Raw genomic sequence first — 72,089 nt, 5'->3', positions numbered from 1 at the left:
AGAACGTTTAGCCAGTGTATCTCCACTATAACGTTAAACGCTAAAAGGGGGTTTTATATTTACTGTAGACAAATTAACTTACATGACAAGTACCTGTCGCGTTTTGCTGCTGCTGCAGGGTCTGCACAAATTGTCCTCCCTATTGTTTTTCATACATTATGAACTTCAGATTTGACTTCGTGCTGCAGCAAAGGGACATCATATAAACGCAATTTTCCAATTTCTAAAGTATTCTTTCTAGTATAAAATCTCTCGTAATAAAATGTCCCAATACTTAACAAGACAGCTATGCAGTCTTGTTAAGTACTGATGACTTACTATTTGTTCGCTGTTTGTAAATATTACTGTTTCTTATCTTGGCTTGAAAGTTATGTTGACTAAAATGAGATAACTACAGTGAAAAAAGTAAGTAAATGTAATTACTAGGAGAAAATTTTGGCGATTTTTTTTTCCTTTAACGGTCTCATTGAACTTTAAGATTACGTGTGACGATAGTTTTTTTTCTACACCTTGCAGGATTCGGGTTTAAAGCCGCAGGAAAATATGCCCATCCTTATAATCCCATCATGGAAGGAAGTCAAGTACTTCCCCCACAAAGGCAAGCCCATGGACCTAGCAGGTTATGGGTCCCCGCTTCAAGACACTCCTATAAAGATACTTCGATCTGAAATCACCGACTGCATAGAACGATATAAAGAAGCTGACGGTACGACTAAAGCCAAGATTCTCTAAAGTTTATTCGAGCTTCTTGACTTGCAAACGTCCCTTCGAGCCGAATTCGCATTTGACAAACAGTTACGACAACGGTGAGCAGCGGGACGATGATACCGTCACATGAGGCGCAGAGCGGATCATTTGGTGTTTACATATTTTATCTCCGAAATATCCATTCATGTTACCTTGACATAATTGTGTATATAACCATCCATTTTGTACTGATTTCATCATGGATTTGCATCAGCGAGGACGCGCGCCGGATAACGCAAGTGAAAGCTAAGAGCTGGAGAAGCGATGCCCACTAATGTAATAGTTTTCCGTTTAAATGACGCACCTATGTATGTTCTAATAAAGCCACTAATTGGTATATGTGCGAACTCTAACAAAATACACATGGAAGGAGGCGTGATGGAAATCGAAAATCCGAATTGAACTGGGCAGGACGAGAAGGGGTCAAAGCATTTTCCCGCTCACAGTGGGCTGTCAATGAACCGATCATTTTCATGTTGGGGTATTCTGCGTTCGGGGTTTTAGGGGACGCGGGTTATTGAAACTGTTAAATGTGAAAAAAAACACGATTATGTCGCCTTCTGATCACAGATCAGAGACGACGTTCTGCCAGGACAAGAGAAAGGTAAATCGAGTGGCTCGACAAATTAAATGGAAACGGAAGCGATAAATTGACCTGTCCTTTCGAACAGTTGTCGTCTACGTCGTCTGATAAAAAAGAAGAGTTCTACGTAAATAAATAGGGTATGACGTCATCATCTGGATGCCAGGCATTCCGGGTTAGGGATGCGGTACAACAAAGGCGCTCGACACGGAATCTTGTCTTCACTACGTATGTTGTTTTTAACCAAAAGTATATCTTATTTGTTTCTAACATATCTCATTTGTATGTTCTTAGAATATTTACTATAATATACGAGATTAGTTGAGATTTTGAATAACTAGCAATCTATGGTAATAATGCCTGGTGAACAAGAGATTATATATTATAAAGTTAGAAGAGAGAGAGAGATGTGAAGCCGGACTCCTCATACGCCTGCATTTTCGTCACTGTGATCGTTGCGGCACCACGTAGATTCTCGTCATGCAACCTAAGTGCTTTAGCTTTTTTTTCACTCATCTTAGCCGCTTAATCAGAAGTATCTTCATTATCTCCTCCTGAATAGCCTGAAGCGTAATTGAGCCGCAAGCGATGAACCAGGACCTATGAAACCGCAGCGGATAACAACTTCACTAAATTACCGAGCAGACGCTATTAGCTTTTCCATCTGTGCATTTGCATAGGGCGATGCCCCGCCAGTTTAGACACATTGATTCACTCATGTGACGGCCCGCAATTATCATAGATTTTATTCACTTAATTTTGATTTCGCTTAGTACAAACTTTTCATTCATTACAGTTACGATTCGACCTAAGAGTAAGTTGCTATCGTATCGTGAAGGCAAAGAGCAACAATCGTCTTTTCGTTGCCATCGTGCGACACGCCGTTGTCCATTTTTTACCTTATGAATTTAGCCGAGGTGAACGAGCGCGGTATTTTTACATACCCCAATGTTGAGTGCTAACGTCCGTGAACTTCAGCCCGCTCTTATTACAGCTTGAGTTTTAATAGCTCAGTTCCGAAATTTCCTTTTTTAGTGCAATTTTCCTGCCCTGAGAGTATAAGTGCATCTTGAAGACAAAATAAATTGATAACAAAATGCCGCACCATTATAAAGTAACGTCATTTTTAAATATATAATATTGTTTGCAGTTCACTTGGACGACGTATTATAAAAACCATAGACATGGCGCCACATCAGTGTGTGAAGTCATAAAGGGTACACAACAGGCACAGAACTGTCCTACTTTGGGTGGTTCGTTGTCATCATCGAAGTAATAGTGTTTGTTTTGTGGTGACAACTTTCGACGAATGTTTAGTCCTCAGCGTCTTGCGAACGTTAGAGCAGCGTGATTTGGTAACGAATATATTCTCTCTTACCAACCAATAACGGTAGTTTAAATCTGTGTTACAAAGAACAACGACAAGACTGTCAAAAAGAAAAAATGACAGAATACTAGTTCCACACACTGCTAATACAATTTTTCGACCGTCGCATGGTTCCGTGATGATTGTTTGTTTACGAAATTTAAAGATATCTGAGGTAACCTAGATTGTAAGCTGCGCATAAACACGAATCGTTTTAAGCGCTGGTAGGAGTCAGCTGTTTACTCAGCAATTAATTCATAGTGATCGTACTGATTTAATAGAGCAAGGTCCTTGTGATAACTTAGTGGGTAACGTACTTTGCCTGCTAATCTTAGAGACACATGCTGGTCTGGGTCTGAATCCGGGTGTACACATACTTGATAGTGTGCGAAGCCAGCGGTACCTAGTGGCGATGTTGGACGTAAAATTTGAGACAACTAGGTCTTCTGAAGGAAGCCCAAATACATCCAACAAACCCCACTTTACCGTCTTCCAAGCAATACAGGAAAGTGATGCGGAAGATTTATCCACACAACAGAACAGCTGATGGGTTTAACGCCTTGATCGTGCAGCCCTTCAGATTAGATAGATTTCCGCATTCGCTTCACAACAAATTATAGCTAACGAAGTGGTAAGTCCAAAGAAGCAGTGAGATGACATTAACAAGGGTTCACAAAAGATGGACGGACATATCACTATATGGAAATGCTCCTTCCCCTGCTAGTTGCTATGCGCGCTCGCTAAATCAGCGTCATGGCAACGCACTCGTAAATGTGTATATGACGAAGATTCGGTCGTCCTGGTCAACAAAAAACAGACATTGTTGACTCTAAAGCCTCTGCAGTGTTTGTGGCCTTTAAAATATCTACCTACAGAGCCCCATTTATAATCCCTTGCTCTTATCGCACCCGGTTAATAACGAACGCAGTGTTTATGAAACGGTTAGAACAAATTGTTATTGATCTACGATCAAAAACGCTGCGAACTTCTATTCATATATGGTAATATGGAATTCATATTTGGTAATAACAACTTTGATATTTTGGTACGTTCGGTAAGAACTGTAGTATACAACGAAAGGGTGAAAATAATTTTCCTTACGAACTGGGCGATCTTTGCTCTTAGCAGTACCTTGACGTAGTATTCTTTATTCCGCACGGTAACGATCTTCATTTTGGTTAGTGACAAAAAGCCCTAGCCAATGTAAACACTATGATTTTACTGTTTCTGTCGATAGCGAACATCCTTAGTTGCAGCAGAACCATAACGTAGTGATTATTGTTACTAAACTAGTAGCAGCAATCATTACGTTACTGCAACCATATGTAGCACTTAATCTGCTATTAGAACTGTGACAGGTCTCTGAAAAAGGAAAAACTATTATAACATACATAGTGCATTTAGGTAAGTTGGCCACGTTGTATCTCTATAATATGCAGCAAGTTTCCGTTGCAATTGAGAAGCGTACTAATTATAGTTCCGAAGTTCGAAAATTCCGAATTTTCAAAACTGATCAAAAATGATTGCACCGAGTTTTTAATATGAATTTGTCGAAAGCGAGTTTTTCGACCCTTTGAGTGGGTTGATAGCGTTGGAAAAGATAAGACGCAATAGTACGTCAAAAAGTTTTCGGAAAAGGGACGGGCTGATCGCACTGCAGTCGGCTAGATTGGTATCGGTAATAATAAGGTTTTGGTATAGAAACAAAGGTTACATCCACGCTCGAATATTACGCTGTGAACATCTTAAAAGCAAAACTCACGTGCGCACGATCTCAGTAAACCCACGAACACAAATGATCTTTTAATGCCACTACTTCTTAAGATAGAATTTTGAGTAACTATCAATGACCACATTTTCTGACGGAAAAAGCCGTACAGTAAAAAGGTGCTATAAAATTCATGAAGTTTATCGTTGAATATATTTCAAATGCAACTTGACTTATTGGCCGAAATACGTATAGAATTAAAAATCAAATTTTCGTTTTTTATAAATTTTGCTTTCGTAGCTCCAGCCGAGTTTCCCTTGGTTCCTACTGCCGTGTCAGCTGTATCAAACTGATAGCACATTCTGAGATCTTGTTTGAGATCTCTAGCAGTCTTGTTTTTCAAAACAATATTGGATAAGAACAAAAAAAGAACGCGTATAGGCACTCGTTTTAAGATGGTCTTATTCGTCTCGAAATTAGCTTTCCAAAGCAGTTTGGCTTATGTCTTCACCCGTTACTAGACTACGGGGCGTCCGACGAATTGATGAGGGTTGGAGATCCAGTCCTGGGAACTGCTTGTATCTGAAAGCCGGTATGCATAGGTATTTTTATCTCAAGACGGAATTGGCCGCCAACGCTCTAAAAATACTCAGCCATGCCCCCCTGAACATAGGAACTGCGTGTCAGGAGATCCTCGTGCTCGCAAAGAATTATGGTTCTTATAGTTCGTGCTGGCAGATCACTCAGTGTTATCGATCGTTTGTAGCAATACACTTTAGGCCGTTCACAATGATCCGATATTCTATCCGATAACGTGTTTTTGTTGTTGTCTAACTTTTCATCGCGAGTGTATATAGAAGGCGATTCTTAACCCATTTTTCTCAGTGAACTGCCTTCCTCTAAGAAGAACACTTGTTTCCGATACTTGCCGTAATACTAACCTCACCTGGGTAGTCCGAGAGCATTTCTTCTTAACAATCGAATAAGCGTTTTCGACAGAGCTTTTCTGCACTAACAGTCAATATGTCCTACGCGGAGTGCGTTACATAAAAGTCAAGTCCTTGAGCCCTGACAAAAGCTGGACACTCGAGAGATACAAACGTACAGAAAGGGAAGCTAAAAACAAGTCGTGATGTGCTTGTTTTTCGTGGTAAAAATATGGTATCTCTGAGGTGTCTTCATCTGGCCTACGAATCGACATCTCCTTTCCATTGTTGTTGTTTGAGTAAAACAATTAAACCTCATTTAGACATTCGTATACAAATATCAAGCGATCTCTGAATATTGTTCTATTTAAGTTTAGAGAACAACGATGCGTGCTCTATACAAGACTTCGACTAAACACAACACGTCAGCGAATAGCCATTTTCTTAATACGGCCTTGATGAGATGATTTGGTAAATCCCGATGGGATTAAATTTTAGCCGAGAATCAGAAGATGACGTCAAATGATCTCAGTATGCCTGTAAAACTATTGTAATTGCTCTGTATTGCATTGATAACAAAGCTTTTACTGTTTCTGTCAGCGGTTTTCTAGCAGTACTAACGAAGACTGACTCATGTCACTTCTTTTTCCTTAGTAATTTGCATATGTTGCGGGCATTTTTATCATTTGCTGCATATCTTTAAAGTAAAAAAAAAGTCTCACAATGGCGTTAAGTATTAGTGTGTAGATAGCTAAGTGTTTGCTAAGTGAATTCAGTTACCCTCACATTACCCGGTAAACTATTGGTTACCCTAAAGTGATGATTAGTAACGACCAGCAAATATAACGTATTACAATTAAGTCTTTAAATAGAAATACGAATCAATGGATGATTTTCTCCAAACCAGAAAACCGGGAGCATAATATTCCGGACTGATGAGACAAGAACAGTGGAGGAGAGCTTCGGGATCTCGGATGTTCAACCCGCATATGAAACCGAGAGTATCGGTCCAAACGTCCCTGATATACGGTCTGCGTCGACATTTCACCGTAGGCCAAAACAACTAAGGAACGAGAAACGGCGTGGAACGCAAGCGTAAGTCGCTACTGCCGTACCAATATAAAATTGTATTTCTATCTGAATACTGAGTGGAAATCTGTGAGACTTTTGAAGGACCGCTACAAACTGTATCTTCACATCCGATTGCAGGGATTGGATTAAAGTTGCCTGAATCACTAATGGCCTGCACTTGGCTTCAATGGAGCGATACATCTGAATTCCCTATCACAATTCCAACAGTATTTCACCTATCAAATGTATGCGTCTTATGGTATCACACGCTTCTGCCGGGAACTGGTCTTCAACAGCCATACTATGTTATCTCTGTCATTCAACGACCGCAGCAATCCATCGAGCAATGTTGGCACCTTTGGCCTTAAGATGAAATGAACAAGTGCCAATTGCTTGCATACGAACGAAATCGTGTGTTATTTTGCCTGTTTCATTCAAAGGTCTCGCAGGAGAATACAGCCTGGTTGCCGTTATAGTGGGCGTTGTTACAGCTGCAATTTTATTTTATCAGAGGCACATTGATGGTTAAAATGTTTGATAACCCTAAACTATCTCGGCCTACAGGACACCTAGTCACCTGTACGCTCGTGAAAATGGATAATAATAACGACACGTTGACTATGACCCATGATGTTTCCATAATCAGAAATGTACTCAAGTAAAAAAAAAACGTGGAGGGCATGGTATGAGGTGCGTGTTCATTTATATGGCTATCAAAAACTTTGTCCGTCTTTAATCCATGCTAGAATCTCAATTTTGATATGCGAGCTAGTTGAAAAGGGTATATGGATGTCAGTTTTCAAAACGGGGCCCTTTTTCAAGTTTGGGGTGTGGGGAGATCTTCTGTTCGGTACCTAGAGACGTGTCTAATTTTGTTGTAATAGGAAGATCTCCTAGAATTCATTTATTCAACCACTACATAGAAATTTCACTGACTGGGATTTAGTGTAGGTCTTTACACAGGTATTTAATATAAGGGCGTATTCTGGATCTAGGTAGGGTATAGCTATACAAAATGGTGTAGTATAGAGATATAACTAACTATACGATATCTGAGCATCCAAGAAAATGTGTTATTATTTATTTTTCGCTACTAATGTCTTCAGTAAAATGAACACAATCGGCTACATCGTCGGAGACTGCTTAAGCCTCAGCCACGAAAAACTGACTGTAAACCAGTGTGGATTCCCCTCCAAGCTTGTTTTTTTTACAGATTTTCCTAATATGTCAAAAGTTTCCAACGGTCACTGAACGAAACAAATTGCGCTGATATTTTAGTCGACGTGGAGAAGATACCGAAATAATTATATCTTAGGGCAAAAAATGACGAAGCATAGCGAGGATTTGTGCTATTTCGTTAATTATTCTATTTCCGACTCTTTCGACCAAGTTTTCATTACCGATACACGGAGTAGTTTTTTAATCATGCGGAAATTTATTAAATTCAGTCTGTAGCTACGTTATTAACCTATTGTTTACTTTCAGATATGATCATTGTTGAGAAAATTAAAGTCTTTTTATACTTTATCTCGAAGAAGTTCCCGCTAAGGAATTGGGGCAAGACGCATGTCACCAGTACAACGGTGTATTCCACAGCGTAAGCGAAAACCAGCAGATTATATGGCCTTCTGTCGACTTGGTCACCTAGAGAAGTTTGGTATATGCTAAATCAGCTACTTGCTCTATGAAGTTCAAAGTTACTCGCAGCTACGATTTAGCAGTTCATGCGCCTGCCTTAAGGTCGGTTGTTCCGAAGTGGCTTCACGTGACAAGTCTTTGTGCAACTCTGCTACTTGTGACGTATTGCGTTGTCGTTTGTAGACAATTGAAATTCGTACGCTCTATAGATATGGAAAGCGTAAGTTAATAAGTCATAAATGGTGATATAAAGTTACTGCAATAGGCAATTCGTTATAAGGCTTTTTAGTTACACTCTGCAAATGCGAATAGGGACGTTCTGCTACTAGTACGATAGGTGTATAAAGATTCAAAGAAATTGAAACAAATCATATTTTTCTTCTTCTTCTTGAAACATCAATATTCTTGTTCAATATATGGGGACAGAGGCTATAAATAAAGCTTTATATCGACTACTAATGATACTGTGTGGAAGGATCAGCAGTTCATCAACGGGCACAGATAAGGTATAAATCTTTGTTTTGCAGTTCCTTCAAACATACCATTAACTGGAATCGACAGGGCTTCATTTTTGTAGAACCGTACCTTCGAGAGACTAGGCCGCGAGGCCTTCGGCAATGAAAGAATTCGTTGCAATGTAATTACAAACTTATTTCGTTTATATGCTGTCCTTAGGAAATTTAGTTATCGAAATCAAAGTTGTATAGACGCGTCTCAAACAAATGTTGACTTTGATGATATCTGATGATTATTTGCAGCGCTAACGTTTCACTGTTTGAACAAATTGGATTGTCCCACATCGCCACGACTTCTCATGCTGTAACTACTGTCTCTTCTTCGGGGATTCGGGTCAGAAATCGCTATCGGCAACGTTAGTTCCTGGTCATGGATACAAATGCAATATATCGTCCACAAGGAAAAACCCATGGGGCTATCTAGCCGATAGGCTCTGTCTGAAACCTCCATGAAAGGCTTAGGTCACAGGTTATCGACTGCTTAGGTAGAGATCATGGGCCGATTGAGACCAAAACTTCACTGCTCAGTTTTTAGTGCGGACGAAGGTCCATCCGCGTACGTGCGCGGTAAATTGGGCTGAAATGGTGCTACTGGCATGCAACATCATATAATTTCGTACTTACACACCTTACCACAAACTGTTAGCTCATATAATCTAAAATAATTCTCTACATAGTCGTAAATCTTGTATTGATTCTGTGTGGGTTCACTGTATTTATGAGGTCGCGGAAGGCATACTAGGCAGATAGTGTTCATGAACTGATGAGCTAAAGGCATATCTATGATGTGTTCCTCCGTTGCAGAACCACTGATCATTTGCATATATTATCTATCCTGATGATTTGCTGCACTTAACTAGACAATTTTGTATGTCAGACGTTTTTGTAATCGTCCGTATTCATATCCGATGTATCGTACGTTAGAGAAAACGCGCCAATTGTGCAAATATATTTTGTAACTAAGAAGTGGAAGTTTTAAAGCGTTAGGATTACCGTTTTGAAAACGGTAAGTTAGTTTAAACAGCATCCGTATCGATCCCTTTTTTAGGTACGAAGCCTATTTTTTTTCTCTTCTGTAGACTTTTACGCTTTATTTCTATAGAAGCTTGCCATCTCCCAAAGGCGTTCCCTGACATCCTTTGTCTTTGTCGCTCTTTCTTCATTATACTGCCTCGTTTTTTGTTCCCGTACTATCTCTGATTCGTGTTATACGCGTCGTTAACCCAGAGTTAAACAATATTGCAGTGCTCTGCGATCTGAAGGAATGATCCCTTACAGTGTAAGCCAGTTGAGTAACCCGTTAGTTATACAGTGCCGCCATCATATGAAGATTTTTCATTCAGTTCCTAATGTAAGTTATATCTCGGGAAACTGTTCAAAGAAGTTGCGCAATAGAGATTCTATGACGATTGAGACTGCGTCGAGCAAGCGTGGGCAGTTCCTCGAAACCGTGCATGAGTTCGACTCCCCAACTGTATTATAGCATTGGAATAGTTAAATTTATCTTCTTTCCATTCGAAAATACCTTCCCAATAACCAGCAAAGCAGTGAGTTCTTTGAAATATTCCTTATAACAGTGTTTGTAAACCTTTCCTGCGTTCTTTTTTAATCGCTTTGCTGTCCTCTAGAAAAAAAATGTTGATGTTTACTTCTTTTTAACGAACTTCATGAACTTAGAAATAGCCTTTATCAGCTAGCGCCTATCCGTAGTGCTCACTGCGTTCGTTTTTAATGTTGAATATATAGCACTAGCCCAAGGCTAAGATTTGTTTTGGGCTTTATGGAACTCACCAAACCCATCGAAATATCAATTTGTTGTATGATTTTTTTTCTTTAATAAGTATAGGACTCCCACATGACCGTGAGCAAATACTTTAGTAATTCATCCTTCGGATTAGTACGTATGAAACAAAAAAAAAGGTACGGTTCACCTGTCCAGTGTCTTATTAGTACTGACCTATTTGTCGTCAACTAATAAAACGGCATGGATCTTTTCTTATTCGTGGAAGCAATACGTAGGGTTATGTTTGGATTTGTAGATGTAAAAAACTGGCCATTCTTTTTTACACACAATCACTCATTTCTTACACGTTTGGTTGGAAGCGTTAACGACACGTTGGTTTGCGTCTTCATAAATTTAGTTTGACTTCTTCGCCTAGAAAAGGATCCGAGGACGAAACTTTATTTGATAAAAAACATGAGCGCAGATTGAAGTTGGTGATGAAAAATTTGCGGGGCAATACTTTATAAATCTAAGACACAAGAAAAAACTTCCGCGAAGACAAGCACTAGCTGGATATAATAAAAAGTTACACTTAGTATTACTTGCGTGACTTCCAATAGCTCCGACATTGTGTGTCAGACATAAAATTCAACGTTAAAACGTAGAAGTTCTTAGATGGCAATTGCAGAGTGAAACTATTATTTTTACATAATTAGTATATTTAATACTGTTTATTCTGTTTATGTCGGTAAGTACGTCGTTTCATTTAATGTTGCATATACTGATTGTAACTACGTAACATAGTAAAATGTTCTTGATATTTCTATTCTCTCTTCATTCGATTGATAGAAAGGTATCTTTTCGAACCCACAATTGAAATCAATATGTTTTACCTTATTTTTTAGAGTATTGCTATACGGCGTTACCATTTCTACTAGAGTCCAATGTCATGTCTTGCGTATTATAAACCCATAGAGTCATTGAAATACCTCGTTTCAATTTTCTCAATCTTTTATGTGCTTTCCGAGTTTCTCATCATTTCTATTTTCGAACAGTGTATTTACTCAAATAGGGCAGTTCGTATGGGGTTTTCTTCTCTGTCAACTAATTCTGCTACTTGCCTCGATAGGTTCCAACTCAATGGCCCTCTGACAATGGAGAGCTTTGGTACGACCGTTGTATGGCACTGTTTAATAAAGTCGGCCTAGCCTTTTGGTTGAATGGCCTTATTAAACCGAGTGAGCATGACTGTTTTTATTAAATGTTATAACATCGTGTTATCTGGCTGGCTGCGAGCACAAGCGACACCATTAACATGAAATTAACAACAATACAATCCGTATACCGTAAATTAAACTAAATTTAAATTTCGCGCGTTTTCGCGCCTATGCGCATCTTCAGTTCTCGCATCTAGCTAAGTTGATTTCACTCGTCACCTATAAATATAGTTTCTATCAGTCTTTTTTTCTCTGAATTTATGAAATTCCCACATTAACTCTATCATTATTAGACAGATACAATGATATCCCACTTGCGGAAATAAACTCAATATTTAAAACAATGTCGCGCACGATAACCATTTCAATAACCGCTAATATCCTCAAGGAGCCTAATACAGAAGTTCTAGTTTTTCTTCAGTCTATATTATCTGCTCAGGAAAAAGACCGAAAATCCAAGCGAATCCGACGGATTTTAAAACCATATTTAAATTAATTTGACCTTCAAATTAGTTGGGCTAGAGTGATAATTTAATGTGCTGCCCACGATTTGCCGCTTTTGGAGCATGGGAAACCCACAGACGAATTTAGGCCGACAGAATACGCAGGTTGAAACCCGTCTTGGATATTTACTTTGCTCAATCTAGGAAGTAATTAAGGTCTGACATTGCGATTAAGTAACCAGGTTATTTTCGATTGCCGTGCCAATAACGAGATAGCGGACTGCATTCATTGTTTCATTTTCAGCGTGTACCTTATAGCAGTAGGTGCCGCTGATGTTCAGTGCAAACGCTATTATCGCCTTACCTCTGGGCCTATTTGTCGCTGACCCCCCGCACTCAACTTCTCCTCAGGGCAATGCCATTTTCTGTTCGGTTGGCCTCAGAGATTGAACCGTATGCCACTAGTGGGTTTTTGCATTTCTAACTGGCCAGGGTTATTACCAAAATAGTCATTTCTTATCCTGCATCCTCAGTATCTGAGTTATGATTCTGTAATGTCAATTTTTGCCGACAGAGCCTTTGGATTCCAAGCTCTGCCTTCTGCGAAAAAAGCCTTCTCGATTGCAGCAATACGTCCTCGTCCTTTAGATCCCAATATCTAATCACTTCCTCGCTAGTTCTGAACACTCCAATTTCTGTTTTTAGAAGGTTTGCATTTTTTACGTACTGCGCTTTAGTTTAAAGCCTTTTTGCCTAATGCCTTAACCAGTCTTCGATAAATTTGCGCAGCGCTTTGAGCTTCGATGGATAAAAACTTTATCACTGGTCGTCGATTTTTCGAGACGCAAACTCTTCCTGTAAAGCGATGTCTCTTAAATGAAATTCAACGAGTTTTCACTGAAAAATCTTTAGACAACTAAAACATTTACCAACCAAATTTCGACTGCGATCGTTGTAAAATATGTAATTTCAAAGTCCGACTTGTAGCAGAGTAATAACTTAATAATGCTTTACCAAAGCGAAGATAATGCTTATTTGCGATTTGGTAAAGTAGACTAAATTAAGCAACTCACAAATAAATTATTTTAAAAAATAGCGCAACCAATTTACATAGAAAAACTACACTTTACAGGGGTAGAATTAAACACATTTTTACAAACGGGCCATTTTGCATATTTTTTTCTTAACAAAATGCATTTTTTTTTCTATAAACGTACTTATACTACATATAAAATTATTATTGTACTTAGAGTACTAGACATATTGCAGAAAGGCCGTTATAGGATCTCTGGACATTTTTCCCAAGTTTGACCGATACAGCTCATTAACAAAAGACAATACTGAGAAAACTTTATCTTTACATTTCACTAGTTAGATAATCACACAACCTTCGTATAATATTTCGTATGTATTTGGCGATAATAAATAGTTACTCTACCAACTATGTTACGTAAATCCGTTGACGATGGGTTAACGCAAGTTGCGAGAAATGTTGAGTAATTTCTTTACACGAGCTGAGCTCGTGTAGGTCACTTCCGGCCGACATTTGCCTATGCTAAAAACTATAATCAGATAAGTAACCCAAAATGGATCGCAATATACTCACAAGTATACGCAAATAGAGCGATCTCGCTCAGCCATTTGGCACATAACCACGCAGTACCCGGTCGCACTCTTTGAGAGGAAAAAGTGGTTAGTATTACTATATCTGAAACATCTGGACGTCAGATTCAAGCTGCTGGTGGACTCACTACTCCAACGCTTGATTATAGAATCCCGCTATCACGTGACGTTGTTTCCAAGTCAGAATATCCGGCCGTTGACGGGTCAACGTTAGTCCTATTGCTTCTTAAAGTCGACCAATGCGACGAGCCCTGTCAAGAAGCTCTTCCGAGCGCCTATTTCAACCCTTGTAGATAACGAAGCGGTTTTATCGGGCTGCTATCCGGTTGACCTCTTGAATACGATGGAAAAAGATCAGGAGACTCATGAGGACGAAGAGTCAGATTCCGAATCGGAATCCGACCCGGAGTCCGAGACCGACTCCGATGAAGGAAGTCAGTTCACTGAAGACTCTGAGTAAGTTCAGAAATGCAAACGCCCTAGGACAAACAATCGTGATTCATGAAATGACAAAATATAGCATATATATCATAGAGTCCACCATGGTGACAAGCAACAAAAGCGCGTTCTAAGACTCTAAGCACAATTCTATATATGATAGCGTCACTACGTTCGCGGATATATTCGTTCAACTGGTTGTAGAAATCAAGTAAACAGGGGAAAATGTTAAAGTTGAAAAAGGTAAAGAAGAAAGCATTATTCGTGGTGAAGTAAGGCATTCATTTTCCGCAAGGGAAGCTCCAGAGGATCTCTATTTGTGCGAAATGGATAACAGTGTATAAGTGATGAGCCCGCGAAACAACCTGAAGCTGAGGTAGACGTATTCGTGATAACGACCATGTGTAGTCAAAGTGAACATGATAATTTATCAACAGCGATGCGATTATATCTTCAGAAAGCGGGATTGTAAGGACAGGTTATAGATTTGTCTACGGTGAATATTAGGAAGGAACACAATGAAATTAGATGAGACAATTTTTATAAAGATTGATTTTGAAAAGCTCATCTGCAAAGAACACCTGCATACGAGACGCCTTTTCAATACTCGGTAGCAGGGGGCTATATCTCAGCAGTCAAGTACGAAGGGAAACCTTATTTGCTTACTTTATCTGAACAGCAATCAATATCTAAGACACGTCTCTAACAAGGATCCTGGTGATCTGAAGTAAGATCATGCGGAACATCAATGATGAGATTATTTTGAACGAGATCTGGAGAGCCTGAAACACCGATCTTCTGAAATGTTTAATATCTACTGCGATGCGATGAACATCTACGTACAATATTTTACTGATAGAATGTATAGTGGTGTACATACTGAGGGAGAAGCAGAACTTCTTGGTAAGCTGATTTTAAAATAAATCTTTCTGAGTTTTACCTTCGGTATTGCAACCGTTAGACAGGCGATTGGCTCCTAACGCGAAACGATGTGCGTCTACACCCAAATCTTAACCAAAATCGCCGTGTTCACGTGTTCTCGAGCTTGGTAGGCAAACGGGTCAGCGTTGCACTACTACAGGGTCAGTGAGCTTAAATGAGAAACTAAAATGTTTGATTTGCTAACAGGCAAGAATGTGAACCGGGACTACATGCTTGTGAATTGGCAACACTAGGTCACCTGGTAATAATGGCAGGCGTTAGTTGGACGCCATGATTACCTCCAAGTTCTCCAGTTGCTACCTGTGAGCGTTTTGTGCCTGTTTCTTAAGCTTATATCCTGTCAGCGTTCAAAGTAAGGGTGCTACTTTGTAAATATGACCTATTCAATACCACAGCTTGAAGAACCGCCGAGCGTATCTCCTGCGCATTCTCTACCGATTGTCGTAGAAGATATCTAGTCGATTGTTTCGTCATCTACGCTGAAAATCCTATATGTCGGCTGATATGTTTGTTTCATTAACCGTATTTTGCACTGTTAAGAAATTACCGGACGAATATATTTACTTATCGGCTGCTGTGTACTCCCAACGAAATCGGTGCTATAATAACAACCGTAGCGTGGTTATTTCCAAAGTTTCTAGTCCCGGCAGTACTTACTCAGTTTCTTTGTTAGCTTTGCTGCGGGAAGACTTAATTGTGTATCAGCTGTAGGATTGAATGCTACCTGGCTCATTAACGTTGAAACAACAAAAAATAAAGAACTGTAAAACGACGCTACATCCAATGACGTGTTCATTCGTGCGTTTATGTAACCACAAGCGCTTGCTGAGAGCTACCAAACGATTTGGTTAATAACCTGGAAGATTACTACCTGTTGCTGACTGACATGGTGCTCGATGTTAAAATCACGGAACGTGATAGCCCTTGTCCTTCGACGGAGGAACCGAACAGGGAAAAAATACTTAGCAATGAGGGGAGATCCGCTTGTTCAACAATGATAGCGTTGCAGTTTGCAGCCTAAATGCACTGTGTTGTAGGAATATTTCCTCGAAACTATTACAGCTTCTGTTTATCCGTTCCGATATAGCGTCACGTTGAGTTGAACATAATAATCAATAACGTGTTCTTTCGCGGGCGTTGATTCCGGGGCATTGACATGTCAACGTATAGGTGAGTGGACCAAGTGTATACTAATGATAGATCCACAAGAAACCCAAAGGCTCCACGTTCGAATAAAGAAGTTGGACCTTCTGATCCTATCAGGTACATGGGAACTGTAAACGAAAAGACGAGTGCCAATAATTTAGCTATACAACGAGCCATTCTAAGTATGATCAGAATTATCATTTCAAAGTAACTCATCGAAATGTACCTGGCTTAACGGGCGAACCGCTGACATGTCCAATCCCCCGTTGATAGCAGTAATAATGATACTCATTAATAGTTTGTAAACATCATAAGAGCATTCGTACATGACCTTGTATCTACTGTAAGTCGCAAAAATAGTGCATATGCTGTGCTAGAGAATAAGGTTAAATTAGTATTTGTCACACACAATTAAAGCGATGTAGATTGCAGCACAAATACGTGTTGTTTCAATAGGCGTTTCTAAAGGTCACAAACAAAGTTCACTATCATGTTCGTACCTGAGTCCTGAGTTGTTCCTTTTTCGATCGCGAAAATGTTTATTTGACGCTATCATATTGTAACTATTGTCTCGTCTTTTTCAGGACTATTCAGTCATCAGAATTAACGCAGAGCCTTTCCGCCGAACTAACTACTGCGGCAGATTTTGAGTAGGTGATTTGCTCCTTATCATTATCGTTCCTTCGGTAGAAAGCAGATACCATTTTTGCGCTGAATATAGCGTTCGAGGTCTTGACAATTGAAACTTTGAAATTTTTTTTCCTCATGCCAGTTTATTGTACGTATGACTGTGATGAATATCATTACATAATCAATGCATTATCTAGCCGCATTCGATGACATTGGTGGAGGTTGTTCCTGATTTGTATCTTTAAAAGTGTTCATCTATTCCGACGTAAGGCTTCAGCATAATGACACACTTCAATGCAGAGCAAGATACTCTATTTTTTTAAAAATTCAGCTAGCTTCATACGGACTTAATCATTTCATTTTTCCAGATTTCTTCCAGCGTCGATTGTTTACCTCGGCCAATTAGACGAGGTTGATCTTGAAATTTCACCACCTAACAAATACTCCGAGGTAGTTCTGTGAGTATTTCCGCTTATCTAATATACTAGAGTATGTATATACAGTTATGCCAGGTAAAGTTATTGGCGTAAGACGCTGCATGTATTTGCATTAGCCATTGATCGAGCCAGTTATCATGTCAACTGGACATGAATGTGTGTCGTAATCTCTAGCCCAAAAGCATGAGTTTTTTTGCGTTGACCGTTCAATTATCACCTGAGACAAGACTGTCGTTGACTACTAAATAGGATTACGTATCAGCAGCGGCGTCTCAAGATAGGAAACAGAACCACACACCAATGTTTCCATATGTTATATAAGTTGTGTAAGCTACAAAGCTAAGCCGCTTTCAGGCTTCTCTTAAAACAATAGACATAATCCTCTGTTTGGAAGCACAAATTATAGGGTCGACCCGTGTCTTAGCCAGCCCTCGAAAATAGCGAGCCCATATTAAAAAAAAACTATAATCTGAAGCAAAATATAATGAAAAATTTATGTTCAAGCGAACATTACAATATAGCCTGAAAAATGAGCTAGGCATAGAGACACAACTCGTGAAAACCTCTTGTCTTCACGTATATGTAGTTGAAGCGTGGATGCAATTAAACGATCGCATTAGCAGATTGATTGATTGATTTCGTAACTATTTCTAGTTTATACATAATTTTTGGTTCATAGGATTGACACAATTAACGTGGACGACGATAGCGATGAATCAAGTCAGAGCGACATATTTGATTATGAGCGTGAATATTATGAGACGGAATTGCCTCCAGCGGAGTGAGTATTTTATTATATATTACATTGGATACCAAATCATTAAATGCCCTAGAGGTCTTCTGGTTGAAGTAACTTTTTTTTCTTTAATAGAAAATGTATAGATTTGACATGTTTTGTTCTGTGTCTCAGTCAAATACTCGAGGCACGTTGCTTTCCACTTTTGGTAATATTACCTTTATAAATAGATAAGAAAGGCATGTCACGTACGCGGACGTCAAGCGCACATACTAGCTTCAGTGTGGGTTTACTTTACCTATTTAGATGCTTATTTTGATCCTGAATTGACCTGTTTTTAGGTTGTCTAAAGGAATGACCCTACCGAAAAAGCCTAAACCATTAGACTTTCAGCACCCACGATCTTATTGGAAAAGAGAACCTCTGCGGCCGCCAATACCTAAAAAGGTAAAATTTTTAGAAATTGAATTTACTTCCAGACGTCTATTTGCCTTTATTATTGAATGTTAATGATTTGTCGTCAAATAACCATGACCCAACTAAAATCGAACACGGTCGCTGTAACATTTATTTACTACATTCAATTATATGTAAAAATCTAGGTACCACTTCAATTCTAGGTGTCCACCAGCTCCTACACGGTTCCGAGTCCCGAAACATCATCAGCCACTTTGCCTGCTGCATTACCAGCACTACCCAGCCCAAGTCCTGCCCCAGCTCTCCGACTAGCACCAAGCCCGTATCTGCGAGTGAAAATGGGCCCCATGGTAAGCCCACCACCAAATCAACTTGTCAGCCTTTTTCCACCGCCAGAAAAACGATCGCCACCAAGGAAGCATTCGGAGAAACCATTAACACCCCAACCCAAAAAACAACAAGCAGCAGAAAAGTTAGCATCGCTGAAAAATGTGCCAGAAGCTAAAAAGACACCCGAACCTAAAAAAATCTTTGAGCTTAAAAAGGTAAATGGAGCTAAAAAGGCACCGGACGTTAAAAGGTCATCGGATCCGATAAAAGCCCCAGCACCAAAAAAGACACCGGACGTTAAAAAGTCATCGGATCTGAAAAAAGTCCCAGCACCAAAAAAGGCAGCGGCGAAAGGAAAGAAAAAAGCACCACCAGTAGCAAAAAAAGTGCCAGATGCTAAAAAGCCACCTAGTCTAGGCGCATCCTTAAAGACGCAGGATACCCCAAAGGAGTAAGTACCACTACTGTGTTTTAGGCATATAACCCATAACCAATGAACGCATACTCCTAATAACTTAGATGTACTAAAATTATATTTAAACTAGAGATAAAATGAAAGATCTATCTAAACATTATCTATCTATAGAGCTATTTCAAGATATGTGACTTTTTGTTCTTTAATCAATGAAAAAAAACATCTTGTGCAATAAGTATTTAGGAAAGGCCTCGGTAGAGTTCAACAAACCTCTCCACGTGCGCCATTTGAACGCGTTACCCATTTACGATCTCGCCATTTCCTAGTAACAAGCTTTTAACTATTTTCTTTTGCGCCAAGCGCTTCTCGGCCCGTACTATATTTAGTGCTTCGTGGACTGCATATAATAGACAGTTTTCCTGGATTCAAAATAGAAGCCGATTCAAGTAGATGGAGGTCAAATTACCACACTGCAAATAAACGATACCCTCATTAATATGATTAGTCTTTATTGATTCCGTTTCAGACCAGAGATGCCAACGGCCATACTGGCTAAAGGAACGCTTGAAGATCTGCCATCCGAAGTCCTTAAAGTGTACCAGTAAGTTCTGAGCACTCCATCTAGTCAATGCTTCACTTAGCAAACGATCATACGGTGTAGTATAGTCCTACATGTTTGATTAGATTAATCACAAAAAAAACCATTGCGTCTTTTCGCTGCCTTTACCTAAATTCTAAAGAAATTAGGTTTAAGGCTCTAAAAAAGACTTTAGATGGTTCCTTCCACTAAAAGTGCGCTAATTATAGAAATTCGTTTTAATGAAAAGTACGTTTCATGCTCCAAACGCTGGTCCAAAATCACCACGACAACATGTATAAACGAAATTGTTGTTCCCCTATAGAAGGCCATGTTACAGGTAACGATGGCTGGCCCTCTACTCAGACAGTAACCATTGGCAGAGGATCATCTTCCAAAGGAAAGTTTCCGCAATCATTCTCAACGAATGTAGTAATATCTTCGTTTCGTAATGTCACCTACAGATGTGTAGATAAGTTGATGTGGACAGAGAAGATTTAGAAAGGACCGTAAACTCTAAAATATTGTTCTTTAACGTGTTTTTTAGGGAGCAAGTTTTTGTGCAGCCAACGGTACAGAATATAAAAAGGTAAGACGATCTAATAGCCTTATTCCCGATATTCATTTTTTTCTTTTATTTATCTACGTAATAACTTTTCAGAGGAGCAGCAGCTTTATTGTCCATGTTTACTCCTTCGTTTAGGAAGCCCTTGGAGCCACAAAAAGGGAAAAAAGCAGATAAAATATTGCCGAAGAAGGGGAAAAAAGCAAAAGAAAACGTGAAGGATCCTGCAAAACCTAAGTAAGTCTCAGACTTGAAATTTATATGGGTTTACATATAGCATTTACATAGAAGTACTTTATAACATATAGTATAATGCAATAATAAAAAAAAATAAAATAATAATAAACAATATAATAAAGTACTGAAAAAACAACTTGAACAAAGCCCAGCAACCACGAATCTATATTTCTAAAGTTATTATCTCTACTCTATTAATTAGTTACCGCTGCGGCAAAGGGAGTACTTTGACAAATATGCTCGATCCTGGGACTTTTCTGTTAAGGCACTTATGTAATTTTGTTTCCGGTCCTGCCCTAGTTAAACATCGCTTTAAGCGGCTGGCGCCCATAAGCACAAGGCAAAGTGTATTGACTTCCACTTTTGAATGCTGACCGCGATATATGCCCAAATCTAGTAGGCGAACACGCTACCGTAACGTCTAAGGTTGTCACTTATCAAACCACTTGCAAAGTCGGTTTCTCATACAGGTCATTGTATCACACGCCCTTAATATTGAAGAACGTAAGATACTTGTTAGTATTCAGAGGAACACGATTTCCTAGTCATCGTTATAGAGCTGTTCGCACATCAAACGCATACGAGATATCATTTTCTGCCCGCCATTAGCGATGTGTTTTACTGTTTTAATCAATGTTTCTGGTAAGCAGCAAAGGCTTCGAGTTTTCCGTACTTTTGCATATTACTTTAATGAATTGGATGAGTGTGCTTGGAAGTTCGTAATTACACAGTCGCAACGGCGCTCGTAGCATTCAGACACTGCTGCAGCGCGGATCTCGAACGACGTATGCTCTACTGTTAGCCAGTACAGCCTTGCGGCAGCCTTGTTCCTAGCGACCAATTTCGAAGAATAACGAGGCGAACCGAAACTGTCGTTCGTTTGTATACTTAGACGGACTTCGGCCTATGGGATTGTACGGAGAGCGGCAGGCCCATGGTGTGTTTATCTTGAACTAAGTGATTTTGTGTGTGTGTGTGTGTGAGTGCGTGGAGCAATATGAGTAAAACAAGCGAAGCTTCAAGGTAAGTACCTTATCATCTAGCGAGTTTGTATGGTAACATACAGCGCAACTGCCTACATTAGCCGCCTGTCACAGGCTATAAATCGTACGCGGATAATTTGAAATTTAGCGTATGTTATGCGTCCGTTGCGACTCTTGCTTCCGGTTCGGTTTTTCCATTGCTCTCCCCGTTCGAATATGTCCACGCTACCGTGATCGATCGATCGATGGGTTTAGCGTAACTCCTCTGTCCACGAGCATCAGAAAACATTTCCGTAAAATACTATACGAAGCGGCGAGTGCATCTAGGTAACCGGCTCCAAAATAAAGGTTACAAATGGCTAATTATCTAATATATCTAATTGGCAGTAGTAACCCACTGTCAGGTTATAACAGTATTAACTGTTAAACGTAATTTCGGTTTGAGATGTTAACATTTGTTCGTGGTTTACTTGCGGACACCGGTTATGCGATGCAGAGGAGGAATGGGGTAGACTGTCTTAATATTAATCGAATTGGAATTGGACTTAACAGTAATTAAATTGGATGGCTTGTCTATAACAATAACAGAAGTATAATACAGTCTCATTTTTCTGTCAATTGCGCCATTTTTTCAAATTCAACGGGAGTAGTCCAGACATGAAGCACGCCCTCATAAATTACCAATATGTTCGGGAGGATTCACAAGAAAGGTTGGCCCTAGCAGCTCTAATCCTTATTTGGCTAAAGATTGTTTTTCAATGTAGTTTAAATGAAGAGGTGTTCTGCAAGCTGACTACCCCCCCCCCCCCCCATATGAAGTCACTCCGTTAAGCAGAATTTGGTAAATGAAATTGTAATATGTGTCAAAAGCGTTGTCAGTGAATTTTAATTGCCCCTGATTTCGTAATAAAAGCGTTCGAAGGTGAAGTAGCGAAAACGTTGTTGCTTACCAACCCCTTCAGTGCTTCGATACATTGCTCCAAACCGGATATAAAAAATGCTTTTAAGTGGATTACTCACGCCCTAATAATTTAGTTAGAATTCGCCAGGCAACAAACGGGGGTTTCAGTAACTTGTGCAGTAGTAAATTAAAAAAATCAAAGTACACTTCGTTTTAGGTATATGAAGACACAAGTTAAATGAAGTGCAGGCCATAACTTCTTTGAAGGCTGTTTCAAAAACGTTGCTTTTTCAAAAAAGTCTGAGCTCTGTTTTTGACATTTCTCCGTCTAAATGCATACGTTAGTTACACATCATGCCTTTTAGCTTCAAAAAAAAGAAACAAAATCAAAAATAAGCGTATTTTCTCAGCGCCAATATGCATTTGCCGCCCTATGATATCAAAAATCTCCATTTTAATATAGCTGACTAATTGACTTCGCAGAAAATCTAGTGCAGAGCCACCTTCGGAAATAAATTCAGAATCCGCGAAAGAGTCCTCGAAGGAGTCCTCGAAGGAGTCCTCGAAGGAGTCCTCGAAGGAGTCCTCGAAGGAGTCCTCGAAGGAATCCTCGAAGGAATCCTCGAAAGAATCCTCGAAAGAATCCTCAAAAGAATCCTCGAAAGAATCCTTGAAAGAGTACTCGAAAGAGTCCGCGAAAGAATCTGAAAGGTCGCGAAGAAGTAGACCTTCCGGGGACAAGTCATCCGATACGAATAACGCTACGAAAAAATCAACCAGGGCGAGCAAACTAAACACAAGCAAAACTCCGGGCAATACAAGCAAAGCGCCTAGCACAGCAAAAGGAAGAAAGAGCCGGAGAAGAGACGAAAGCAGGCACGGCAGACGAGATTCGTACGTAGTTACTAATCCACTATCCCCAGTGCACGTTTTCTTATTAAATATTAGATAATGCCGTTGTATGATCTTCGCATTGCTAAGCTACTTCAAGTAACAATGAATGCCCACATTTGACATCGTCTATATTGATACGACCCTAAGTATTTACAGATTTGCTGACGTCCTGATTGTACAGACCCGAAACCTTTGCAGATAATCGTATCAACCTCGCAGTGTTTTTCATTCTTCGATGGGCCATTCGTCCACTGTCCATTAGTTAGTTTGCAGACGGTTGTTCAAGACTGAAGAATAGGAAATAGACTAAAGAAGCTTGGGATCAGACATTATGCTAAACGGATGTCAAAACCGTACATCAAGCCCAGTATCCATTCTTCTTCTTAACATTCTGAAATCGTCAGAATAACGTTAGGATATCAACCGCATCTCTTTCATGAGATCTTGTTATCTGCAAGGATAGCTTGTATCGGTGCATCGATTATTATCAATACCATTCGATTTGACGTATTGTTAGTACAAGAAAGGATGCTTCAAAAGTATTTAAAAGAATAAATTTACCCTTAACAAACGTTTTGAACAGAAATTTTTTAGCTTAGTATGGAGGAAATCTGGCTAGGTTTTACGGAAAACGTTTTCCGACACCACAGCAGGTACTAAGCGCGAAATATGTATATCAGGAGATTTAAGGATCTTAATTACGTCGTTAATACAGCAGTATTAATTCTGAAGACGGTTGTATAAAAGGGACAACAAGGCGCATCGAGACCGCACCTTGCTGCGTCAGCTTCAGTTTGAATATAACGACCTGTCTACTGTCTTCAGTGGTTAAAACGGGCATAGTACATCTCAACTCATGTTTTCTCTTGTTGACCGAAGTCGTTCAAATCCGAACTCTTACACTTAATGCTAAAAAAACCGATGAGATATGACCTATTGATATATCATGATGTTGCTCTCATGTAGTGTTCTGCGGAATTCATGGCAAATAGGTTTTTTTTTGTGACCTAAATGTGGGGGCAATGCTTGTAGTTTGTCTTCGGGTATTGATTTCATACTGTTTGAGCAAAGCTTGGCATATGAGTTTTCGAGGAAGCTCGGCTCGTTTTATGTAACATTAAGGTGATCATATTCTCTGTGCCGAAGGTTTAGTGAAAGCCAATAGTGATCCTTAAAATGCGCACCTCATCTTAGGTCAGTAATACACGAAATAGCATAATAAGTAAAAATACAATTATTTTCAATAACATTTAAAGAGATATAGCCCAGAAGCATTTTAATATCTCATCGATAGAAAAACTGCTACCAGTATCAAGCCGCACATTATGGAGGAGCATAGCCACAAGGCCATGATGTGGCCGATATGATAAAGAACAAAATGGATCACTTGAAAATTCAGCAGATTTGTAGAAGATGTGGTAACCATAATTGATTTGCCATCTGCGGTACATACTGCACGTTATACAATTTTCGATGTAGTTTTCTACTGTATTGATGGTGAGGGACGGAAATTTACCTAGTAAACAGGTTTGATACATCAAACTTTGCATCTCGGAAAAGTCGTTCCGCCAAACCTGTAAAATTCGATGGGCCTTCGGCTATAGCCAGTGGGGATGAAAACGACACATAGTTAATGCAACTAGAATTCAATTTAACGTGAGACAAATGAAGCTACTTTGTAGATCGCCTTTGAGTCACAGATGCGAAACCACAAGTTTGCTTGTATATTGAAGGGCTAATTATAACCTATAACTTTGTGTGGCGTGAGGGTCTGAGAGAGAATATATAAAACACAAAATCCTAATAAAATCACCCTTTTCATGCCATTGGCCTCAAACTTAAACATAATGGCTTTGAAGGAGCGGCAAATTTATTTCCTCAAATTTATTGATCAGATTGCTGTGGCATTATGTGGGACGGACAGTGAAGGATATAGTTAAGCATAGCTTAACTATATCCTTCACTGTCTGTGAGTTTATTTTTAGGCAGCCGAAGTAAGTTTCGCTTAAAAAGAATACCTATCTATCTACCTAAAAAAAGGCATTAAGTAGGGCATAAGTAGGCCCGAAAGGCTATCACTTCTGTAAACGTACTTTTCTTTCTATGTCTCCAACCCCACTGATATTAGCAGTACTATTTCCTGAAGACAATTAAGTCGAATATCTACGTGGATTTCTACTATATTGGACCGGATGAGACGTATAAAAGAAATTGTAACTTGGTCTTAACTAGGTCTATGATAGGCTCAGGCTTGTGAAGTAATGAGCTATCTCCACCATTGAGCCGAATGAATCCACGACGTTCTTGATAAGAACTTATCAATACTGCAACATAGTTCATTAGTAGTTTTGTTGATGTTTTAACTGTGGGCTGGTAGTGATCTCATTCTTTATTTTTTAATGGTTTCACTAGGACGTCTTCAGTACTTAGTGTGTAAAAAAAAAAAATAATTTTTTTTATATTTAATTTAATAGTCTGTTCATTCGTTGGTACACGGGCGAACAAGTCTTAACACGGACTCATTACTGGGCCTCCTACTACGTATCATTTCTGGGCCATTAATAGATGCATCCCCGGTCAGAAATGGCATTAAGTTAAATAACGGGCTCACTTCTGGATCGATGCTTGCATCGGCAGTATTTCGTTTTTTCTCATGAACGTCTCAGTGCTAAATTGAATATCTATCTATTCGTGTTTCAAAAATTTGTAATGAATCTTTTGTAACGAACAAAGTTTGTGCTCGATGTGCTTGAATAAAATGAGATACAATGTTCGTCAGTTTTCGTCAACAATGTGACAGTACAAACAAATAACAGGACTTATTAATTTTGGATGGTTACAGCGCCCTCTCATCCTCCCGAATTTTAAGAAAACCACAAGAAGAATATATGTTCAACATTTTACAGGCTTTGTGGGATTTTGTCATCTTGCAACCTATCGAAGAAAATGTGAATGCCAAACGACGTGTAGCATGTGCTCGTTGACCTTATTTGAGAGAAAAAAAAAAGAGAAAACAATGAAGACCAAAAAAAATGACGTCCTTACTGTTTGTTGATAACGTTGATACTCTCTACGATTTTAGCGGTCGAGGACCGAATCTTCAATGCATTGTTGAATGGTTACTGTTAATTTAGAAATCGATCAAGAACATAATGTTCAGTTTCTGATCAAGCCAATTTAACGCAATCTTAATGCTATAAGGCGAACTGGATTTGCGGAACGTAAATTGTTTTGCCGGAAACTTTCCTTACGTACGATCGATGCTGCTCTTACTGAGTAATGCTTGTCCTTATTGTCGAACGTGATTTCTGCAAGATTCACTAAGGTAAAAAAATACACGACAAAATCCAATCGTGACCAATTGATGAGCTAATTCGTCCTATTATCCAACCCTTAGCGTACACTAACAAACTGTACCATCATTTTGTTGATATACTGATATTGCCTCAGTGACGTGATTTATGTCAACACCAAGAAAAAAGATACGAAAAAAAAGAGTCGGGTAAAGAACACCGCGAGGAAACGACGACACATGTAAGTATGAAACCCGTATACTTTCATCTTTTTCTCGCTGTCGATTACTTCATTTCAGTTCTATTGTAGTTGAATCGTATAACATCTATCAATTTACGCGTGCAGAGGGAGCTCACAGCAGTAAACTGAAGGTGTTATTTTAGGTGGTGGACACAATTAATATTGGCTATGTGCAAACTGCAATGGAGACGTTGGATAGGAATCAATGTTTAGCCTATTCAGGACGGGAGTTCATAAGATGGCAAGATGCTTCGTATGTAGGATTGTGAATGTGTAGTTCCAGTTGCTAAGCGAGGCGAGGAATTTTTAGATGTAGTACCCTACAACTGCTTCATAAAAGGCGAACACTGCGGCTTCCAAAAAGTACGGTATTTCTGGTGAAAAAGGCCTTAATTTTACTTGAACGAATTCGCTCGACAGCTGTTAACTCGTGGTGCATAACCCAAAACTCAAATTCTGGCCCGAGCTGTCTAACCTTTTGTGCACTTAGACATGGCAGTCTTCCAATTATCATGCATACTTTGATGATGTGAATGTACGTTACTGAATTTCCTTGCTGCAAGCTTGAGCTGAGAGGTCCTTGTCGCACTGCTAAAAATCGGCGATGCCAAGGCCTGTCGTAAAAGAAACAGCTGAGTGGAAAAAGATCAGCTTTTGGCAACCGAAGGCAGCTAGTTCAGCTCATAAGCTGTTTCAAGGGCGCGGACCACAGAGCAGACATTCGAAATCGCCAGTGTCGGTAAACAAAACATCGTCGCTATCTAATGGTTGACTAGCAGACGACGCCATCATGTTTCTCTATAGAGTGAGCCAGTCTACGTCATTAAGAAGCGAATAATGGATGGGAAACTTTGGTCTTATAAAGAGGATGATTCGGATATTCTTATTACCGAAACAAGACAAACTAAAGTTGGGTAAGCAAACGGCAGATTGTACATGAGTGCGCGTTATAACTATTAATATCTAGGAACATAGGCGGTGATAATAGGGCTTGTGCAAGCGGCAACTGGTGGCAATTGGAGCTCTTGGAAAGAGTTCCACTCAAGTGAGTATTAACCAAACGTCTTTCAGTCTCCATGAAACTTCGTAAGCTTGTCGTAACATTACAGAAACCTCTAACGCCGAGATTGAGGCAAAGCTGGTGAATTCTAAATTTGCTCAAAGAAGTTTTTACCTTGATCGTCCACGTATCGGAAGGATCCGCTAGGAGTTGGCACGCAAATTTCGTAAAACACGTTCGTGCGATTGTTTCATACGCCTACGAAATGGACAGCCTATCAAAATATCCGGGAGAACTGTAGCACACGAATTTAGAATTCGTATTTGCTATCAAATTTCTGTGTATCGGGTGCGTTCTGAGGTAACTGGATTGAAGTAACAAAAAGTCTTAGAAACATGTCCTGGTGTTCAAGAGTAGACGAAGAAATGGAGTGTTCGACCTTTGCTTTTAAATAGTGGAATCCAGGTATCAGTGTCTCTTGCTCCATTGAAAATTAGCATTTTCAGTTTGGTCAGCTGACAGAAAAAGTAGTAAGTTAGCCGTTGTCTACCTTATTATGTTGCAAGTCATGTGGCTCCTCTACTAAGGTGCATGGTTCGTCAAGCATCCGTTGTCAGCGAGCGTAGAATGGAACACTAATGTTTCTGTGTTGTCCAAAGCCTTAATGCTAAGTGGTCTGGCATAAACTTCTCAATTGGTTAGCTTCGGAACACGTTCGCCAGTAAAGATATCATACTATAAATACTATTCTATAGAAGTTCATTACTTCGGGGGACTCTTGGACTTTACAGTTTCATCTGAATAGAAGCCTTATAGTTTCTTCTGACATGTCAACAAAACGAAGTAGTGCCCTCTTGTGCAAACCTGTAACCACCTGGTTTAAATGGCTGTGAGCTCCCGACTCATATGAGTCCCACTTACCCCATGAATTTTTTGCTAATACAAGGTTTCCTAATCCATACTAATTTTAGAAAATGGTCGGATGCTTCACCTCCGGCCACTTTGGAGATCAGCATGTCAAGCTCCTCGATAATCACCGCGAAGTAAGTGATTCGTTTTTGTTTCTATTAGCAAACGATGTTTGCAACGACTCTTGTTCACTCAGCAGATTACCAGGTGGGGCATTGGAGAAGCCTTTGAAAGTCGGCCATATAAAATCTATGTAATCATATAAAACATTCGAATATTGTACATGAAAACCTAGCACGGCCGGGCACCTTCTCAGAACAACAAACTCTGAGGGTAGTGCAGTCCTCGCCAGCACAGACTTTCGTTCCCCAACGTGACGCAATCTGTAGTTTTACAGGATCGCTGTTGAGTGTTACTCAATAGTATTTATTTTCTGGGAAATCGCCCTTTTATCAATTCTGTTGCTGTCTGATTTTAGATAGCCTCAAGGCTACTGCCTGTAAAGCGTCTTTGTTTAGTCTTTATATTAGTTAGTATACAACGTAACACGGACTTGCTATTGCGTTTAAAAGAGCTTAAAATTCAAATTGTTATAAAACGACTGGCGCGAGTATATTGAGTGCGTTTCAAGAGCTTGACGTTTCAATTTTTCCTCTGTCCTTATTTTGGCTTTAGGTTGCTTAGTTTTTTTTAGAGAGCGATTTTATTCATCCTGTATATGCGCAGCAAAGATTCTACGATTATCTTTGGTAATTTTTGAGAAATCCGAGAAGAATTCACAAATGTCGAATAGCTTACAGGTTGTCCTACATTTCAACAAACGATGAAAAGTTCAGGACTTATCAATGCTGCCGAGTTTCGCAACGATTTTTATAGAATTTGTTATCATTTTGTTGCCGGAAAATTGCAGCCAACGATTTCCGTAATATTATTTTATATATTTCGTTGATTTAGAACCAAGACGACAGGTTCTTATTAGATCAAATGAAAAGACAACCGAGTGAAATGACCTTGTGGTGAGTGCTTTCGGTTCCGATTGTTAATATTCTATCTGAACCACAATGGGTTTCGAGACTGTCAAACTAAGTGCAGCAAACGACGCAGGCTGAAAAATCGACTGTTGATGGTTGGAAGTTTTTTTACTTCGAAGGGCCAGTGGGTGGTCCCTACACAGTTAGAACTATCGATCTACGAGATTTTGTATTTCTGGGCGCCGATTCGCATTAGAATGGCCAGGGTGAATCTCTTTTGTGAATGTTTTTTGTGTGATCTACAACTGAGTGCGAGGATTTGAACCTGAAAATGGCTATGTGGAGGTTGAAGCATTTCAAGACGCCAAAAACATCTAGGGTAAGCATTTGTAAGTGTCAGCTGACTAGCTATAAGAGAAATCCATTAATTCGGTGAGTATCACAATTTCGCGAAGCGTTTTTATTGTTCGTTTTATTCAATGCCCTACGGTATGCCTGAGTAGTACCCGACAGGAAATACTAATAGTAATATGCCGGTCAATGGCCTGTACTATTGCGACGAGCCGCTCTGCACGTGCGGTACCCATTTAAGTAAATTTATCTATCTAACTAGTATCGATGACTATCGACCTGATCAATATAATGCAGTATGGACGCGCCGGTGAAGACAATCAGAAGTTAGCATGCAGCAGAGGGAAAATTCGGGTATGTGTGGATATGTGTAACTGAAGTTATTATTTAGGCTAATGAAGGGTAGGCAAGATAAGTGATTCCAGCAGATTACCTGACATGGTTTCTCAACTTGAGACATCTCACCGACGAGACATTGCACACACCCTACTCGACTAGGGCAAGCAGCAATGGGCTCAATTTGCCATTCGTATTAGTTTTGTCACGTGAGTGTCTTTTCACTCACCAAGGAATTCGCAAAGGGTCGGTCCTTAGACTCCCGTTTTATTCGAGCGTTCGATCCTCTGGGAACCTAATGTATCGTGATAATATATATATATATATATATCATCACGACACGTATTAAATATATATAACTATGCACATGAAGTTAGCTGCAGTGAAAAAAATTTCGTAGTTAGGCTCCCATTGGAGACAAGCCAAAAATGTTTTGGTAAATTACACTCAAAGCCACATATGTGTAGTAGTACCCTTGATATGCTGTATTGAATCTCTTTTGGAATCGACTGGTTCGAGCATTTTGCCTTTTGCCATTTCCGAAAATCAGGAGTGTTTCCTTGCTATCGGTTTCTTAGCGGTTACGAAACAGTCTTTATTGGTCCATATGGCCCGTCGGACGAATCTCAAACGACACAATGCATTTGTAAATAATTGCTTGTAAAGAAGTGGACAGTTGTGTAGAGCATAAATCGGATAAAGCTGGTTGATCCGGCCGTTCGCCTGATTGCTTAATGGTTTTTGAAAATTAGTCCCAAGCATGGCGCAAGCAGCGCCTCTACGTAGTAGGTCAAAAGGAGGTTAACACATGAATAATGTATTGCTCAGAACTTGCGGAATCAAGCTGGGGTGGCCAATCTGAGCTTTAAACGATGTTTCATGGGTTAAGCCACGGTACCGCCACACCGTCCCCGAGGGCAATTCTCTTCCTTTGATGCTATCAGGCTCCTGTTTTGATCTTATCTAATTGTAGCCGGACCCGTATGACTGGTTTGTCATCCAACGGCTATGTCTAAATAATTTGCACTAACGAGTGTCTTATTCATCTTGTTCGTGTTGTTGTATCGTCTTTGATTTTTAGCAAGATTGGCAAGAAGAAAGCGAAAGACCACAAAAAAACTAAGTTTGAGAAAGTTGGCACTGAAAGGAAAGCGGATACCGTGTCTTCGTCACGGGTGCCTGCTAAGAGTGAGCGGGGCCTAAAGCCTAAACCGAGCGTTCGCCCGTAAGTAACCGTGAAAAGCGACTTTTAGCCATATCGTCGGACCCCCTCCTTCCTCCTATAGTAGATATACGCACAGTAGCCGGAACACGCGTATATATCAAAGGACTCATTTAATAACAAGCTATTCGAGCCTTGCGAACGCGGCATGATTCACACAACACAGACCGATATCGGATGGGTACAGAAAAAATTGCTTGCTAGTTACCACCTATTAAATATATATGTGTATATATTATATATGGCGTGTGCAATATCTCGTCGTATTTTGGTTTATCTGTCAAAACTGGAACGGAAAGATACCCACTACTGTCAGCTGAGACAAACAAAGCTATCGAAGCCCCCAGAACCTAGAGGAACCTTCTAGACGACTTTTTCTAATAGAAACCTTAGTCCATACTGCACTATAATAGGCCGGATAGTATACATCGGTGAGCTTTTTCGTAATAGCCTTTGTTTAATAATAACAAACGATAAGCCGCTGTAATACTTCTGGTTTTGTAACGCATGGGTTGTATTGTGGTGGACAGTTGGAAAAATGATTAATCGACTGTATATTTCTGCCAAAGATGGACAATGGCGGTTTGCAAGAACAGTTATAAAGGTATTTTAGTGTTCTCGTTCATTCCAACTTCTTTAAATTAGAAACCATTTATGAATTTCATTGTGAAGAGCCCTTTTTGTGTTTGTTTTGAAGATCTGCATTTACTATAAAAGCTGAATTTTGTTTTATAAATTTTTAGGGGCTTCTGCGCTAATCTTTGACGTTACCTTCTGAAAAATGTTCAGTCTGTTTTCAGAAATAAGCCCTCGAGTGAAACTACCACCTCATAAAAATATCATTAGAAGGGATTCCAGGGCAGAATTTTCATTTCGGGTCGATATTTGAATCGCCAAAAGGAACGGTTTTATAAATGGCCCCAAATTTTTTCTCTGTTCCGGAAAAATATGGTACAAGATAGAGGGACAGAGCGCAACGTGTCAGGTACTTCCATACTCAGCCAGAAAAACATAATCCATCTCCGTGTCGAGTTCATAGCTGAATGGGTTTGCGTCTTACTGTAGAATCCGCTTGAAAATCTCGTGAAAACTGAGAAAAGGGTCGCATGATATTCTAGAAGACATTCTACCTTCAAATCAAACATGTGCTTTCCAATGAAGCTAGTATTCAGCAGTGTCTGTTCTTTCCGCGTCAATAGAAAACCCACACGCGACAAATTTAAATGAGCCTATTAAATGACCAGATCTACCACTAACATTATTTCTCAAGGCTACAAAGTCGTATGCTGATGGGTGGGCTGTGATGTAAGATTATCAACACTTGAAAGATTTACGGAAAAAGCATTACTGGGGAAGCTCACTGGGAGGATCGGGTGCCATTTGCAATCTGCCGGTAGTTTCGGTTGATTACTCCTAGTCGACCGACATCTTCTCAACTTAGAAGCCTCACCACTTGGTCGCAGCATCGGTGCTTTTCATTGTCAATTTGAAATTCGATGAAATTGTAATTTGCTGTCTTGCGTGTATTTCTGTTTACATAAAGGACCAGCAAAAAGGCGTCTTCGCCAGCACCATCAGAAGAGGAAGCCCCAGCTGCGGCGCCAGGCGCTCCAGATCAAGCTCCTGGAGTAGGAGGAACGTAAGTTGTTGCCGGGCGGTCTCGCCGATTCAGCTTCGATCATCAAACTCACGTGCAATAATCGCTACTGCATCCTTTGCGGCGTGGCTGTTCTCTATATATAGAATATTAGCTAGCTTGTATATGAATACTGCATTGATACTTTTTTGTTGTTTTCTCTATAGAGAAAGGACGTCTACAAGGTTTCTTTCAACTGACCAAGGATCACAGGACCCAGGGCCACTTCCTGAAACTCCGCCGGAGGTCGTCTCGTCTGACACGGCTGCTAAACCCCGAAAAACTTCGTAAGTTAAGGCTAATAAGCGTTTAGGCTGAGTAAGTATCGTTGCAAAAAATAAACGAATGAAGTAATTAATAAAGTAACAAAGAAGTTATTTGTAAGTATTTGACAACCACTATGTTATCTTAATCCTTTATTTCAGTGTCACACAAAAGAAGTCTACCAACCTTTATGTATGCATCGGCATTGTGCTGGTCGTGGTGATGGGCATTATCCTTTATTTTGCTATATTTGCGCGTGGTAAAAAGACAGAAACGATTACAACTCGGAGCTTTACGACCCCAAAGAGTGCGACGGGACCTAACCTCATGTTGATACGGAAACGCCTTAAACGGTCCCTTAAAGTGGCTGATAACCTAAAGAGCCGCATACAACAATGTCCAAGCACAATGAGCAGGCATGATAGGCTCTCGTTTGTTATGAGGGCAAATTTGTCACATCTACGTATGGCTTTTGTCGACCCCACGTACAGGATGCTTTTCAAGGTGGTTGAAGGTTCATTCCGAGAATTTTTTTCTTTTAAGAGTGTCAAAAGGTGTTCGATTTGAATTTTCCATTCTAGATCATACACCCACTTGCAAATTCACATAATTTTTTTTGCGCGTGTCCTGAAAGACAAATAACTGCTTTTTCTAGGAATGACTGTTAAGTAAAAAATTTAATCGATAGCGTGTTGACATCTACAGTCAGACAAGAGTCAAGCTCTTTTTCCCTGCCGTTCAATCCGAGCCCGTTCGGTAAACAGTAAAGAGGAACAGTGGGAATAGATAAGGAAACTGAGGAACTGTGTAATAGATTAATAGACTAACTAGTTGTGATAGAATTCTGTGGAGAGACATCGCTATGCCTAAGCTATCACAGGCCATTTTTTCCGTTTCGGGAATGCTGTCCTAAACGGACAGTGTTCGTCAGTGTGGAAATATGTATTACTGAAAAAAACATGTAATATCAGGTTTTGTTGGATCTCAAAGAGTGCACTGAAGTTAACTTTAACTGGCGATATGTTAATCATTTTAGGTTGCTGCACTAGTCTCGTTTCCGTACGACGTCATTAAAAGCAATATCTTCAAGGGTGCCTACGTCGCCATTGTGCTAAATCGACTGCAATCAAACATGACATTTTTTTACTTCCTGCTTAACTGCAAAAATCAAGAACCTGTTCGGATTCAGCCAGTCACGATGGGCACTATCGCGGGGTTAGTAATTTCGGATTCTGTCGGAAATAATTTCCTCAAATTTATCTAAGATGGCAATTTTTACAGTTCAATTACGCCGAGTTAGTCAATGTACTCGACATGGACTAGAAAGGCCAAAGACCAAAGAACAAATTAAGTTAATTCACTTCGAATGATTGTATAAAACACATTTTCAGAGTTAGACAGCACATTCAAGAGCTGGCTGAAAACAGTCGTAGGGTCGACTGGTTTAAATGCACGAGAGGAAGTCTTGTAGACGAGTCAATAAATGTGACGCAGTTTCAAGTGAAGGCAGAAATTGATCTCACATTTTCACGTTTGCTTATGGAAACCTGCAATCCTGAAACGGGAGTGTGTTCGACGACCTATAATCAATCGGTATGTCATCGCTTATTCTGCACGCGCGACAACCGCTGCAGGCTCATACAAATGCCGCTAAGCAGCAAAACCGATAAATAATAACTTTCTTCCAAGACACGTTATAGTGAATAGCCGGGTAGCTTTTACTATAGGCGAGTTTCGTTAACTGACGCCTATCGTTGACACGTCCATGTCGCAATTTTCTATTGTGATTTCCCTAAACGGTCGTCGAATTGTGTTGTTTCCGCAGGTACCCTTGTACGAGTTTAAAACGCAGCCTGAATTTCGGATGTCGGCCATAACCGGGTGGACTGGGCTAAAGTACCCGAAGTTCGATTTCCTGCATTTTGCAAACATTACCACATCGTGTGAGATTCACACAAGCTCGCTATAGTAGCGGTGACAAAGCGCCTGTGTATCTCAAGGGCGCGCCAAGCAACTTCGGGGCCCCTGTGGTATTTCACATTTCATATGCAGTACTGTAACCCAATGCGACCCACTGACAGTGGGACGACGACGACGACCGCTAACACTGGGCCTTTGTCCTTCACGGCAAAATCGGTGAAGTTCTGGAGGCGGTGCTCTTATTCACACCTTCGATGAAGACGATTGTGGGGCGCACTATGCCGCTTTACTGGATTGACACACGTTTTGCTGACTAGGTCTCATGTTCGCAAATCGTGTATTCAAGGCCAGCCCCTGCGCAGGTCCATTAGACGAGTCTGCAACCCACTCTTATATATATCTATTTACAAATACTATATGATCCTTGCAAATACCTTTGTTCTGTTACGACGTATACAATTGTTTGCTGTGAATGCTGAACCGCCAGCAATCGCAGGGCACAGCTGCTGCTGCTGCTGCTGCTGCTGCTACTACATTTTGAACGAATTAACGCCGTGTTGGTTGATGAGCTTGTTTAGGTGACAGCGATCAGAAATTAATTTTTCTTATTGGTTCGATCATCGTTTGCGCGTCAAAAGCCACAACAGCTCAGGTCATCTCATGACCGTTTGGTCGTGGGGTCTATTTCAACCAAATCGGGGGGTTAATTCTGATATGTACACAAAAAGCTTGAAGTTGTACTCCCGCAGGTGACTATAATCTTAGCATGCACAGGGGTTGTCTGGTATTGGTAGGAAATTAAACATGAAAAATAAATGTTTTTGGCAATACTAAATAAAAATTACAAATCTTGTGGTGCCCTACGAATACAGAATGCTTTACTATCCTTAGTTCTAAAGGGCAGCTACACTCCGTCTTTGTACACCCACAGCTGAGTCCGATTTCTGGGAAGCGGACCGTTACGATTCACTCTGTTCCGATTGTTTTTTGGAAACAGCGCACGATTGCGTCGCTTACAAAATCGTTAAATAAACGAAAACACGTTCAGTCAGCAGAACGCTAATTTTACTATTGTTGTCGTTGTTAACTGTCGTTAAAAAAAACTAGGGGTTCACACATGAAAAACGGGATGGTATGATTTTCATAATCGGTTGTCGCAAATGTTATTTCTCCGTTTTCCAAAAGTTTAGGTTCACTACTATTCAAATACTCTACTGTTTTTAGCCTTAAATATTTACCACTCGACCGAATATTTGTGTAACACACCAATATTAGCGTATTTATATATGATGATGGAAGGGAAAAAGTTTCATACGCCCGCGAGTTCTGGGTCGAAATGTACGCCTTTAGGTGTGTGGTGGTGACCGAGATTAAAATTAATAGACTGAGACTGTGTCAGTCGTCAGGTCCGTCGAGCGCACAGCCGTATACCGATATACTAATACCAAAAGAGCGTTAGTTTATATCGACTGAATTTGGATTTACTAGGTTTAGAAGTAACAGAGATATATTTCCATACGTATAGAAATATTTCTGTTACAATTTATAGAGAAAAAAACCACACTAGACAGTCCTTGCAACCACTAAACGTCAGCGTTCTTTTAATGAATACGACGAATGAATAACGACACAACTTCCTCTAATAATTAATTCTTTGTTTAGTTCATACATTTTTTTTTGCGTTCAGGTTATGAGAACGAAACCAGATTCCTGTAATTTTGTTGAATACGAAACGGGCACTAGGTTTCAAGCGTAGAGGTTTAAAGCCAGGCTTTTTTCTATTCATGAAAGTCCGTTTCACACCAAGTACTTATGCTGACTTGAGAATTCTGTCTCCAATTCATTTTTTTCGTAGCATTTCGGCGCGCTACGAGAAACTGCGTTCTCAGGTTGTTGATGTCCATCTTAGCTTCAATCGGCAGCTGTCAAGATAATAGATTAATCGTTCTTTGTGTAATTATTTCAAAACAGTCTTGCCAGGTGAGAGCACTGGCGGATTACTTAGCGAACAAAAGGTGTTTTTTTATCTCTTCGTTTACCACAATTTCGTAGAAATTGCGCCATTCAGAAGCAAGGTTCGGCCAGCTCGTATCTGTCTGTGCTGAGAACCGTGAATTTTTTCTGATGAGGCTCGTAACGTGGTCGCAAATTCTATTCTGTGGGTGTGTAACTTTGAACGATGTACCTTCAATCGTCCTTATATATATTAAAACAGAAAAATATACTCTTGTCTTAGATGGCTTGTTCCTATCAGTACAAAACGAAGCGACTACGCATAGTTCCGAACCTACGTCCAATTTTGACCTTATGCCACTTTCCATAATGCTCTCTGTTTTAGTAGGTGAAGACCGAATATTCGTACGTCTACTTTAATGGAAAGTGGCGCTGCTGTCCATCCATTCTTACAGGCACGTCACTGCGGTAACGGCTTTGATTTTTAGTTTCTATTCGGATGGCCTATTAATTTGCAGGTCTGCTAAATGTTTTTCGAACAGCAATCCATTTCAAATCTTTGTAATGCGTCTAATCTGTCCTTGCCTTAGGCACCTCTACCTTACCCTTAGTTCAATTTACCAAATGCGTTCTTCAACAAAGTGCTCACAAAAATTATACTTATCGACTAAGGGGGGGTGTCACGCCCCTTATGTTTCGTATATTGGATTCGTAGAACAAATCATTACTTATGCCGGTAGTGCAAATACACATACAGTTGACCTATACGCTGCGGTGCAAATTCGAGTGCTCGTCGCGCAAGTATATAACGTGAATTCCCTGTCCGCAAAATTCATATCGGCCAATATCCGGAATGAGATGAGTTGCACCATGTCAGGTAATTGCGGGCTGGCTGTAGCTATGCACCTAAAGCGATCAATGATCTCACCCTGAACAGGGTTGTCAACTAGACTTTGTCGAAACCTGAAATCGACATATTAACATTTAGCAACGATTTCTGAGCGATCTCTCATTTTCTTCAAATGTTTATTTTAGTTTTCTTCAAGAAATTTCGAAAAATTCCGTCAAAATACGAAAACGATACTCGACAAGTCTGCACGATGCTTTTCGATTTCGATGGCAGTTTTCGCTGACTACTTCGTCAACTTTGTTGTTAGGAAGAAAGTGAAGCAAAGTACTCACTCATCAAGAACTCTACGCGCCAGCGGGTTATAAATGACTCGGATGGGCTGGAGTTGATTGGAGCAGTTCACGAAGTTATAGGAGAATGTCAGATTTCTCGGCAGGGCGCAAAACACGACCGCTATATTCATTTGCTTGTTATGTTCAAGAATGTACTTTGGAAACGATACATTCGCCTCCATCTAAATAGAGAACAACGTATATTACTTCAATGCAATAATACTTGGCACCAAATATATATTTATTGACACATAATACCCACTGATCGGGAAATCTGCTTGCCGAGACTAGGCAAATCATTTCATTCACCCCAGTTGGAACTACGTTTCTTAAGATTTTCTTCATGGGATATTTTTAATTGTTTGCTTACCGCGCTTATAAATGCAGATGATGATATCTTCACTCATAGTACATTTTTCATTTTATAAGTAACAGGAATAGTAGTTAGGATACCAGGCGCACTAGATGTATGCGAAAAAATGCACAAATACCACAGCCTATGAGCTGTACTAGTGCCACAAATACACGAAGTAACCCGATCAAGTGAAAGAAAGCTAAACAGCGGCACAAACTTTGAAGCGTAGTTTCCAATACTCGCGACGTAATTGGTCCAGACCCGGTAAAAGGGACGCGTTGATTTCCACCAGATGGTCATGAATCACTCTCAGCCGATGATTGCAAGCAAACTCCACCGTCCTGTTTTCCCTTACGTCGAGTGGCGAAATCAGCGAAATGTCTTCACCTGGGACCCGTTTCACGATATGATGAAGCGTTCTCTCCGGATTTAATTTGGCCACCCTCGAGAACAGTGAAGTACTATTCGTCGAGGTACTGTTTCTTGGGTTAGCGGATGTTTCGAAGTCAGGATGCCGTATCACCTCGTCTTCGTCAAATCTTAGACTACCAGGTCCAGCCTGATATATCAAAGTGATCGCGCTTAATATTGCCACCATCATGATGAACCAACACCTAAAATAATTTGGACATTCCGAAAGCTTACTTGGTAAATGGTTGCTCTTATTCGCGTAGTATTAAGTAGTAGTGACGGTCAGATCATCTGCGACGTTCTTTAACACCCATTGCTGCACCGGATTATTTACATATAATGGAAACGGCGACGATGTTGGCCGAACACTTACTAAACAGTACGCTAGGAAAGACTTTAAAGTCTATCTATTATCGATTCTATAATTCATAGGTCGATTTGACAAATTTCTTTTCGGTGCTCGATGGGAGAATCGACGAAACAACGTCTACTTAGTATTGATCAATTGTTGATTTTTAACGTCAGTTTCTGTTGTCTCAATGTCGATTAATATTTAAAGCTCGAAGCTGTTACAAATGAGGTAGCAGAAAAGAATCTTCACTTACAGAGGACCTTTTCTTGGGATCGCAAACTCTAAGGAATTTGAAGGTTCATCACAGTTCTGCAAACCTGACTCCCTCTCGCGTGCAATTCTAGAAACAAATGAGGTATACAAGTCAATTGGTTAGCATACTAGAGGTATTCTATATTCATGAATTTATTAAATTCGGGAGCATTTCTTGTTGTAGTTATTCAAGCTTAATAATATATAAACACAGCAGTGATTTCAAAAATTCTATAAGTGGCGTTCTTGATAGTAAAAGTCCTTTCAATAATTGGATACTCGTACAAATAACTAAACAACCACGCAAATATAATAGAAACTAATTACCTGCACGGATCAGATAAGCACGAACATTGAACATCACTTCTGAAAAACAGAAAACAATTAAAACTGCTTTCAGCATTTCAAAGAGAGAGGCAGCCATTTTTAATGTAGCCATTAATAATTTCTTAGTGAGCCTCAGTCTGCCAAAAATACATTAATAGCCTAAATACGGGGGGGGGGGGTCCTCATTCAGACTCGCTAGTTAGTGAGAGTGTATAGAGTGTGTTGATGTAAAACAGTTTTAACAACCTTTCTCGACTACTGAAATTCGCTATCTGTCGTATAGAATCGTAGAATATCCACGGTGAATTTTTTTGCTTTTGTTTATCTGACGCTGCAATCGCAGGCTATTTTCATCAATAATTTACCCAGATGAAGACGAGAATCATTTTGCAGGGCCTGTTCTTTAAGATCAAAAAGGCTTCACGTACACAGAAGCTGACACCCTCCTAAAACGACAAACTACGATCACTTGGTCAAGTGAACAATAAAATCAACTGTGCAAGGAATATCCGTATCAGTACAAGAGTGATGCCTTTGCCTATTAAAATAAAGGGACACGAGTTAAGGTGGTCTAGGGCCGAAACCTGCCGTAAACGCTTTGGTGTTGTTGGGTCCAGCCGTCTGAAGCAACACTTAACAACAGTAAAATCAGGATGTACAAGCACGAATCACGAAGATGGACAAAGCAGAGGCAGAACACGGGCAACATTTGGTGCCTCTTCCCAACTTGGAAAAGAGAGCCTCACCCTGCATTGGGAGCTTTAAACAAAATTACCATTCCTTCAATAAAGATTCGTAGTTCCTCGTATATAAACATTAAATAAGAATTCTAGCCAGCTTTCGTGATCGATGATTCAAAACAAGCTAGCTATGATGTGAATCATAAAACTTCGGAAATCCATCTGTACAGTAACCAATACACTAAGTAGAAGATTAGAACAGGAAGTTGTACAGAACGGTACCTGGAAAGATTTCGAGCTTTGTTTTTTCGAGCACACTAAGAAACCGAGACCAGCTAGTTTTCCAGCAGTAGAGAAAAGAATAACCCATTACTGCACCCCGGTGCCATATTATGAAAGGAAGCCAAGGGATGCTCAAGACAAAATCTAAACGCAGAGGCACCTTCCGCTTAACAAGGATAAAATTGAAATGAGGCTAAGCAGAATAGCCGAAGTCACTAATGCGCATGCTGTTGCGCTGCCATGGTGGCCATAAAGGAGGATGAGACACGCAGTCGGGCTAGCTCAAATCTCGCCGTTGACTTACTCGATAATAATCGATTACTAGTAATTAAATGCTCGGAAAGTAAAAGCAGCAATATATCAATACAGAAACAACAAAAATCGCATTATTATCACAGTATTATCTCTACACCACTTAATAGGCCTGTTGGTGAGGCCAGCATGATCCGCCCAGGTTATTCTTTCTAGTAGGGCAGGTTCCTGATGCTATACCGAAATCAAAAAAATAGGTTCTTATAGAAAAGCAAAACCTTATAAAACTAAAAATACGCTTATTTACGCAGTCTCTGGTTGAAAGAGACTAGGGGCCATTTTCTTGAACGTCGTCAACGGCATATTATACAGAGACTGCGCAAATAAGAGATATATAATAATATGTAAGATGATAAAAATTCGAGATATATAGGACTATCTCGAATCTTGAATGTACTATTGCTGTCCGTGAAAGAGGGGCCTCAGCGGTTCCTTCAGATCTATCTCTTTCAAGCGCTATTACAATTAACTTAGCTTGATTGGTGCTAGTCGGTTTGATAAAAACGCATATCCTGCATACATATTTCGCGGGTTTGTCATACTTCTCGCACCCTTTCTAATGTGCCGCAATTTCGGAAACAGCTAAACACTTTTTTAAGACCAAAACTTGTTATTGCGATCTGGCACAGGATCGAATACCGAATGGTTTTGAACTTTAGTATCCCAAAGCATTTACTTACTCCTCACTTGGTCTTGTTTTCGGGGTCGGAATATTTTTTACAGAAAATTCATTACTTTTTCTTGGGCTCGAACCTGGAGTACCCGAACTGTCATCGGCGATCCTATCAGTACCACGAGGAACACTAACTGCAGCCTCTCCCGAGTTTTTCGTGGTACTTTTCCTACAATTTTTTCCGGCACTTTCTCGAAAATCTGCTCCGGCACTTTTTCGAAAATCTGTTCCGGCACCTCTTTGAAAATCTATTTCGGCACTTTTTTGAATATGCGTTCTGGCACCTTTTTGAAGATCTGTTCCGGCGCCTTTTCGAAAACCTATTCCGGAACCTTTTCCAGGTACCTTTCCGAAACTTTTCCCAGCACTTTCAGTTACTTTATCGGCCGGAGTTTGACTTAACGACTCTCGGGAAGGCCTTGTAGATTCGTTAACTGCTTTCGCTGACTCACCTTGTAGGGATTTTCTATCTTCATTTAATGACTTACTCCCTTTTTCAACAATACTCTCTCCGTCTTTTTTACCTCTGAAAATTGGCCGTAAAACATGTGATAAAGAAAAAGAAAAATGAGCGCGAAACGGGCGAAGTAACCCTTGTGCAAAATGCGTTAGGGTTGCTTGTTCCATAGTACATTACTGCTCAGTCAAAAATGTAATTCAATTAAGAAAAACATTATAGAAAAGATTGCTAAGCAAATACACTAGAACTGACGCAATATTAACTGCTGGTGGGGCTCAGGCCAGCAACGTAAAAACTTCTACAATTAGCTTAGCTCGGTGGCAAACACGGCGTATCGGGAAAAGCTCTAGCCTGTCGTTTGTGTCGAAAGTTTGGCCTACCAAGGATATTTTTTTTTCTGCCCGGTTAGTAATCCCGGTAAATAGTAAGAGAGTTAGACCCTCTTCCTGGGTCTTAATCCTTGCTTTATCCTAATTTTTCTATCGTTTTTCACTTTTTTGGCAATCATTAGCGTGTAGAAACTACCAGAAAAATGCCTGTGGAAGAAGGATACTTCTATCGAATAATTTTATTTTCTCAGAACTGTGTTTTAAAAGGGATTTAGATCTTGGCAAGGCGCGAGACCTGCGTGAATCAGCCGGAACCAATCATGTAATCCTCTATCGGTTCGTAAATGGTCAGTGAGGTGGGCGTTGTTATGGAATGTAAATTTGTACAAGAGTGAATCTACGTCACAAAATGAACGTAAATCGTCAATCGATATACCTAAATGATGATCGACCTGCCATCCACTTCGCACATATTATTAAGAACTGATTAATTTTTGCAATAATAACAATGGGAGCAAACAAAACATTTTTTTTAACGGTATCGGTCACCAAACCTACTAACAGACATCAGCTGTTTACACAACTAAAAAGCAATACGCAAAAAAGGCCACTCGCTTTAATCTATCGATGTGCGTAAATTGAATGTCCAAAATCATGCCTACTTTTGTTCTTCCTGCTCCGAGGGCATCACAACCTGCTCTCCTCGTAATCTTCCAAATTCGGTAACCAAAGATAGACCTGACCTTTGCCGTGAAATTTCGTTGTAATCACGCTGTAATAGGTTATAGGGTAGGTGGCAACAAAAGCCTGGAGTCGCTGGCTAAAGCGCCTTTAACAGAGATACACGCAGTATGTATGTAATTCTAAGGAGAATGACGAAGAGTGGTCGTTTCCTCACCAGGGAACTCGAAGTTCTCAGCTGCCCCCGGGACGCGAGACTAGGCTAAGAAAAGAAAACGTTATAGTTTTTGCTGTCGTATAAGTTGGATCAATCTTCTAGACTTATACAAACTGACCTGTGACGTTAAACTTGTTTAATACATGTCCTCGTATAGTGCGATGGTAACGTGTTTGCCTAATAAACCTAGGAGCACTTGATTTAGGTAGCTTAGATTTAAAACTGAGCGCAGCAGTCTGAAGCTATACTTAACGGTGGTACTGAATTTAAAGCCCGAAGCAATCTATTTAGTTAGGCTAGTATAAACTTGACCCAGCAGTTTAGCTTCTTTAAGTTGACTGTCCCCGTTGTTATACATTTGCTTAAGTTGAACTCAAGTCGAAAGAGCAGTTTACAGCTTGGGTGCTTCTACTAGCGTACACTGTACATATTTCAGCACTGTGAGCCTTACCTTTTGTTCAGGTTAGTTGTACATTTTCGTCTTCCCACGTGATATATTGCCTAAAGAAGGTAATCTACGTTCGAAATCGGGTGCTGACATTTCGATTCATGCTGAGAAGCACCAGCCATTTGAAGGGACATTAACACTCAAAAACAATTAGCTCAGTTGGGTGAGGCCACCAACAGATGATCCTTATCTTAAAGCGCAAGTTTTGATACTTAACAATATGCAGAACTTCAATGATCTGTTGACAACATTTTGACAGAAATGAACCCCAATCTGAAAAGGCGGTTTTAAAAATAACACAGTGATACAGAAATTCGTTTTATATGGCTAACGACATTAATGTTGTCAAGTAGCATGTTTCCTTTTTGTTGTACATGTTCATCTGTTACGTTGATTTTCAATAAAAGATAGTATATATGATGTTATGAGCATGATCAATTAGAACTTTATCAGATGCTTTGCGACAAAACGTTTCCAGAAGAGCACATGTTACTTGACCAGCAATATTTATCAACAGTAGTATGTAATTTTCCCATAGCGCGTTTACTTCGCTCAAATTAAATTCTGTTACTACATTTGACTATCCACAGACCATGTGTTCTGTGCCGACGCAATTTGTTCAATGTCCCTCCCTAGGCAGACAAAAATTGCACATGAATTTTCTCTCTCCCCAGTTGCCCTTGCCCTGCTCTTTGCGGGACACCTCTCTTTTCCCTTTCCCTGTTCGTTTTTTTTTCAGATCAGATTATTTCAATCTTTTCCTATTATGAGAGCACGTACTTCCCTCTGTATATGTCAAAAGACTTTATAAATAGTTACTTTGCTTGTTCATCAAACAACCTTACTAGTACATAATTGTGCATTTGTAAACGCTTATGTTTCAATTTAACTACCTGTAACTCTTTTCTGTCGGCTTATTTATGGACAATTACATTATCTAACAAGCCACCTCTAACAGATATAAATCTATGATAAGATCATCTGACTTGGGTTACGACCGGAAAAGCGCCTTGAGAGCTTGCCTTGTATCCGCAAATTATAAGTTCGTGTATAAAATTCCTGAAGAGGAGAAAAACACACGAACTGTAAAAAGTTTGTGATGTCCGAACGAACAACAACCCTTTTCTGTTCGGAAGACAAATATAATAGACGTCATAAGAAACCATTTGTCGCAGGTGACCTATATAAAACACGAAGTCGAAAGATTTACGTTCGAAGTAGACGATATGTCTTCTGAGGGATCTGTGTTATGGGAATGTGTGATGTCGATTCATATGTGTGTGTGTATCCTACGAATCGAGGTCAAGGACTTCTTCCGTGTTGGGCTTTTTAGCCAGATCAGGTGAAGATTACAAGCTGCATTCTTTCCAGTAGCCTCACCGTCGTTTTTTTCTGAAGCTTGTTCCGACAAAGTACAAAAGAAGAATGCACAAGACGTCTGCCTCATACTGAGCTCATTAGTCTACAGATGCTCGTTCAAACAGGTGCCAGTAATATATTTCGCCATCATATATATACTAGCTCTAGAGCTCCAGTGCAGTTAAGACGAAACATTTAATATACTTTTTTTTAAGTTGGAACTGATGAACATTTTGTTGGAAAGTACTGCGATCTACAGAAACTATTTCGTGTGCGACTTATATCTTTTTCAACACTACAAATGTACTTTAATGATAGCAGTACTGTTGAATGAAGCGGCAGAAACCCGCTAACGGCAGGAGCAAATGAAGCTCCAGTCAGTTAATCTAATTACAAAATACAGCTTAAGCTACTTGAGGGGAAATATGTCCATTTAGGGCGGCATCATCTCATCAGGACAGCCGTTCATGGGGTGACACCCTGCCAATAACCCCATTTAGACTCCATGACCCGGTCCAACTAGTACATACTATGGCCTTCTGGTTGATATTGTAAATTTTCAATCGATTCAAAAAAGCTCATAGCTCAGTGTATCCTTCTTCAGAATTTTCTGTTAACAAGTTACTTGTGATGTGGTCGAGCCAGATAATGATGAACTTATTTTTTTATAGTGGACCTGCGAAAAAACTTACTTTCGCCGACCAAGTCATTACAAAATTGGTCGAAACACTGAGTTGTTATGACTATTATGTTTTGAATGGACATTTGATTAACGCGAGTCTACAAATAAGCACTAAATCGTATGGTGGGACTTAGTTGGTGTTAGCGCCCTTTTATTATTACCAACTAACACATTCGATCGTAAATTAGTTCTTAATACAAACACCGTTCAAATATTATTAAAACCCAAAAGTTTCTGCAATGGTTCCGATGTGATCGTGTGTACCTTATGTGCCAAACTTGAAGTTCAGGTTCAGTTAAGTCGCCTCTAGATTAAACTATTACACATATTATAATTAACTTTATCCTTAATCGTTATTTAGCCGAGTACAAGGTATAACCACCAATACATACTAATTTTATAACTGCAGCGTTAATAGCTAACTCCTCTGCTTATATGCAACTTTTTATATATTATATGCAATAGTTCAGTTTGTAAAAGCGCTAGCTTAGGCTAGTTACGAAACTGATGGGCCTTTAATAACATACACATGTTATTTATATTTAGCAGCCAACCTGGTCGATATCATCTCCCAAATCTCTCTGTTAGCACGCTGCACTTCTTTCAGTTCTTGTCCTTTACTTTTAAGCCCTCTAAAGATTATACGGCAATGTCCTCCAAATTGTGTTGAACTCTATCAATATAATGTCCTCCATGGCCACTCTGTGACCTTGGGCGAATTCGGCAAAGGCTATTATATGGGGGCTCATGAAGCGAATTGTCTCGTTTTACAGCCTTGTTATTACCAATTATTTTACCTGTAAATGGTATCCCACTGGAAAGCACCCAAATAAACCCCATTACCACGAAGGAAACCACTATAGACTGACCAGATGATAAGGCTATGCGCCATAACTGCAAGCTGTTTACTGTTATTACTATAATGATACGTATCTGTTCGCAAATCCAGCACCCACTCGTTACGTGGCGTAGGGAAAGGCTAAGCGAAAGCGGCACGCTTTTAGCTGTAGTATGATGTAATTGCGGTATTCGACACTATAAAAGCTTACGCATTAATTCGAATCCATTGTAAAAGTTTTGCTTACCGTTTCATCGATACATGGGAGGAGAACAAAAATATAGCAGAAGGTATTGGAAAGCCACATCGATTGATGATTACTTTGCTCTTCGATTGTCTCTAGATTGCAAGGTTTTTCCTTAAAGCACGTATTGGCATTAAAATTTATCGTCTAACGTGTTGGCCTTATGCACCTAATCTAAACATAGGGCTAGTATAGCCTGCGGTTCTATAGTAATGCGTAATGCTCTGCCTGGAATGAAGGCGCTTTCAACTCGTATACCGCCGAAGATTCTCGTCTGTTAAAGTTTTGTTAAGGGGAAAAGCAGGCGAAGCAGAGAGATCTACTGGATTGCCGAGCAAAGGGGCACGAGGGTCTTCAAGAGATCCTAATGAGACCACACTTAGGGGATAATCCCGTTGCATATCCGGTCATCTATTCATTTCCGGCCCAAAGGGCCACGCCATGTTTCTAGGTACCTTCAAGACGACGAAAGGCGGCTCAAGCAACTGCTGTTTGCGTCACCCCCGAGGGCAACCTTTCTAATCATTTCCAGGTCGCATGCAGAAGGGCGGATTTTCTATGAACCGAGCAGAAGCCAGTGAAGACGATTCCAGCGGTCGGCTGAAGATGTCGAGTTAAGATTGTCCCATTTACGCCAAAGTAAATACGTCTATATAACAAGTTACTCAAGGCCTTACTTTAATAATAAAAATGAAATAAAAAAGCATTGCCAACCCAAATACATATACGGACGAATAAACTCGAAACCTAGTGTAAGCATATCTCATTGTGTGCTGAAAGCTAACATAGCAAAAATACTAGATTTAAAACTGGCGGCATTTACTAGTTTAAAGAAGAAGGCCGATGATCGTAGGAGAATTCGCTAGGGACAGTACATTAATGGAATTATCTTCAGGTTATTGTCTCTTGTTTTTGAATAGCTTGCTCCCCTGACGGTCTGTAGGGCATTCCGCGCGGCGCTCGACTGTTACCTGTATGTAAAGCTTTTACCATGGCTAGGAAAGCTGCCTGCTTTATGCAGGCATCCGGAGCGTGACTTATCACTAAACTTCGAATCTTGAACGGCTCTAAAACACTAAAGTCAGTTTTGTAAAAACCATATCAAAAAGTTAAATACCTCTTCAGTTTTCCCTTGCAGTCGTTATCTCAGTTACGCTTGTTTCACTATAAACTGTGAAAAACGCTGTGGTACTAAATGTGCAGCTTTTTTTTTACTCCTATAACTTAATCGAACGTGAAAATACTACTAACAGCAAATAGCAGGCTAACTTTCAAATTAAAAAAAAAAAAGTGAACGGAAATTGAAGTTCAGTGACTTCTTTTCTCATCAATTTTTATATGTATTTGTAGTAATGTTCTTGAGATTCTTGAACTTCTTCAACACTTTGCTTTTTTAGGCCCTGTACAGTATGTTAATGAACAGCTACTTGAATGCAGTAATTATAGAATACTTACTATAGGTCGAATTTCCGACCTATGTAAAAATCTGCAAAGAAACGAATGCCCAAACACGGAACATTTTCATTATTGATATTACATAGTAACTTAGCATGCGTTTATCCCACCTGTGAAAAGTTCATGCGGATATAAGTCTAGAGTTAGTAATCGTAAACTCGAGACGCAGTTCTAGATTCAACTAAGAAAGAAAGCACCCTTATAATGGTAAATGGGTGTCTTAGAGAGCCTGAGTAGGCGCTCATTAACCAATTAGGCTCGTTTTTGATTTGTCGATTGTAAAGCAACCTTTAAATGGTACCCAGCTCTCTATGTTCGGGCCTCGGAAGGGTCCTCGAGACGTCAATCAAGCTTTGCCGGTTACATGTTGTTGGGCCTGAATTGCTTTGTATCCTTTGGCCCTTTTGTATATCTATCTTGAATGACCATATTTTCAGTCAGACCGCATTCATAATGGTAACACTAAACAGTTAGCAATGAAAATTCGTTCACGAATTTGCCTGTTCTCGTATGTATAAGAAGTATGAGCCTGTCAATTAAAATCTCCGATGCCTGCATCGAAACGCGAGTGTTGCAGCATCGTTCCACAACTGCTCGTATTTAACGCAGCACAAGATTCGCACCCATTGACATGCATAGTCGTCGGCTGCGTTGTGGAGGAGTCCGTATTTCGAATTTTGATACCCTAAACAAGGGAGAATCAACATTTTGAAAGAGAGTTGTAGGTTTGCTATGTCTTTCGCATATTATAGCCATCTGTATTTACTTGCCGCTTCTCCCATGATTACAGAAGAACTCGAGGCAAAATTTGGGCCTAATGATAAGTCGACGTGGTTCCGGCTCATTAGCAATTATAAAGAGAAGATGGCAGAAATTGATCCATGTTCTTATACAACAGAGGCTATGATTCCAGATGGTGGAGAGACAATCTGGCTAGGACAAATAGACACATTATTGCTAAGCTCATTCTGCCTGTGAGGCTGAGCTCATAGAATTTGTAAAACTAAATTAGCTCTAGGGCCTTATTAGACGTCCAAATGGTCTGATATTTGAAAAAAAAAAAACAGAATTTATACATATTCCCTAAGCTGCTAAACCGACTTGGTCATCTGAACGAGAATAAAAGTGGTTCCTTTTTTCAAGCAAATCTGGAAAAGAATAGCCGATTTCGGGTATCGGCCCATCGGCATATAACGAGCTTCAATGCATAATAAATGCATTGAAGCTCGTTATGTGGTGTCAGAAGACTAAAACAGATGATTAACATCGTATTTTGAGCGACATTGTGTTTGTAATAGAATAACTTTTCTATCTTCCTTTTCACTCTTCTGACCACCCAAAGCAAACGTAGCGAAGAAATGAGAACCACCGAAATTGCTAAACAGTAAGTTATTTAGATGACATTTCGAGGGTGAAGTATATTCGTAAACGTTAACATATCGCTAACGATTATTATTACTATACTTTACGGCTATTGTTTGCCGATTTGACAGCCACGATATTGTCGCTCTAATTCTTACATGACTTGTCGATTCTTCAAATGAGTTCACGAAGGGTGAGTATAGGAAGTAATGGAAACTTTATACTACTAAAGTTTCCATTGTTTAGTACAAACATATTTGAAATATTCCAGCCGTAACCGCAATAGATCCTCAACACCCTTTCGGCGCTTCAGTTGATGCTGAGTGATTTCGGCCCTCTACGAGCTCAAAAAATGTCAAAGGAAAAAAGTCATAGGTTAATGTTAAAAGTCTGATCTCAAATAATAACTGCTTTAATTTTTCTAATCTATCCATATCCACTATTCATTTCATTGCAGCTGTTTAATAAACAGCCCACGCAAGTAGCCATACTTTCGACGACAACCCCACAGACGTATTACGTATGTCAGCATAACACAGCCGCTACACCAGATTCTTCTAAGGCTTCCATATTCCTCGCGTCCAAGTCAAAGTTTCCTGCTATTTTAATGAAATATCCTTGTCCTCTCTCATATATATATATATTTCTGTCACACAGATTTAAAACCTTTATAAGTAAGCACACATAGACCTATATTTGTAGTTTCTACCTTCAGTTTCCCCGCGTTTTTAGGCTAGTCCCCCATGAGAACGCGGCAGTTGCGCGAACTTTTTCGTTTCGTTTTCCATCCATCTGGCAACCAGAGATTTCTGTTCTGTGTCGTACGCGCTGCGCTGTCGTCTAGTTGTGCGAATCGATCGTTTAAATTTGAAGAATTACCTCGTGGGAATTGTCACGTCCAATTTTTTTGCTTCTTTTCAGCCTTGCCGCCAGATCTTCGTCGTTTGCGCTGCCATCGCCGTCGCTATGTTATTTTTCGGTAATACTGTCGTTTCTACCAATAGTGTTTGCTCCTTCTTCACGTTTTGGCTGTTGCTGGCTTTCCGTATAACTAAGAATCATGTTGAAGGGAATGACTGAAACGGCTTTGCGCGAAGGTATAATGGAACAAGGGGGTTTCAAAGCTTTTTCAGGGGGGTCCGGACGGGCACCGGAGGATGCCGGCTGCTCCGAGCTCTTTGGATTTAGATTCGTCACCTAATGGTATTTCTAAAAGACACTTAAGCACCCTCGGCTATCCATAGGAGGTCAACGAGGCAAAATAATTTCAGGGACTGAGGAAAATAAGATGTTGCGAATCTGTTTTTATATTAAGAGACAATGCTTATATTTTACTGTCCAGTATATTTTTTGAGAGTACGTATCGCTTTACCCCACTCGGGCTGGCGTTCTCTCTGAACGTTTGAAGAGGAGCAAACGATAGCACACTGTCTGGCACGAAGGAAATGAAAACCTTATTAAGCGCCACAGGAATGGCCTTAATGTTCCTAATTTCGAACTCCTGTTTCAAAACTTTCGAAATTAATGTTTACAAACAGGCAAAAAAAATACTCTCGGATTTGCTAATAGCTAACTTCTGCTAGGCTGTATGCTTAGGCAACGAATAAAAATTACCTAGATATCGTGGTCAGACCAAACGTATACGATAGGCTTAATTTTTGCTTATTCGGAACTGAAAGGAAAACTTGCCTTCCTAGTAAAAAATACAGCGAGCAGTAATGGAATTTCCGTTAATTTCGAGTTAAAGCCAAGCAAAACGTTATTTTTTGCCAAAGTAAGACGCGGGGAAAAGGTCTCGGTTGGATGGCTATTAGGTATATACGTTTTTGTATTATTTCTTTTTAGGTAATATTCGACAATGCCTAGGTAAGCGGACTCTGTTTTGCGCGAGAGCCACATATTTTCTACTGTTTAGGCAATTTTGTTTTTATGATCTGAGCCTATCTTGATAAATCTTAGCTTCAAGATGATAATTTAGTTTAGCTAAAAATGAACTTGATTGGCCATTTTTATAAGCTTTGCTTGAGAGGTACGTACTGCAATCTTCTCTAATGTACTAAATACGTACTCTAACATTTCGTCAATGCAAGCCGTTACGTCCATACGATAAAACTGTATTAAATTTGAATCCAGGGATTTTACTCGTTTGCCTGCGTTGAATGAAAAAACATTACAGCAATCGTATATTTAATCTATAGTTTAGAAGAAGGCTCAACGGATCATATACAAGATGAAGCAAACGTTTTTTTACTCACCTTTAGCGTAAGCAGCAATAACGTTTCCAACATCGCCCAGACATGAGACAGTTGTTTAGCCATTTGATCATATATATATATTACGATATCATACTTTGTTCCTAAGGATCTATAGATGCGTCGGAAAAGGTACAGAACCATAATACATTAGAATAAAAAACGGGAATAGCTATACTGCCATGTACACTCTAAAGGTAGTTCGAATTTTCGCGTAAGGATCGAAACTACACATCCAAACTGTTTTTCCTGCTTAATTCAGCATTTGTTAGAAAATACCCGGTCCAGTCTGATCTATAACAAAACTTATATTCTGCTTAGCGTTTTCCTGCTATCCGCAAGACCTTAAAGCGTTAGTGTAATTACCCACTGGAGATTTCCCTAGGTGAGGTTCCGTCCGTACCGTGTGTAATTTGGGTCCCGCGTTCCTGTATATTCCCTGAGCATGTCTAGAAACTAAGTTCGATCGGAACTTACAGACCCAAACCTAAACGATCACGACCCAATAACGTTGTCGAGTTCAGCAACGACAGACAGAAATACTTGGATTAGCTGGCTCATTACACTGTAAAATGTGTGAGCCTTGCAGTCTGCAGCAGCTTTTTTTCGCTATTTCACTCGACGCGGTTTCCTGTCACCGTGAAGACAGTCGGAACGGGTCACAATTTTATAGTTAAGGTAGTGAAAAGGATTCAATTTCTTTCAAAATTTGCAAAGCGTTCGTAACTAGTATGAATGCAAAACTCAGACGCCGGCGATATCAACATAGGAAAATCACTCAACATGGTGCCTTCTCTGCACTGTCTTTTTTTATACGTCAAAGAAATCCAGTTTTACGTCCAGCTGTACGGTGATTATTAAGCATTGTTGACTGACTACTTCTACTAAAGGCAGCGTGTGTCCATGCTTGAATTTTTTTAATTTAACGAATGTTAATCTTATTAAATGCACTCACTATAGCATAATTAAATCCGGCTCAGAAAGCAGTTCGTGATTTAATAAATTTGCAGCTATTTTTCATAGCATAGACTTGAACTATGCTTGCGTTTGTTGGTATAGACAGACAGAAAAGGACGAGAATTTAACGGAAGCTAAACGATGTGGGGTCTAAACGATGTGGGGTCGAAACGATGCTAAAGAACTCTATACACTCTAAGCGAAATTTTTCGGATAGAACGCCTTGTCTAGGCTACGCAGAGTGTCGTCCACCGTTGTGGATTGCAAATTACCAAAGTACGCTTCGGAATATACACTGGGCTAGGTGCTTCTGCTTTCGTCATTAGTTCATGAATGAGTTTATGATCCCTTCAGATGGGCCCGCTTCAGATTATCTCGATACAGCTGTCTAAAAAATCATCTAATGACCTCTTCTAAATACATCAGCTCAAAATATATAATCCAGGAGCTCCAGATGATTTGTCTCCTAATCCACACAACTTCTACTGCCTTAGCTAAGCGTCGCTTCAGGCGGCTAGCCCCTGAATCTGTCTATGTCCGATCATCTTCTGTAGCTGAGAGCTTTGTATCTGAGCCATCACAAAAATTGTGGAAACCTGTTTCTCAAGCAACGAATGTTGTCTATAGGAGTACAAATTGGCTTTTAAAGGGGTCGTTTGGAAACGCAGACGGAGGCAAATGATGTAATTTTTGTCAACTTCAGAATCTGCATGCATTTTTGTACGCGCGTTCCCTGATCGATATGCGGAAAAAAACTTCTCTTGGCATACTTATGTCGCCGACCTGGGACACGATCCTATCTGACAGATTCTAATACCAATAGTTAATACATCAACTTGAAACACTAACCACTATTCGACTGTAGCAATCGATAGTTCGCATGCTGATGTATTTTATTACTACAATGATCTGTGGCTACAGAGCTTATACCGAAGGATAAAACGGCTTAACTAATATGCAGTGTGCTAATCCATGCTCTGTGTGCCTTTATATTAGGGGGTAGCATTTGTTTATTAAGAAAATGGGCAAATTTTAGTCGATCTAAATCATTGGAGCTGCATACTTCACGAGTGCTTCGAAGTTCGTTACTTGACAATGGCCGTGTTGTTCGTATGATATTCGCGTTATTATAGCGCAATATCATACTAACGACCGTAAAAAAAGAATCCATTGTGATTAAAGTCGTCATACAACCATATACGGGGAAACATATATCAGACGAGGAATCAGTCACCGGTACCCGGTGGATGTTTTTCAAAAAAGTACCTTACCTTCGCTTTCGCTGCGCTTCCTCACGCAAAGCAGACAAAGTATAATGGCGACAACAAACACACAAAAAGGACTAAGGGCTATCGCAAATAAACCCATACACCGTACAGCATCTATGGTAATAGTTTAATTTAAAAATCAACAGTGAAAACGTAAGGAAAGGGTCATTTCTTTTGCAGGTTACAGATAACTGCGTTTGTGAATGACCTACATCGAGTCGTTAATTACTGCTTTAGTAGTGCTTTGTAATTATTATGTGCTTGTCCGTGTTGAGTACAATAACTTTATAGCGCTTGATCTGAATTGGGTGCTTGTTTGTGTCCATCTCAACATCGTGCCTACGTTGATTTGGGTTAATAAACGGCATTAATGTACGTAGGTACGTAAGATGATCAGTTAAGGAAAGGACAATATGGGCGGGACGGCTTCTGGGACAGTAGCTGAAACGCCACTAAGAATACGTACGCGCACGGTTCCCGCAGCGTTAGTACGCTGCTATATGAAGTAGCAAAACAGCTTAAACACTCCCTTTAATAGCTCTCGATTCTCTAACGATACGAGCTGTTTCGATCTACATACAAACGCTTCAGTAAACCCATCGCTGATCGTATTCGAGTACATTACACATTATGTACTATTCCACATAGAACTACTACTTGTATGAATATTGAGCCTTAAAGAACATCATTGCTAACTATGCAAGTCTCAGTCCTGTGCTCCATCAATTCACATTGATTTCTCTTTAAAATACGCTCGTTTAAAAATTTTCCCCCTCTAATAAGCACGGCCGTCGGTTCCGTAAAAACTGAAGTCGCCTTTCTCGTTGATTTTGCTCGAAAGCTCCGTCGTAGTTGAAGTTACAAGTTTATAGGTCCGCGGCATCCTGTACGCAATATAAATACCGAGTGCCAATAGAGCTAGGACAAAACACATGACGAGTGCAATCGACAAAAGCATTTTGACACTCAATCTGCAACGAGAAAAACAAAAACAGGGTTCGTTGTCGTATAGCTGATTCGTATCTGGCACGCCTTTTAATGTCCTCGTTATGCTGCGTTGATAAGTTTTTCTCCCAGACCCAGGGAGACATGAGGCTGTCTAGCTTCAAAAGCAGACGCTGATATAGCATCTTTCGTACTGCGAGGGGCCAGCCCTCTAAAGCAACCCTGAACTAAGCCAGTGCCGGACGTAAAATTCAAAAAATGTATTAATAGCTCCTGCGAACTGATTGACGTCTAGTCGTTAAACGGGCGGTACGTGGATGTCGACACTTACAGAGGATTTTTGTCGGCATAGGATAATGACGGGGACTCCGGAACTATTCGATTGCGCTTCCATGCCGGCGGTGGTGGATCACTAGAATGCTCAGCCGAACTGTCTTCACTAACCATAAAACTCTGCACTTTGAAGGCGAATAGATTGTATACAGAAGCTGGAGCCTTCGTTTTCCACCAGGTTTCATAGTTACTAGGCTCGACAAGGACAAAATTCATGCATTGTTCTCGTAGAGCGCTAGCGGACACTAACCGATCAGGACAAGATCTACCGTTAAAATACAATGGCTTACTTTGGCGGAGTGAATTTTGTCGATTTGATCGGCTGTTATTATCAATCGACAGCAGGAATGAGTTGAAACTAAAAGGGCGGTTTTTAGGCGAATTGTCCGGTGTCAATGTGCGGTTTTTCTTATCTCATTGGTATATGTTTGATCCTAACGAACGGGACCAATGTAGCAGAAAATGAATAAAGTTCCGAACGCCAGCGTGATAAGAAACGGAATTTTTGTTTCGCAGCGGCCCATTCATTAGGATAACCCACAAAGGACACACTGTGATAGGTGTCCTAAAGCAAGTTCGTACGGAAAAACAGATCCGCTATAGCCTTGCTGACATTGTAGCGCCACCTGTCATCTGTCCACTGAGCGGTTCTACGTTAACGGGTCGAGAAACGAGTAACAACCTATTTGAAATGTATATTTTTTATAAGTACGGTAGTGGTAATAATGATGTGAAGTGGACATGAAGCGCATACTACGATATTCGATTGAACGAGGTGTCTTTCGGCACCTTAATGCTTAACAGAAGTGAGAAACAGCACTTCACAAACGAAGTGAGCCGGTAAAATTGTGACATAGCATTTCTGCCAGTCGATCAACTCGACCCCACTCAAATGCTACTGTGCAACAATAGCTCGTGGTGCGTCTAATACGCATGCCAATAAGTATAATATTTGCTAGCGGCTAAGTATCGATACTCTAATGGGAATTTTCTCCAGTTCCAGTTTTTCACTACGAATCATCGAATACCATATGTTTGACATAGGCGCAACAAAAACAAAAAATACACACTGAGTTTCCAGTGTAAATTCGATCAAATTCTGTTCAGTACCTCCAGTTTACTACTAAGGCCCCACCCAGAAAGGTCGTTAAGACAAAGGCAAACAAGGCCCGTCGTTGAGCAGTGACGGCTAAAGGTCGTCTATGAAAAAGATGTTTGTTTTTCTTTATTCATACACATTTTTCATGTGAGGCTTGATTTGTCGATATTGTCTGGCTTTTTTCCTCTGCCATTCTAGCCGCTATGTCCTGTTACGACGATTACTAGCGACATATGTACACAATACGTATGATTAAATGACAAAACAACGATCTAAACTATTGTGATTGTCAAGTTATGCTGAGGGCAAAAGGTAAGCAGAAAACTTTATTTAAAGTTAATACTAACTAACACGCAGTGTCGCCAAAGGTCTCGTTAAGGGTTTCAGTCCTATATCTTCTTGAAAATTACCGCTTGGTGATAACGATAAGCTCAGCACACCGTCGATTTCGGATTGTGAACCGCAATGCTCGCACTTACCGGCAGTAAGTATTGCTAGATCTTTGTTAGGCAAGGCGAACGGGCATTGTGGCACGCAATCTATTTGATAAACAAACTCGATAGAACATCCAAATAACAACTTACCGGGTGCAATGGGCGATGTGATAGAGAAGTTGACAAGCGACGGATCAGTTTAGCAAAAGTCATATTCGGCTGGTTACATAAGAAACGAGTGGGTCTTGACTCCAAACTTACGGACACGTAAGTTGACCTAGATGCGAAATCGTGCATGGGAAAATTTTGTTTTATGCTGCTGGTACAGCAGCACGTTCAGCAAAAGCGTACCGGACGTACACCTCAAAACCTCCTGCGATATGGATGGAGAAATTCTTACTTACTCGTTGACAGCGGTCTAATATTCATCTAGCTTTATTGTGTTGTTTGTTTACGTTAGAAGATATCACTATACATTGACTGTAATTACAAAGCTAACGTTATTGTCATGATGATCACTATCATCATTGTTTGCTTCTATTTGTAATCCTAAGGGCCATTCGTGGACGATTATGGCAGCACGGCCGGCTCATTCAAATTATTCCGTGAATCAGGACGAACTGGGAACCAACATTAGCGAATTAGCAGTTGTTTTTCTGTGGCCACACAGCGAAACTCTACCGGAAGTGGAGCCTGATATCAGATCCTCGGAAAAAGCCACATTCGAGGTAGACTGCAACGTCTGTTATGGTCGTAGCTTGTTTTTCGTTATGTCATCATTTCCTAATGGGTCAATATATATTTATAAACTTGCGATAATCGTTACTGTACGTCAAACCACGTTATTCCCTATTCAGGACGCGTAATACACTACAGATTAGAAAAAAAAGTAGGCGCTGGATAATTATGAACTTGGATTGTCGGTCTGTTTCCCAGCTCACCCACACAATGTTGGATCCTAACTAATTTTCGAATTTACCTTGTATGGATTCGATAATTCGTTTATAGTTGGCAACAATATAGCCATCTGATCTGTCAAATTCAACAAAAAGAACAACGTACATTTGACCAACTATGGTATTACGTCTTGCCTGAATCTCAGCCCAACATGACTGTGAAGTTCGCAGCGAACGACACTTCGCGACTTAGGCTCATCAGCTTCGTTGCGCTCTTACTTGTCAAAGTGCCATCATGCCGAATGGCCAGCTATTCCAGTTTATTTGCCTTTGCGATTACGGCTGCGCACGGCAACGTTAGTTTACTTCGTGGTGTTGATGGGCAATACTATTCATTTTTCTTTTCAGCTCGGTTTGGATAGTAGTCATTTTACGTATGGACCGGATACTAGCAAAGCAAGAAAACACGTTTGGGCTAAGTGTGTCCCTTGACCTCGGCTAGATCGAAACCCATTAGTCTTCAGCTGCTCTCATGTGCTTACAATTAACATTGCACTTTGTCATCCAGCGACTATTAGCGAAGTTACTGGATGCATCATTCGTTCGTTTTTCGATAACGTACCACCCACGATGTATGTAAGAGAGTAGGAATTGAAAACTAGTAAAAGAATATAGATCTTCACATTACAACGACGCTTGACCATCTCACGATCGTATACAACGATGACGATAATCACGACTATTATTTCTTATTATTATTATTATTATCGATTTGACGAAGAACCTTTAACAGTTTACCAATGCTCAAAGCGTGTATTCTAACTTCATGGTTCAAGTCATTATTTCGAAATGTAATATTTGGATTGAATGCATGAGCCACCATTTTTATGAGACAGGTTGAAGGCCACGTGCTAGAGTTGGCGGTTACCATATGCCGAATAGGTCTGACGTTTCCGCATAGACTACCTTCGTGCACATCGAAGGGAGGTATTATAAAGGCAAACACTCTGTTAGTTTAATAATTTGTTGTTCGTATGTAACCCAAACAGATACCATAATATAACGTTCAATAGTATCATAATCCGTTGACTTTTATTTTTTTACTCAACAATAGATAGAATAGCCACAATATATATGCGAAGTATAGGGGTACTAAGTGGCCTGTGTTTAAATTGTATGTTAACAAACTTCGTGTCGTGGTGGAATGATTTATTCTTATTTGAAGAACTCTAACGGCTTAATTACTGGGCATAGAGCTCCGAACATTTACTTATAAGTAGCGAAATACGATCAAGACATGCTGTAGAACGTTTTTCTTACTCTGTTCACGATAGGTTAGGTTAGTTACTAATTTAATGTTGATTTAAGGTATGCATGATAAATAATAGATTCTCTTATCGAACAATGTACAGGGTACGAAAGCCCAGTTATTCACAGGTAAGTTTTTTCGATATGAGTCTTATAGATAAAGTTAAAATGCTGATATGTAAGTTTTCGCAAGCGATGCACCGCCGCCTCAGAGATAGCATATCGTTTTTTTGAAGTACCTAGTATGGGTAGTTAATTGAAGCCGTTATCTTTTAGCCGTGCTTGTTTACTTAAAGGCTATGAACTAACCATGCCTTGTATGGTAGCCTAGATGACGAGAATTTTGTGTGCTGTGAAGCTGCTCAGCTGAAAGACAGCCTGTTCTTTAAGGGGGATATTCTTTAACTACGTCTTGCGCCCTGTTTACCGTTTCATTGCTGTTTCAACCGTTATGTTTTCACCAGAACAAAACCAAATGACTATGCTCAGTTTTATGTCTTGACTACTTCATGAAGTCTTCCAAGTTTGCCAGGCAAACACGTTATCTATCACTGGACTCGCCGATTGGTTATCTCACATTGTCATGAGAATTCTCAACTAAGCACGATGTTGTGGTAGCTCCATGCAAGAAACGGTTTTAAGATGCCGTTAGAGAAACTGGAACACCCACACTTCAATTTGCTAGGCAGAAAAATCATCGATAGGAGAATATCAACAGACGAGCTAAGAAGATGGATCATATCAGAAACTGATTATTCTGAACGTTGTATTGATTACCCTAAGTAAGGAACAAGATAAAGCGACCTATTACGCCGGAACGATGGGCGCTAAAAACATATGTGCTGTTTCCGAGGTGGAGCAGATTGCTTATTGTAGTACCATGACTTATGCGGCGGGGCAGATTAAATCGAGATTTGGTAACAAAGCCGGTTTGAAAGAGCTTGCCCCTCTGTTACCGTGGAAAGCACAAATAATGCAAAAGGTTAGATACACAAACTTTATATAGTAAACGTTTAAAAATGTTGGCTCTCTAGTAAAAGTACCCCTCCGAAGTTTGATCTATTCATTCCTTTGGTACGGGGTTTTGGGACATCCTAGTAATTTTTGTTGTTCCAATTTATAGGAATTCCAAAATAGGATAAACATTTAAATGTATTGTGTCAGAAAAGCGTTCCTTGCGAACATTGTTCATATAAAAACTTATGCAGCTCAGTTGTGTTGCAACTGCTAAGAGGTTTTGTTGAAAATTCCCTCTTGGGTGATCCACTGTCTGGATAGCAGTAAAACTTTTATGCTGAGTAGCTTCAGGACGGTAGGACAAAATTCAAATACTTAATTTATCAGATAGACGTCGCTCAGGAAGCCGTTCTGAATCGTGTGCTCGCTATAGAACAAACAGGGATAGAAAAAGCGGCTTTCCTCTGAACTAAATAAATTGGCATGATACTGTGTACCGTTTACCCTCGAAGTTGCTTAAAATAATTCTTTGTAACGGACGTTGATAGGTGGGCATTTTGCTCACACCCAAAAATCTTAGAGACAATTACATTGATAACTGAGACGGTACCACTGTTGCAAAGACCTTGGTCAAAAAACCGTATATCTATACCGAACTGAAAATTGAATCGGGCTGGTACAACTTTTTCTGATCTACAATTACAGTGGTCAAAGAACTGGCAGCACCTATTTCGTCATTTGCCCAGCTGCTGTACCCGACAATCTTTCTGAAGCCGATTATAAGGCGACTCAGAGACTGGATAGCTTTGGGTAGAGAAGGATGCTGCCCGAAGAATTTTGCATGGAAAACTCAGTCGAAAGCGGCTCGGTAATTAGAAGGACGATGGTGGATAGCTGATTAGCTCATAGTAAACTGCCTCGAGGCCGACTTCATCGGACCTGATAGAGGTCCAGTAGATCGAAATAAAAACGATTCTATTGGCAGCAACGGTGGCGTCGATGGCGGTAACGGTGAACTTTTCCTTGACCTTGAACGAAGTTAACAAAATTAGGGTCCAAGGTCATCGGAAAACGGTATCCTCGGTGCCAAGCCATTCGACCAGCGTAATACGTTCTCAGAAAGCTTCGGGTTGTTTGTTGCTGGCGATCGAATGCAAACGGGAGACTATTCTGCCTTCAACTGAAGGCCTCTCTTATTAATTTGTGCTCTATTTATGGTATAATATTGGTCGCATATATATGTAAGTCGCATAATGATCCGGCTATCTGGCGGAGAGGATTGCTAATTGAATTGTGGGTATTTGTGGGTCAGATTTAATTTGATTTATGAGGTTATCTAAATGGCGTTATTGCAGGCGCTGCTAGCATCTCCTTACCTGAGTAAGTTTACTGGAAGCGAGTTTCGGTCGACGTTAACAACTAATGACTCTAATCAGGCGTTACTCAGCGCCAGTTGCCGAACCTGGGTTTTTAGGTAAGCTAAACTGAAGACTCTTATGTGCGTTCGTGGGACAGCTAGTACATATGATGCGAGGGCTCAATGTAAGAGCTTTTGCGGATCAGAATATGCTACAGAAATAAACAATGAAAGAGCAAACTATTATGTAAAAGTAAAGCATGCTTATTTCTTACCATATATTGTTATGAAAATAGAGAACACTGTTTATTCGATAAAAAGACGACGCGACAGTTTCTTCAGAAACAAATGCACAGTTCAGCATGCTTACTCAGATGTCACACTACCTGGGAATTTTCAATGATCATTAAAAACATGTTATCTGCATGCTACACAACATGCTAGCATGAACGTACCTACATATACGTACTTAGTTGTAAGGTAGGCATACTTCGCTTACGGGAATGTTACATTGAACCGTGCATTTGTGTCCCGAGTCCTTAGTTCCATTGGTTTATTATTGCCAGCCAATATCCCATTCGAATGACAGAGGCATCCATCTTTGGTTTTCGTTCAAAGGTGCAATCTTTTCCAGCGCGAATATAGTTTGTTCTGTAACGAATACTGGCGCATCGAACTGTTACATCATATTTGGTATAGCAAAGTGGCCTGATAAAGCTATGTCCTACTAGAAGGATTTGTAATATTGGCTTCTTTTACGCAATTGCAGCATATCCTTTGTGGTTGTGCGTAAGCCTTTTTATTTCTCTACTGTCTACCCACGTTGGATGTTACCATCGAAAGGAATATTCTATTGTAAATAAATACTACGATGTTTTTTATTATTATGTTATTATATCTATTTTGTGGCGACAGAACACTATAGTTTTTGACGCAAGCTAGCAGCGATGAAGGGAAGGGTGTTGTTCCAGCAAGGACGCGATTTGCTTCTAGTGGTCTGGGTGGAGGTCTCGACACCCCAGTTGAACGTTGCTACCAAGGTCTGACATACGAAATGGTCAAGATCTAAACGCAAACTAATAACAACGAATACGCCCGTCCCTGTGCAGCAGGCCGCGAGTGAAGGGCCAACTCTGCGCCAGAATATCGATAGCTGCATCGCGGCACGCATAGCTAAAACATTCACTTACATAGCATGCAGACCGTCCATTGCTTAACCGAATCGGAATAAGAAAAATGCACGACTGAATGTGACGCTCATCCCAGCTAGAGTGCTGGGATTGTCCTACTTGTGAAAGCCATACATAGGACACACATATACGCATATTGATTCAGGCAGCGACTATTTGCGTGAGGTTGTGGGAGAGTTATGCGGATCGAGTATCGCCAACGAAGCTGAAAAGAAACCGTAAGGAAACGATAACACTCGACAAAGTGAGAGGTCGCGATGTGTGACACTTTTGATATGAACTACTGGATTGTCGGTTGGTTGCGTTTCCTACTGCCATTTTAGTTAAGCTATGCGTGTTCGTGCAATCGGACCGAAGTTTAGTAAGCGTCAAACTTAACTATCTTTGATGGTCGTGCACTCTTTTGTATTCGCCGCCCGAGCGAATTCATCAAGCTGAGCGATAATTGGTCCCTAACGAGGTTGACCTATTGAGACCTAGCCTGTATTTAAAACTCCATCAAGGGTGCGCTAGTGAGTATGGCACAGCTATATAGTGAGACTGTTACGCTGCAAGAGAGGGAATCCTTAGCAGGCAGCAAGCCCTGAGAGCTTTCCAAGACCGGCGTTCGCATTACCAGTTTTAGGCAAAATAACGAATGCTTTATCCTTCTGACGGGTTACTCATTGCGCTACGCTTCAATTCACGTAGGAATTAAGGAGGTTTACTGCCCTGAGGTAAAATTGACGCGATACGTTTTCGTTCGATAACAGTTTCAGACGTCTGTATTTGGCAAGTCGTAGACATTGTGCATTCGTAGAATCTACCGGTAATAGAAAGTCTGGCCGTAAAAATTTTCTATACAACCAGTTAGAAGTGTAGGGAAGCTAGAGACATCGTTGTTCGAAGACGTCTTTAAAGATGCGCAGGGAGAGCGTGACTCAAAATGACTACGTCAGACCCCTCCCTTAGCGGAATGTGGAGATCAGTACAGATAACTTAACACAGTACGTATATGCTCAGCTAGCCATGGCATTATCTGAATGGAATCACCATAGAGTGAACCACGTAAGGCGTGTTATCGTTGCTATTCACCGTTAACTTGGCTACGCTATTTTATGCTACAACGACGCTTTACTGAGCGCCGTTATATAGTCCATTTGAGTGTGCATTGATTTTGCTGCAACACAGTAAAACGGCTAAAAACCTGTGCGGGGTGCGTAAACAGTAGGTAGGTTAAACGCCTACCATACGGGATCGGTATAATACCAGATTTTTTCCTAAAAAATCTGTTATTCACAGAAATCGAAGTTGTAGTTTCATGCTATTGATATCGAAAAAAAAAAAAAAAAAAAAAAAAAAAAAAGTCTACTTTAAGATTACTAGTATTTAAATCTGTCACGCACACTTCTGCGACTGTTTGCTGATATACTGTTAATTTAATGAAATGATCTACATGTCTGCAACTAGAGTGGAGGGTTCGTGAACATGATTTTATAGCACTTATTAGTAATAAGTCTATCAAGGTCGAATTCTGATGAGTTGCTTGTATATAATAAACGCCTTTTGTGGGCCTCAGAGCAAAATCAGGTATAAGTGACGTCAGTTATTCGCAACGAAGCTTAAATCAAGCGAACCTAACAATGAACGAACTTCTCCACCTCGTGACTTTTCACAGCCGAGATAATCCTTAAATTTTTTAAAGCCTAAATATTTTTGAATACTATTTTTTTTTTGGAAAACACACACACACACACACAATTCGCACAGGTTCGAATTTAGGTATGTTTTTAAATAGATATGTTGAACGGGTTCGATAGATAAAACTAGGACAATCATAGAAATGTATGTTCCATCATTTAGCGCACTTTGTGCGTATGTCGTATTTTTCGAATCAGGGTGCCTCTTATGTAATTGAATAAAGCAAGCTTTGAAATATTTTTTGCTTGTGAGCATTGAACCCGTTCAGGAGGCGTTGAGTGGTCTAAAGGAGTGTTCTGAATATGTAATCAGCCGAGCTGCCTTCCTGGAACTTTGACTAATTAGTTCAATGTTTGTGGAACTAATGCTATTTTGAAAGATAAGCCCACCTAAGTTGAGCTTTAAGCTAAAACAAATTTAGTTATGGTTATCGGGAATGGTCATTTCAAAGTATCTGTCTGAACTTTAGTTTATCAAATGTTATCTAGAGGCAAATATCACAGCGTTCTCTATCGACTGAAAAAGAGAACTATTACTAGTCACTCATCAAGTTTGGTACGATCAATTGTCCTTTCTTTATGAACAGATTCAACAAGTCACCTCTTAGAAGGACTTGCCTCCGTAAGGAGTTTATACAAAATGGCTTTTGCTCAATTTGTTTGGGAATTTATAAAAAGGCCTGCTAACAGTGCCCGTAGTATATTCATTCGTCTCCTTTATGTCATTTGCTTTGAGAATCTGCCATTGTCAGGATCTAGTATATTAACGGGCCACAGCTTAGGATGCGCTCCAACTTCCTTCGGCCCAAGTAATACACGGAATTTAGGAAACATTATATAAGTGGCCTCATTCTTACCATTTGCGAATCTTATCTAATTCTCAATACTACCATTTAAATATGTTTCCCAAACGAACAGGCCGATTTCACAGTTCACCCACCAACGTTTCCACCGCGTAAATAAGTTTACGATATACGTCCTACATATAAAGTGAAATACAACTTTTTGCAACTCCTGCCATTTACACTAATCATCTATTTACGCAAATATACATGTGTATGTGCGCACAAGCTATAAACGTTTGTAAAAGGCCTCTACATAAATAAATGAATTACTGGTTCGAGTTCACTGCCCTTCTTTAACAGAAAGTTTTCTTTCCCTGTTACGGTCTGTCTGTCTGTCCGTTCGGGCCTAGTCTTTTTCGTCTCTGGGGGCCCAACGAGGCACGCGTCTGATTCTGCTGCGCCAGCGAAGACTAGGATGAGACCCAGCCTGACTGGAAGACCGAATGACTCGTTGCCCAGCTGAGACGCCGTATGAATATCATGAATAATGTTAACAGCCTCAGGACGACCGGCCGATGGCAGAGCTATGACCAACGACTTCAGCGGAAAGAAAAACAGAACACGAAGGAACGACTGAAAAAGCGCTAAGCACGAGTTGCCACGGGGCCAAGTGTGAAATGGGGGCAACAGAACAGAAGGTATCAAAGGAATAAAAGGAAGAGAGACAAAAAGAAGGTGCTGCCATCGGAGAAAATGCCCCTGCGGAACATCATCGTCCCTCGTCTAATCCCTGGCAACTTTGATAAGTCCTCAAAAGCCCGACAACGGAGTTACAGCAACGATGATCCGTTGTGCTGCTGATGTTGCCGCCGAAGCGGCCCAACGTGGTGACGCGCCCGGGTCTGCTTATCGAGTGGGAACATGTTTTTATCTAGAGAGCCCTTAATGGATAGAAGTCCTTCTCGCTGATCCCACTGACGTAGCGGTGTGATTATCACGATCACAGACACAATACGCAAAGCTATATTAGCTAGCTTATCCTGCAGTGCCCCGACCGTAGCTGTAGCAGAGTTCAGTAGCCCTGTAGTAATTTCTCTTTACTGCTGATGGCTGTGGTAGAAGTGCTAGAGAAAATTGTGGTCTTCTCGTCGACGTTGGTGCTGGTGATGACAACGGAGAAAAGGGGAACAGAAGAGTCTGAAAAAGTGGGGCAAGAGTGAACGCCACACAAGTACGGCCTCTACAAGGTTGGCTTGGAAGAATATAATATCGATAGTATACAGTTAGGAGAATTGCGTGGGAGACGATGAAAATACTATGACCTCGTCGGAGCGGAGATGGGCAGCCGCCGATGCAGACGAAGCACGCGGAAGGTGCAGCACTAAAAACCGGATGAGCAACAGGAGACAGAGACCAGAGCGAGCCTATCGAGGAAAAATAGCAAATTGAGAAGCAAAGGTTAGAAGGCAATGCGCGGCCGTAAAGCATAAGAGCGCGAGGAAAAAAGGAATACAAACGAGAAAATTCAACATATCACAATAACTGAAGACTTCCAACCACGAATGGGCATGTTGCATATTGCATGATCGGGTTGGGCTGTGTGATGAGGCCAGGCGAGCGCATTTCTGTATCCTATAAGTCCAATGTTATTGGTTGGGCTGGACAAGCCGTATAGGTGGAATTCCACAGCAATATTCCACAGGAGACAAGAAAAAGTTAAGCTGACAAAACAAGGGGCCAAATTCCGCATAATGTAAGTAGAGGTTTAAGCCTAAAACGATTTTGTTTTTTTAGGCTTGGGTTTATGACTTGATGCACCGTCGAGTCGTTTTTGTTTTAAGGTCTTGAAAATAACGAATGGTACTTCGTTGTGAAGGAGGGGGCCTAAGAAAATGGTTAAGAGTTAGCATGGGCTGGAAATGAATGAACGTAAAGGATTACACGAAGAGGCATCTGAAGAACTATATTAGATTTTTGTTTAGGCTATATTTAATTTATCTAGTAAAAAATATCAGTTTCGATTAAATAAAATGTTTTAAGCTAGATTTCGCATTTAAGGCTTTGCTTCAGACGACTGGCCCCTCCCAGCCCGGAATGAAGTACATTTACGCCTGAACTTGTGCTTAGGCTATCACATATCCTTTAAAACGCTAGTTGTGGACCCTCAGATATATGCATACGTTATAGTGAACAGTAATAACACTATTTAGGTTTGGTTCTTAGATCATTTTAATGCTGGGTGATTGTAGGCGAATAGAGCTCATCAAATTGCTACTACAAATTGCTAAATTTAGCTTGTAAGAACGACGAAATGCAACGCTGAGGTCCGGAACTCAACCCAAATAAGTCTTTCCTGCTTATATACTCTAACAATCTGATAAGTATATTGGGTTCACGTCCGACTTTGTTATATGTATATATACGTACACAACTTATTAAGATATATATACTAAATCATATTTGCTCGTATGTAAGCAAATATATGGGAGATAAGAGTCGATAGACCAAATCTATAATTTTTTTTTCGCGTCAAGGTGAATCGTCTCCGTTGCTCAGCTGCGTTCAAGCCTATAGCGTTTGAATCAAAAACCTCTCACAAACAAATTTTACTAATCGTAGAAAGAAAACTTGATTTTAATTAATTTAGTATAATAACTACAATCATACAAGTGGCACTGCACGCAGCATTTATTGATAGAAAGACGATTATAGATTGAAGATCATCTTCTTAAAAAGACATCTGAAGTTATGGCGCGTGTTTCAATTTTCAAACTGCAATAAAATTAAAACATGAGTTTTGAACTATCATGAAAAGTAACTATGTTATCATCCACAGGATACTAAATTTCCATATATTCTCATAGACGTAAGAATATCTTTATTAGCATTTTATGCCGTTCATCTGTAATATAAGCTCTTTTATAAGGGTGCTTTTTTTTGTATTTAAGATGTATCCATACTCTTTAAGTCTGAGGCCGTCTACTTGGATCAACCGTGCCTTCAAACGGCTAGTCACAGAATTCGGTCACAGAAGGTGTGAACATTTAGATGATTACGACTATGAGGGAATGGTAGCTTATCGTATAAGCCATAAGCATGGCGAAAATTCTACTGCTAGAAACACCGCGGTTTTGAGTTAAAAAAAAAAAAACCCGGGAAAAGAGTGTTGAGCCCGAAAACGAATTTCGTGTAAAGTCCCCTGCAAAGGCGCATAATGAAGAACTGAAGGCTGTCGTAAAAACTGACCCATTTCAAAATGTTTGGGTACCAACATTCGAGTTTAACGTACTATCTTTGTTCACCTACATAAAATTATTAGGATAAAAATATAGACAGATAAAGCTCGTTAAGATCGACAATCGAGGATCACATCAGAGGTAAGGACTGCTGTCACGTGATAATCGTGATCCATTCTTGTGCCGAATTGTGGTAAGGATGGATCCTTTACGATAATCGCAGCCAGCCTCATTGATGAGAAAACGGAAGTGAGCTGACGAGACGCCATGCGCGGCAAAAGTTTATAATATAATATCTGTGTAGTGGTCTAATGCAGCTGCGATCCTCTAAATTTCATTTAACCCTATTCATCAATAATTACGGTTAAAGCGTGCAGTCAACAAGGCAACGAAAAAGTTCCGCAAAAAAAAGCTGACAAGACTAACGAACAAAGGTAGGCTAGTTCTTCTGCACGATGACGCTCAAATTAACACCGTAGAAGCACTTGCCAAATATTGCAGCCACTGGTAAGCAAAATCTAAAAACTTCTTAAAAAGAGAGTTTTAGATATCTCAACATGTCTAAATTTTTGTCTTTTGGTTTATTAGGGTTTCGTACTCCAGACCTCTGCAGCAGTAATTTAACTTGATCACTATCCAAATTATGGAAGATTACAGATAATAACAGTCCTGCCTCGACTGAAAATAAAAGAATCTAAAAACAGCGTTTTATGCTATTGATTCTTGCAGAACTTTCAACTACTAACAAAAGTAAATAAATGAAAGAAAAGTGTTACCGATAACAGATTCCAATTTGCTACACTGCAGGATAGCTTATCCAGCTGTTTTGTATAATCTCTCCTTAGAATGTACTTCATGTCGATACTATCTTGGCGGACAAGGGCATTTCTAGAGCAAGCCTTTGCATCAGCTACTGTGCGCACATGCGCGGCGCAAACGACATCATCATAAAGTTGCAGCGCCTGCCGCCTGGCCAGTGGGGGCGCGTTGGTGGTAAGCATATGTCTTCTAGATTCGGTTGACAAGCTTGTGTTTTCAGCGACTGGCCTAGAATTTTTGGATTTTTGTCACATGCTTCCCTCTGCTAACTTCACAACAGCAGCAGCAGCAGCAGCGTCTACAGACGCAATCGCTATCTCCAAGCAATGACCGATCAATAAATCGATACCGGACACATAGTTCCGTCGACAAACGCAGACAAATGCTGTCACTGCTTTAGGCGTCCTTCAGGTGATGCGACCGGCCCAATACAACACATCACGCTACCTAGGCCATGCACACACGCATTCCTTAAAGCTGGCGTTTGCATATAAACCTTAGCAGAGATAACAAACACGTGCGATTTCGCTACTAAATCTATAAAAACTATAATGATATCAATATGCAGTCATATGCAGAGGTGTTTTTAGAGAGGTGTTGCAATAAATAATTAGTAGCTTCATTTTAGACAAAACGTTAGGTTATTGTTCATATTGAATATGATTGGGTTCTTCAGGGTTGCCGTTTTAGTAATATTAGCAATAATTAAGGATCTGTTAACACTGCTCGTAGGTGGGAATGGAGAAAACAAGTCAAGGATACGGATTAAAACAAGCCGCTAAACGAAGTGCTGCAGAAATACATTTGTGGGTAGACTGGTAAGTACTGGTAAGAGAAAAGCATATTATAAAATAATGTGGTACCCAAAATAAGGAAAACCTCATCGATCATCGATTGTACAGATATAGGTGAAGTAACCGTTCGTCTTTCCAATCGATTAAAACTTCGCCATTGCCATAACATATTAAAACGAACAAAGCAATGATTCGGATTGATCGGTTTCGATTGATTTGAACACACCTTTACGTTAACTGTTTAGTAAATGGAAAAAATGCTTTTGGAGTAAATTATGAGAATGTGTGTGATTCTAACCTAATGTTACCTATTTTGGTCGTTCCCAGTGACAGTATTCAGGGCAATGACAGCTTCATATAGGTACAAGATCTAAACTCGTTCAGAATTAGGCTGTGGGTTTGAACCCATTTTAATGGATTTTTTGGGTACCATAGTCAATTTTCTGGACCTCGATGTATGCTGCGAGCATCACCGCTGTGTGACTAGGTTGGAGACATCAATGTGAAGAATTGACGTCTCTAAAAATTTGTCATTCTTATTTACAACATTAAGTAGTACTTATATTACTGACAAGTTTGTAGTTGAAATGTGCATACAACTAACGCATTTACTACAAACTATAGTAGCATTTTTATATATTTTTTTTTTGCGAAATTCAGCAGTCGTCCAGACAAAGCGCGAGAAGTTTGCCCAGATTAACTTAAACTTCCCCTTAGCGTTTGCACTGTGCCGGGCCTCTTTTCGAACTAGTATATCGTCCAGGGTTGAACAATGCTTCCGCTTCTACCGTTGACTGTATTTCGAATTACGACAAAAGCGCGATTCGGGCCGCAAAGTCTCTTCCGGCGCCAGGCTCATCACACATTCTCAGCGTCGTTTTACGCCGATAGTTACCACATAAATTGCTCTACAATTCAGTAGCTTAATAACACGATCGAGTGTCGAATGCAGATGCAGTTGATGAGATTTGTCGCACCGACACCCGCAATAACTCCGAAATTCTGTTGCCGAGCCGTAGCGATCTGCTTGTCGCTTGCTGCAGGGGATTCACAATAAATCCAGCAAACGGACGGCAACGATCTGATCAAAGGGAATGACAGGGTCTTGCTTGGACGTAACCAGGGATTTCACGTTAGGTCTATCGAAAATTCGATGAATAGAGATGAGATCGATAAGGGGCAACTAACCGAGCGCCTACGGCCTGCCTGGAGCGACAGAGCCACTTTACAGAAAAAGTGGGCCGGGTTATGGGATACCGAGCAGGGGTTTATTTCGCTTCAGTTCATTTTCGTATTACCGCTTCAAGCAGTAGCAACGGCAGCTGCTGCTTTTATGGATCACCGTACGTCGCCATCTACCAATGGGTGCCAAGTTTTGATGGTACCGAGGCGCGTGGTTCGATTCTTTGACCATGCTTGTGAATGCCATCCTATCTCGTCTCCGAGCTTAGCCCTCCTATATGTCTAAGTAGTATACCCTAGAAGGCCTCAAAATCCCTATGAAGGATTTCTAGCAAGCTAGCCGGCTCAGCACTCTATGACTGTCAGCTCTCAGCATGCAATTCAAGGAAATTC

General features: G+C 40.2%; 4 protein-coding genes and 1 long non-coding RNA gene across 18 annotated transcripts in view; 3 read left to right on the top strand and 2 right to left on the bottom strand.

The window, feature by feature from the left end:
• Nucleotides 1–1,538, top strand: part of LOC111250085 (uncharacterized) — a 6,703-nt gene extending 5,165 nt beyond the window's left edge. For both annotated transcript variants that reach the window (XM_022804759.2, XM_022804761.2), the window contains one exon: nt 517–1,538. In XM_022804759.2, coding sequence (XP_022660494.1) covers nt 517–732 — 216 coding nt within the window. In that variant the 3' untranslated portion in view covers nt 733–1,538. The remainder of the gene's footprint in view (nt 1–516) is intronic.
• Nucleotides 1,539–4,861: 3,323 nt separating this feature from the next.
• On the top strand, nt 4,862–7,087 carry LOC147755738 (uncharacterized). Of its 5 annotated transcripts, none has more exons than XR_015326637.1 (3): nt 4,862–4,996; nt 6,238–6,425; nt 6,540–7,087. It is a non-coding gene; the product is annotated as an uncharacterized LOC147755738 (long non-coding RNA). The 5 variants fall into 5 exon arrangements; XR_015326635.1 differs by having other exon boundaries at nt 4,927–5,801; XR_015326636.1 differs by having other exon boundaries at nt 4,927–5,861.
• A 6,578-nt stretch (nt 7,088–13,665) lies between these two features.
• LOC111249978 (uncharacterized) lies at nt 13,666–36,414 on the top strand. Of its 9 annotated transcripts, none has more exons than XM_022804489.2 (20): nt 13,678–14,016; nt 16,671–16,736; nt 17,085–17,174; nt 17,833–17,934; nt 18,231–18,336; nt 18,510–19,087; nt 19,578–19,652; nt 20,176–20,217; nt 20,332–20,430; nt 22,064–22,123; nt 22,798–23,208; nt 26,659–26,742; nt 28,714–28,785; nt 31,391–31,534; nt 33,075–33,170; nt 33,335–33,454; nt 33,593–33,935; nt 34,468–34,646; nt 34,823–35,024; nt 35,257–36,414. In XM_022804489.2, the coding sequence occupies exons 1-20, from the start codon at nt 13,904–13,906 to the stop codon at nt 35,398–35,400; spliced, it is 3,126 nt and encodes a 1,041-aa protein (XP_022660224.1). In that variant the 5' UTR covers nt 13,678–13,903; the 3' UTR covers nt 35,401–36,414. The 9 variants fall into 9 exon arrangements, with proteins under 9 accessions (XP_022660227.1, XP_022660225.1, XP_022660224.1 ...); XM_086986371.1 differs by having other exon boundaries at nt 13,678–16,110; XM_022804490.2 differs by lacking the exon at nt 20,176–20,217 and having other exon boundaries at nt 13,677–14,016; nt 20,290–20,430.
• A 715-nt stretch (nt 36,415–37,129) lies between these two features.
• On the bottom strand, nt 37,130–42,423 carry LOC111249313 (uncharacterized). The gene is made up of 7 exons (XM_022803018.2): nt 42,138–42,423; nt 40,184–40,222; nt 39,858–39,944; nt 39,059–39,455; nt 38,487–38,668; nt 38,060–38,267; nt 37,130–37,273 (listed from the first exon to the last, which is right to left on the bottom strand). The coding sequence occupies exons 4-7, from the start codon at nt 39,440–39,442 to the stop codon at nt 37,130–37,132; spliced, it is 918 nt and encodes a 305-aa protein (XP_022658753.2). The 5' UTR covers nt 39,443–39,455; nt 39,858–39,944; nt 40,184–40,222; nt 42,138–42,423.
• An 11,959-nt stretch (nt 42,424–54,382) lies between these two features.
• On the bottom strand, nt 54,383–56,183 carry LOC147755737 (uncharacterized). The gene is made up of 2 exons (XM_086988083.1): nt 55,959–56,183; nt 54,383–55,653 (listed from the first exon to the last, which is right to left on the bottom strand). The coding sequence occupies exons 1-2, from the start codon at nt 56,174–56,176 to the stop codon at nt 55,458–55,460; spliced, it is 414 nt and encodes a 137-aa protein (XP_086844209.1). The 5' UTR covers nt 56,177–56,183; the 3' UTR covers nt 54,383–55,457.
• Nucleotides 56,184–72,089: the final 15,906 nt, after the last annotated feature.

Source organism: Varroa destructor, unplaced genomic scaffold, assembly GCF_002443255.2.
Source record: "Varroa destructor unplaced genomic scaffold, Vdes_3.0 BEIS01000004.1, whole genome shotgun sequence".
In the NCBI taxonomy this organism is placed as follows: Eukaryota; Metazoa; Arthropoda; class Arachnida; order Mesostigmata; family Varroidae; genus Varroa; species Varroa destructor.
This window is presented reverse-complemented; position numbering and strand designations above follow the sequence as displayed.

Bases quoted from the DNA above. Each gene is read 5' to 3' on its own strand.
- LOC111249978 (XM_022804490.2), top strand. From the start codon at position 13,904: ATGGAAAAAGATCAGGAGACTCATGAGGACGAAGAGTCAGATTCCGAA. The intron at 22,124-22,797 runs GTTGGCCCTAGC...TTGACTTCGCAG, and splicing joins CGGGAGGATTCACAAGAAAG to AAAATCTAGTGCAGAGCCAC. The intron at 34,647-34,822 runs GTTAGTAATTTC...ACACATTTTCAG, and splicing joins ACGATGGGCACTATCGCGGG to AGTTAGACAGCACATTCAAG.
- LOC111249313 (XM_022803018.2), bottom strand. From the start codon at position 39,442: ATGATGGTGGCAATATTAAGCGCGATCACTTTGATATATCAGGCTGGA. The intron at 38,669-39,058 runs GTTTGTGCCGCT...TTCTCTATTTAG, and splicing joins ATTGGAAACTACGCTTCAAA to ATGGAGGCGAATGTATCGTT. The intron at 38,268-38,486 runs GTGAGTACTTTG...TGTCGATTTCAG, and splicing joins GCGCGTAGAGTTCTTGATGA to GTTTCGACAAAGTCTAGTTG.
- LOC147755737 (XM_086988083.1), bottom strand. From the start codon at position 56,176: ATGAATTTTGTCCTTGTCGAGCCTAGTAACTATGAAACCTGGTGGAAA. The intron at 55,654-55,958 runs GTAAGTGTCGAC...TTCTCGTTGCAG, and splicing joins TATGCCGACAAAAATCCTCT to ATTGAGTGTCAAAATGCTTT.